General features: G+C 37.8%; 4 protein-coding genes and 2 long non-coding RNA genes across 6 annotated transcripts; 2 read left to right on the forward strand and 4 right to left on the reverse strand.

Moving 5' to 3' along the window:
- Positions 1–10,980: 10,980 nt before the first annotated feature.
- LOC111609232 lies at positions 10,981–11,863 on the reverse strand. The gene is made up of 2 exons (XR_002752999.1): positions 11,154–11,863; positions 10,981–11,041 (listed from the first exon to the last, which is right to left on the reverse strand). It is a non-coding gene; the product is annotated as an uncharacterized LOC111609232 (long non-coding RNA).
- Positions 11,864–12,013: 150 nt separating this feature from the next.
- LOC111609265 lies at positions 12,014–13,749 on the reverse strand. Its single transcript, XM_023336587.1, has 5 exons — positions 13,623–13,749; positions 13,465–13,529; positions 13,144–13,293; positions 12,131–13,017; positions 12,014–12,041 (listed from the first exon to the last, which is right to left on the reverse strand). The coding sequence occupies exons 1-5, from the start codon at positions 13,693–13,695 to the stop codon at positions 12,014–12,016; spliced, it is 1,203 nt and encodes a 400-aa protein (XP_023192355.1). The 5' UTR covers positions 13,696–13,749.
- Positions 13,750–19,039: 5,290 nt separating this feature from the next.
- On the forward strand, positions 19,040–24,191 carry LOC111609266 (piggyBac transposable element-derived protein 4-like). Its single transcript, XM_023336588.1, has 4 exons — positions 19,040–19,778; positions 19,887–20,723; positions 22,364–22,435; positions 24,136–24,191. Exons 1-4 carry the CDS (start codon positions 19,040–19,042, stop codon positions 24,189–24,191), a joined length of 1,704 nt encoding a protein of 567 aa, XP_023192356.1.
- Positions 24,192–41,202: 17,011 nt separating this feature from the next.
- LOC102232070 (interferon-induced protein 44-like) lies at positions 41,203–45,564 on the reverse strand. The gene is made up of 12 exons (XM_023337547.1): positions 45,491–45,564; positions 45,316–45,359; positions 45,016–45,027; positions 44,806–44,823; positions 44,575–44,592; positions 44,345–44,362; positions 44,116–44,149; positions 43,175–43,376; positions 42,746–42,898; positions 42,482–42,650; positions 42,200–42,300; positions 41,203–42,113 (listed from the first exon to the last, which is right to left on the reverse strand). Exons 2-12 carry the CDS (start codon positions 45,338–45,340, stop codon positions 41,952–41,954), a joined length of 912 nt encoding a protein of 303 aa, XP_023193315.1. The 5' UTR covers positions 45,341–45,359; positions 45,491–45,564; the 3' UTR covers positions 41,203–41,951.
- Positions 45,565–53,648: 8,084 nt separating this feature from the next.
- LOC111609378 lies at positions 53,649–57,012 on the forward strand. The gene is made up of 4 exons (XR_002753099.1): positions 53,649–53,707; positions 54,425–54,451; positions 54,526–54,693; positions 55,814–57,012. It is a non-coding gene; the product is annotated as an uncharacterized LOC111609378 (long non-coding RNA).
- Positions 57,013–60,624: 3,612 nt separating this feature from the next.
- LOC102231653 (interferon-induced protein 44-like) lies at positions 60,625–68,374 on the reverse strand. Its single transcript, XM_014475334.2, has 8 exons — positions 68,312–68,374; positions 67,696–67,744; positions 66,532–66,565; positions 66,111–66,315; positions 64,806–64,958; positions 64,513–64,681; positions 63,627–63,727; positions 60,625–63,540 (listed from the first exon to the last, which is right to left on the reverse strand). The coding sequence occupies exons 2-8, from the start codon at positions 67,718–67,720 to the stop codon at positions 63,373–63,375; spliced, it is 855 nt and encodes a 284-aa protein (XP_014330820.2). The 5' UTR covers positions 67,721–67,744; positions 68,312–68,374; the 3' UTR covers positions 60,625–63,372.
- Between the last annotated feature and the right edge of the window lie 3,322 nt (positions 68,375–71,696).

The following is a 71,696-nucleotide window of genomic DNA, read 5'->3' on the forward strand; positions in this document are numbered from 1 at the left end:
GGTCTGGTTGTTAGACTCTGAAGCCAAACAGTTCAGACAGTAGTGAACCAGTGAGGGGTGAGGAGGGTGCTGCAGCACCCCCTGGTGGCTGTTCTGCTCCTCTCCCCATCTTCAAAACTCTGTTCTGTATGAAAACTAATCATTTTAAATCAGGTGGTTTCCATCATTACTGCTTTAAAAACAGGTATACAGTCATAAAGGTATTGAACAACAATAAATGCCGTCAATTTTGATGACTGCACTTGACAAAAATGTAATGTTTTATAATGGGTGACTGATGTTTTTATAATGGTTTTATGTTTTCGTGATTTAAAGCACTTTGCCTTGTTGCTGAAATGTGCTATACAAATAAACTTAATTAAAACCTGATTGATTAAATCTAATTAAAAACATCACAAAACACCCGATAAGAGGCATCTAAAAGGACAGCAACAGTAGGTAAAAAAAAAAAAAAATCCTCAATCTGTTGATTCTTCAGATTTGTAAAGCAATTTTGTGTCCTGATGGTAAAGGAGGGAACTCTGAGGTGGTTGGGTTCAGCGAATATTACGTTTTTGTATTGAGCACATAGCAGACAGCAAAACAACGCCACTGTTTGACTCATCTTCACACTACATAGAATAAAAGCAGACAATATATTTTGAGATGTGAATGTGAATGTCACTTCCTGTATCAGGTTAAAAATTATTGGCTCCATTATGAAATTTTTATTATTTTTTTTTATTATTTCTCAAGTGAAGATCAATGATTTTTCAAAGCAGTGCTTCCAAACATTCTAGTTTTTATTTTGGATGCTTACATTAATTTACTTTGCACACAGAAACAAAATTTCTTCACAAGAACCAAACTTTAGTCAAAATATATTGCTTTACAATAACGACTGTAGTAAATGCCTGTAAAATCTAGTGCATGCATTTCAGAGTGTGATAGGAGTCTATCACACTCCTACATTAATTGAACACATGTTCCCAGTCTGTCATGCAGAGCTGAGGCTGAATGAAGAGAAATCCACTGGTTGCTGGAGCCTCAAAATTCACACGTTGAGTTGTGAAGCTGCTGAGTGTTTCCCCCGACTGGGCTGACTCATCCTGCGGCGTCGGCCATTGTGAAGCGTGTGCCTTTACAAAATGTCAACCACTAAGCAGTCGCATCAATTAGATGAGTCACAGACGCTTTAGACAAAGCCTGTCCTCTTTCACGGCTTGTCCTGAGCCAAACAGGTCAATGGGCTGAGTTGATGGGGCTGCCAAATTCATCTGTTGGACTTTTTGGTCTCTGCTGGATGTTGCTATTTTAGATTCTGTCTTCTTCTGCCTTTATGCACACTTCTGAAATGCTGAGGAAAGGTCGACATTCACGAGGCTCCTCCGGCTGCTTCCTCTGAATCGCCTACGTGGGAGTCCTTCCTCTCACTCATCCTCCTGCCTGTCCTCCCCCCCCCCAACACTCTCACTCCATTGCTGCACCCTAGAAAACCGACAGATACCCGCATCGGTTCAGTTGCTCGCTGCTTCCTGCCACTGTGGGTATGCTCACCTTCTCCTGGACCGTCTACACCCCCTGCAACAGTAAGGAGGTGCCAAAATCCTTCCTAATCACCTTCGAAGAAGCCGCATTGATCTGCCACCTCTGCCTCCTAGGTTGGTTTCAGGATGCCAGTTTCTGTACCTAATTTTCTGTCAACAATAAAACCTCTGGAGCCTCCTGCTCCAACGTCTCATTAAACACAACTTCACAGGCCCAGGATTGTTAAAGAATTGGAAATTTTATTGAATGATGAATTTTTCATGTCTCATAGCTCAAACAGGAAGTACACTGCAAGACAACAAGGCAGGCTTATCATGTAAGAAAATGGTTAGTTTTACATTAGTATTAAATATGTCTTCTGTCCATATTGAACATCTGCTTGCTAATTAAGTGTGCAAGCATTTAAAGAGTTTCAGTCAGGTTTCAGAGCTCAGCATAGCACTGGCTTGGTCGCAGATAATGGATTCCAGTTTGTTCATATGAATGATATATCTTCTTTGCCCTCCAGGTTTACTTGTGGAGTACCGCAGGGTTTTGTGCTTGGACCAATTATTTTATTGTATACATGTCTCTGATTGGTAAAAGCATCAAACATCTAGGAAACATTTTCACTTACTCAACAAACCCTCTTCTCCAGAACCCCTGAATACGTCCTAGTCTTACCACGGAGGCTTAGCAGTGTAATCCCCCTGTAGTTGTAACACACTTTGTGGTCCTCCTTTTTGAATAGCGGGACCAGCACCCCAGCCTCCCAATCCAGAGGAACTGTTCCTGATATAATATTGTAGAACTGCGTCATCCATACAACTCCACAACATCCAGAGTCTTAAACTCTGGGGGAGTCTCATCCACTTGGTATTTTCCCACAGAGAATCTTTGTACGCATCAGTGACCTCAGCACCAGAGATCGGAGAGCCTGACCTAAAGTCCCTCATTCTCTGCTTCCTCAGCAGGAAAACATCACTAGGTACCACATCAGGTATTTGCAACATCTTTCTCTGTTAACTTGTATTCACTTTCTTTCCTTCATATTATTTTACCTGCTCTTTGGTTTAGGGAATGAGAATGCAGAAAACTATAATGAACTCCAGGCCTGAACACAGCTAAAGAGCAGAAAGTTGTAAAAAAAAAAGTTGTCCCTTTATTGGACTGATTTACCATGTTGTATGCGGAGTCTGGAATAAAGCAGGTTTAGGGAACAGATGGCCTTTTTGCAATACCTACAACCTACTAAACCTTTACTTACCGCAAACCAAAAGCGTGATGTTAACATGGGTTTCCTAAATTGATTGCATTAGTCCACTTACACAGACCCTACGAGACCAATCTGTGCATCACAATGTTTTATCAAATTAAACACACCAGTGATACAATTAGGGTGTGTTAAAGCGATCATTTTGGATTCATTGTAGCCTCCAGGTGTCACAGCAGCTGCTTCAGCTCATTACCGATGAAACCATGGCAACCGTGACATCATCACTAAAGAGAGATGGTTTGGAATTTGCCAGATTGAAGATGAAGAGAAAAAGCGAAAGAGGAAGTATAGACCTGTGCTGACTCTTGAAGATGCTGATTGGCATTTAAATTAATTACTGCTGAGACAATTAGTTGCTCTCTTTGTGTGACCAATTTTTATTTATGAGATCACCAATTGCAGTGACCTCATAAAGTCAATGATGACTTGGTTACTACTAGAACAATATCATTAGAAAGAAACTACCGAAATGTTTGGGTTTTTTAACTTCTGGTTACATTTTTTCCTGATTCAATTCTCCAGAAATTGACATCAAGTGACCTGATGTCTGACGAATATGCTGACAGACTTTAAATTATAGAATAACTTCTTCACAGACATTCAAACCATCGCTGTAGAGGTGACGATGACAAAGTTTTAACGAGGTATTTCGGTCTTTAGTTCATTTTATAACGTCCTCAGAGGGCAGAGCAGGAAACAAAAATGAGATGTAAAATCTTACAGTTTCTCAAACTTCCACTTTAAGTTGGTATTTAATGACAATTCCCATAAACACACTTCAATTTAACATAAAAGTAAAGACCTCTGCAGTTTGGTGTTTGCTCCTTATTCAGATGTGTGTTTATAAAAGGTTTAAAAGAAGTGACATTAAGACGTCCTTTGTAATGGAGTTTAGTAGAATGGAACAAGGTCAAAGCGACCTTGCCCACTAAAGTTAATAGACCAGAAAAGGAGGTTACAAAATCTGATTTAAAGCTTGCATGACTTTCAACCTCCATTAATTTATCGGATTTCAGAAAATACAATCAGCGTAGAAAACATAAAGACGACAGCAAAAAGGAAATAAATGGAGCAGGAAATTTCTCCAAAGCAGATGAAGTGAGATCTACTTTTTCTTTCTCTGTTTTTTACAATGTATATGAGCCTTTATGTCTGGATAGTTGGACTTGTGCTCATGACATGCCTTATTAAAATAAGGACTGTTTGAAAGGAAATGTCATAAAGTCTTCAGCTGTAAGTGGGCAAATAAAATCTATGATAGAAGAAAGTCACTGACAAGGCAAAGAGAACCTGCAGGGCTGGAGACGGAAAATAAGATGATTCAAAAAGGATTCCAGATTCGGGGGGGGAGAGCTGAAAGTAGAGATATGATCAAATACATATTTAAAATTTTAACTTCTAAACCATGTAACACAGTTGCTGCGAGGGACACTAAAACTGAAAAAAAAAAAAAAAAAAAATACTAGGAGAGAATGTCAACAATGGTTAGGGGTCTGTGGTGCTGATAAACGTGGCCTTTGTACGAACAAAACTATGACACTATTGTTGTGCATATATCTCAGCTGTGTAGACAAAACTAAATAACTTAGGTTACAAAAGACACATTTTTTTTAAGTGTATTTTGGTGACACTAAAAGTACATTAAGGAACTGTTTGTAAAATTTGAGAAATCTTCACCTGGATTAAAACTTTCTCTGACACCTTGCACTTAAGTTAAACAAAGCAGTGATAAAAGCCTTGACAGAACATATTGGAGTGGTTGTTGGAAGTATAACATAACCAAAGCATGCGGTTGTGGATCAATCATTAATGTAATAAGAAATAAATAAATGTTTCACCAGCGACCTTCAACCAGCCCTGGACTTTTCTAAATGACTCTAAGTGTGTTACTGTGATTTATTTTGGTCATTTACAACAATGTCTAGAGGTTCATGTTGGATGATGGTACAATGAGAGGGAACAATGATATCCCAGAAACCCTGCACTGCAGTCAAGTGAATTTAAACTTTTGGAATTGGGGAATGTAGGTTGGAGCTCCACACTGCATTTTGTGACACACACACACACACACACACACACACACTTTTCAAAATATCTTTAGAAAATCAGTAGGCTCCTCATAATAAGTCTTGGGAAAAATTAGTTTGTAAAAAGTTCGATAAAATATAAATGTGTGTTCATGCACTGAATTATTATTTATGTATATATTTAATTTTGTACCATTACAGAGACCAATATAAATTAGCAGCGTTTTGCATATTTCAGTTTTGACTGGTTTTATACCCAGTGTTGTATAGTAACAAAGTAAAAATACTTCATTACTTTACTTAAGTATATTTTGGAGTACTTCATACTTTCCTGGAGTATGAAAATTTTTGATGACTTTCACTTTTACTTCACTATATTTCCGAACTTAATTGCGTACTTTTACTCCGATACATTTTCAATGTGTGGTTTAGTTACTCGTTACAAAAAAGCGAGAGAGAGAAACAAAGTGTTTGGACCCCACCTACTGATTGACTGCAACAAAGTCCGTAGCCTACTTGCCTGGGCTTGTTCATCACCTCCAATAGGATACACCTGTTTCGCTTCTCCCATTAAACACAAAGCAAGTCTCGCAATCAGCAGCAGCCACATGGAGGAGGAGACGGAGACCACAACGACTGCAACTACGTTGGACACGGCTCCAGGGGAACCACCAGCTGGTGATGAGAGCCCATGGCCTTATTTAAACACAATACACTCTTTCGTGGGTGTTAAAGATTCGTCGTACCGCATGCAGTTTATGTTATTCCTGCCCGAAGATGTGGAAATTCTATCTTACAAAAACTCCCCGTCCAACTTGAAGAAACACATCGAGGTAACGTCTTATGAAATGGTTATAATCCTCCTGTTTCAGTAACTATAGCTTGGTCACTAGGCACTACTGTATTGTGAAACGTTAACCATAAATTAACTTTGTTTGGCATTGTTTCAGTTCCATACGTGGTGTATTTAGCTGAGGTCTAATGTTGACTGTAGCAGGCTACCTAGACTCCTCTGTTCAAGGGGGACAGAAGCCATAGCGATAGCAATTTAGACTAAATTTAACGAATATAGGAAAGGCATGCAAGTTCAAAACCAGGTTTACAGATGCCAATAAGCTGCATTTCCCTCCCAATTCTTTTTTTCTTTTCCATAATGACCAGTTGTGTGCACCACCTACTGACTGTAGCATTGACTGATTCACTGATTTGTAAAGTAGAGTAATCGTAACAGATCTTTTTCTTCATGTTGGCCGCATTTTCTGTACTATTTATTTTTCTCATTTTCAGCACTGACCTTACTTGAAGGGAAAACTTAAGGCTTACAAAAACTTTGTATTTTCTGTCCTGGAGGGTTTACTAAGAAGCTGGTTCAGTTGTAAAGCAGGTTAAGTTAACCTTGTGCTATAGGTAAAGCACCTAATTTTCTTAACTAAATGATGCCTGCAGGTATATCTATTAGCAGGTTCAATTTTGCCTGCACTTGGTTGGGTACATTATTTTAAGTGTATTTGACAAGTTTACCAAAATATAAAAAATGTCATTCAAACTGCATTTGCTTTGTTTTACTTTTTACTTGTACTTTTCATTACATTACTTGAGTACATCCATTTTTACAGTAATTTCCATACTTAAGTACAAGAAGTTTCAGATACTTTAAGACTTTAACTCAAGTAACATTTCAGTCAGTGACTTGGACTTTTACCAAAGTCATATTTTGGAGAGGTACTTGTACTTTTACTTGACTCTGAGATTTCAGTACTTTATACAACACTGTTTATACCTTCCTGGTGGTCACCGTCTTCTGTTTTTCTTTTTTGTTTAACCATGCAATGTTTGCAATATGGATGTATTTGTCAGGTTCACTGATATACGTTGTTTGGCTTTAATAAATCAGACAGTGATTTTACAGCACTGTACCTCTTTTTTATTCCAAAAATGTTTTGCCCGTGTCAGGGGGTACTTGACTAAAAGTATATTTTTAAGGGGGTACATCACTGAAAAAAGTTTGAGAACCACTGAATTAATCAAGCAATTAATGCCGAGTGTTAGCAAACCCTGGGTTTGGATAGTGACCTAGGTTAGTGCCACCTGGGTGTGGGTCGGCGTAAAGGCCGAGCCGGGCATAGATTGGCCTTCACACCAATGCCAACATGAAGCCCCTTCATGCAACCAGTGGAGGTTGGTCGCATGGACATATGTCTTTCCTCGGACCTCCATGTTTGTGTGGAGGTTTGGCTTTGCGCGGACTCCTCTGATTGCAACCTGGGTGTGGGTCGGTGCAAAGGCCGAGCCACGCTATGTATGGAGAGCCCTGGTTGATTGGAGGTCTGTCTTTCCTTGGACTCCTCTGGTCGTAGGGAGCCTTCTATTTGCAAGGGGACCTCTGGTTGGGTGGAGACTCTAGGACGGTTGTTTTCCAGAGCAAGTTTTAACTTCACCTTCAGGTCTGCAACCTGACCCTGCAGAGATTTCATCGTTTCCTCCTGTGCTTTGAATTTGGAAGCTTGCTCAGTGTGACTTTTGAGCTGCTCCTCATATTTAAGTCTCACTCTGTATTCTTCAACCATGACTTCTATCAGACCTTTGTTGCGGAAGGCGTATTTTTAAGCCTCCCTCTTGAAGTACTCCAGCTGTCAGTGACGTGCGGTGAGGTTCATAGCTGGTGAGGCACTGACTTAATCATATTCAGATGTACAAATATAGACCCCCTGCATGTTATTGTTTACGTAAGGAAATTTTGCGCATGTGGACAACGCTGGAGGGCAAAAAGACTATTTCCGTTCACTCAATCAAACTTGGACATGTAGATATTATTCATTTCGTGCTGTGCTCCACAGCGAAGGGAAAAACCGTTAAAGTACAACTCAAAACCACGTCTTTTGTCGCTCTCGGTATCGGCGCAGCTACGCGCAGACTCGTTGCCATAGCAACTGACAACAACGCCACAATAAAAAACACTCAAATATTTCCCACGCAAAAAGCAGAACATTCAATATGTTGTAGTAGTATTGTTTTAGTATTATTTTGCGATTATTAATTAATTGCTGTGGTAAGAGGAGAAAACTATAAATATATCGCTGCACTTGACCTTGTTGTATGGCTAGCTCCATGGCTAGCTCGCTTACAGTATCTTACTCTGCAGTTGTGGAGTCACAATGTCTGGGATCATGAGCGCCCCCTGCCATGAGGCAAGAGAACTGCCTGCCTCACCTCGTTTCTTATCGCTCTTCAGCACATGAAACACGTTACGCACACAATTGGTGACAAAAAAAAAACACTGTACATTATATACATAAGCTAAATTATGGAAAATCAGCTCATACATTAAATGTTTTTTAGCCATTTTATGGGCGATGTACAGACAGGAGGAACATGCTCTCAGAATGGCAGCCAGTGCAGTTAGCGAGAAGTTGCGCAATCCCAGGTGAGGCTCAGCTCGCTGCTGCCTCACCAGCAGAGCTTCCGAGCATTTGAATGGGAAAATGCAGAAATTCAGAGATTTTGAAGAAAAAAATAATCTGAACTTTTTTAAATTAAATGAAAAATAGGTATAGTACAAACCACAGGGTGAAAATAGCAATATAAATGATTTTATCATTATTATTTTTCCATGATTACAGGTGAGGCAGAGCCTCACCTGCCTCCCCTGACCGCACGTCACTGCCAGCTGTTGAAGAATGCTCTTGTCGGCTGTAACTTTGGAAGAGCAAGAAACATTTGACACATCTTTAATCTCTGGCACGTTTCTTTCATGTTCACGTTTGACTCGCAGGTGATGTTCTTTTACTAACATTTTTTGCAGTTTCTCAATCTCCTCCTGCTGTGATTTGACTTCAGCCTGATATGCAATCCTTCGGTCTCTTTCCTCATGGAGATCAAAAATCTTACTCTGCAATTCTTTTTTAAGATCGTCTACCTGCTTTGTGAGATCGATGACGTGTTGGCTTGTTTCTTCCACAACTTCCACTGAGGGGTTGATCTCGAAGCCAGCAGAGGGAGTTGTTTCCTGCTTGACTTCCAATGATGTTGGAATCTCAAAGTTGTCAGAAGGACCTGATTCCCCCTGGATCTCTGCTGATTCATCTTCCGGTTTAATGGGGCTGTCGCTGTCATCTTCAAAAGAAATGACTGTGTCGTAGTCGACTTGGATGTTGAGGTCCATCATGTCGACCCATGAAAGCTCAGCTGGAAAAGCTTCATGTTCACAAACAATCTGTTGTTGCTTCATGTCTATATTGTGGTAAATTCTTGCTTCTCTGAAAGGCGTGTAATATCTGGAATCGATATCCCGCTTGTTTCAATTAATTTCGAACGTGCTCTGAAGAGTGATCTGTCACGATAGAACTGTGTAACAGGTCTGAGAAAATGCTGTCTGTGAGCTACATTCAAGAGAGAGATTCCTTTGTGGTATCATAGAGTGTCGTCATAACCGCTGATGTCATTGATACCATTGGAACTGAACATTCTATCAACCTTATTCCTGGGAGGCTTACTGGGGAAACGATTAAGGGTCTTACTTCCGTCGCCCACCAGAAGTAGAAGTATTTCATTGTAATTTGGAGGGTTTTTGGCTAATCTATATTCATGATAGAAGTTACATCTCTGTTTTCATTTATTGTACAATATTTAGTAAACTTGTTTATGGACACCGTCTGCTATCAGAGAGCTATTCAGTACACAGGGTTGTAATTATGAGCTTAATCACGGGGAGCAACAGTGACACCACATTAAGTTTTGTAAAAGAATTTCAAAAGAAAAGCCTAAATATTCCTCTCAGGGTAGTGCTAACTAATATTAGCCTTTACTATCTTTTTTCTCTCAGGTTATTGCACTGCCCTGCTGCACAAGACAGTGAATTAATTAACCTTAGCACAAACCTTTGCATTTCACTGCCCCCATTAGCATTAGCCTTTTCCCTAAAAGAAGCTTTTAGCTATTTTTCTTATTTATTAGCCATGCTTAGTACACTGAATGGAGTGATGCTCCACATGCTACTGACAGCATTTTGGCTAATGTTAGCAGTTTGGCTCATTTTAACTTGTACACTAATTTCAACATACTGAATGGCATAAGTCCATGTTACTCAACATGTTTGTCAATCTCCACATGCTATTGAGTACATTGTAGCTTACTTTAGCATTGATGCTAATTTGTAGCATCAGCACGCCCACAAAGTGTGCCAACCGACAGGCACACTTTGGCAGGCCCCGTTAAAATTTCTTCAGCAATTTTCTAGTTAATGATTTGAATTGTGTTTAAAGTTTTCTTTTCTGGTGATTGTCTTGTGTTGACTAAAAACTGACCTAAATACTAGTCGTACAGTGTATGCAGGTCTCACCCAAAATAACCAATGTACTGAGAGTGAACTTGTGCCAATAAGTGTTGAAAAAGTGTTTGTTTTTTCAACCTTCTTAGATCATTGATGCTACAGTTTGAGTCACTTCACTTCATCCTAAATGTCTTCAACAGGTCAACCGTTAATTAATGATTAACTGTTAAGACTGGAACTGACATCATCCATCAGCAACATGGAACAACTTTATTCAGTGAAAAACAGTTACAAAGCATGAAGCAGTTCGGGATTCTGGTTCCAAGCATTTGTGGTGTTATTCTTGGCACAAGCTCCTCTTTACAACTGCAATTTTGTTGTGCACAAAATATTTAACTGCTTTCCAGGCTCTCCCATTGTCCCTTAGGATCGGATTCTCTTTTAGGCATCTTTCACAGTCCACTTTTCCAGGGACCTTCAGTTCCTTTAGATGGTCCTTGAAATGCTGGATGATGACTTCTCTTTCTGTATCTCACCAGCGCCTTTTGGATTTCCCTGTAAGCAAATGAGGGAAGAGAAGGAATAAATTGATTAATAAAAAGCACCAACACCAAATTTAGGAAATGAAAGTCAAGGTTTTTCATTTGCAGTATTTTATAGAGATAACTGAAAAACATACCCTTTTGACTTGATGCCAATGATGACTTTTTATTGCCCTCAGCTGCCTTGCATGATGAAGTTCTCTCCTTGCAGTGTTTATCCTTGGACGTTTCTGAAATATATGTGTCAATGAGAAGTTTACATCAGATTGAAACAATATGATTTTAAAACTATTCATTAAGTTCAGATTTTTTTTTTCCTTTACCATTACTATACAGGAGCAAAAAAAATTACCTTTTTGACTTCTGTTAACAGTCCCCTCAGATTGGACATCTGCTTCTGAGTCACTAGACTCCTCCTCAGCTGCAACAAAATGTTTTCAGTAAATATTTAAACACAACATTTATTTTTTTGCCGACAGTGTCCAAATTGCATATTTCATACAAAATAGACGTATTTGAAATCCTTTACTTACAGTTGATGTTTGGTGTGATGTCTTCCAGGGATTTTCCTTTGAATTTACCCATTCCACCTTGCAGAGCAAAAAGAAGTCTACTGACTTTTGCCATTTGGATTGTTTCCTCTGGCAGTCTGTAAAATTCCCTGTGGACCTCAATATCATGTCCCATGAAAGTTGCCAGCTGGTCTAGTTCGTGGGTTTGTAGGTTTAAGAGTTGTGAAACTGTGGCTAGATGTTTCCGTAGTTTGGTTGATGTGAGATTCTGTGGGAGTTTAGCTCCACAGCTTTCTGCAAACCGTCTTAAACAGTCACATCCACGAAAGCTCTCTTGGGATCCATAATATGGACGAGCAAAAATGTAGGGATTGGTGGGGGAAATCCCAGCCTCTTCTCTAGTTTTAATCAGGAGATCCACAGACTCTTTTACATTTGTTGGGAACAGGACAGGCACTTTGCGGCCCCTTTTCCCCCGTATCTCTACTCTGGTGAGATTCTCACAAAGTTTTTTTTCAAACTTTGAAAGGCTCTCTAAAACTTCATCATGCATGTCGTGTTGGCTCCTTTGTAAATATGTGCTGAGTTCCATTCTTGAAACTTCTCCTTCACGACGGCGATTGAACAGTATTAGCTGTGTCAGAGTGACTTGAGCGAGTTCGCTCCATGATTTTGCTGTTGGTTTATCAGTGAGATTTCTTTTGTAGACCACCTGGAGGTTTTTCAGATGGTCCTGGAGCTTTTTGATGTCTTCTGACAAAGGCAGTATTTGGGGGGTATTCCATTTTTTCTGGTGAAGCGTTTTCAGGGCATTGGATGATACATGTGTTTTCCATTCTAGTTCAATTAACTTGGTGAATTCCTCTGCTTTTGATTTTAAATCAACATTCTGTTGACGCAGTGCCTCTCCTTGCAAAATATGTGACACTTTCACAAGAGAATGCCGCAGTTTTAGTGCTGTTGAAGGCACGTTGAATCTGTTGGTTAACTCATTAAACCCAGTCATCTCTTTTACAGCCTCAAGGACTGTGTTGAATTTTCCTGGACAGATCAAGTCTTTCAAAAAAACAACATCCTTGTCAATGTTTCTTGCCATCAGAACAAGTCTGGCAAGTTCCCTCATCTTATTTCTGATGTCTGCTTGATGTCGTCCAACTTCTCCGTTTCTGAGGTACATTCTCTCACCCAGTGAAATAATAAGGGAGTCTGCCTTTACTAACTGAGATACATTGTCATATGACATGTCCTGGAGAACCCTCTGAAGTCCAATGGAAATCGCAATATCCATGGGCAACATCATGGAAGAACTTGCCTGAACTTTTCTTGTGACCATGTCTCCTTTTGACCGGAGTTTGCAACGCTTATAATGCCTCCAGAGATCTGTCTTGACATACATAGCAAAACAAAACTTGCAAGGTAGGTAGTTGGTTCCAGCTGATTGATGGGTTGCTTGCCTTTTTGGGATGATTTGTCCTTCCCCAGAGGACAGGACAGAACAGTTGTGCTGATAGTTTCCCATGTTTGCTACTTTGGCCAATAGCAAGTTGTGCATTGATGATCCTTTCCTGTGTGCGAGTGCCTTGGCCACATCAGGTTGGTCTGAATGCTTCTGCTTCAGATGTCTTGTAATTTTTGCATAAGGCTTCTCACAGAAAAGACAATAATTCTTCTTGTCATAGATACGTTGATGGGCAGTGTTTGAAGACATTTTTACTGTGATCTTACATTGTTGAGAGTTACTGCCATTTGAGTGCTGCTCAGTTTTAGAAGATGGTTTTCTGTGGATTACTTCAGTTTTTGTAGTTTCTTCTTCCTCCGATTGTGGGTCATCATTCATTTCTTGATCTGACATTTCCAGAGCAGGGGAAACTTGTTCTTCAGTATTCTGAAAGAAAATGTAGTTTATTTATTAATTACTTTGCAAACAAGATAATAATATCATACATGCATATTTATTTTATACATTAATAACTATCTTTACCACTACTTAAGTAATTAAACACTTTATTACCATTTCACACTCAGAAAATTCCTCTTCTGTCGGCAGAGATGAAGGCAGCGGGTTACTGGCAGTGATGCCAGGCAGATCTGTGACCAAACTCTCTGGAATGTTCATGTCATTAAAGGTTTCAGGGCAGGAATTTGTTGAAGGGGGTCCATCCTGTAATAATAACAACAACAAATAGTGAATACATGTCTATATCAGGTGACAATAAATATATTTAGGCAGTGGAATACAAAGTAAGACAAAATCTCTACTGTGGAAAAATCTTTAGTCTCTTACAGATAACTAACGTTATATTAGCCTACCCTACTTGAAAGAATTACTTACTTTATTTTGATTCTCACATCCACCGTTGTTCATGGTTGCAGTATAATCAGGTTGATGTGCCAAACCTGTAAATACAGTTAATCAGTTGTCATGAGTTACATAAGATAGTGCTTTTAGCCCATGAGATTAGATAATATATTTAAAGCAATAGTACTCACACATGAATGCCTGAAGAGCTTCTTCAATGGTGGGACGTTCTTCGAGTGATCTACTCAGCATCCGGGAAATCATATCTCTTTGGCTGCTCCATCTTTCCTCACAGTGAAGAGTGAAATTGCCATTTTTGACATTTTCAAATATCCCAAAGGCATTCTTGAAGTATGGTGTTGTTTGTTGAAAGGGATGTTGTCCATCTGTCAGGATGTAATGCATCAAGCATCCTGCTACCTAAAATGTAACGGATTACATTAAAACCATGTCCTCAAAGTCAAACTATGCAGAGTGAATAATAATAAGTCTGATTATTATTATTATTAATGATTGAACGAAATCATAGAGCAACAAACAATCCTAGTATGTAGTATACAACTAAATGAGCATTTTAAGCTCAACACACCTGGATATCTGACTCCTTCTTGTATTTGCTTTTTCTAACTCCAACATCTTCATCTTCATAACTGGCCCAGGACAAAGTTCCACCTAATTGCAGTGAAAATGATGCAGTGTCTCCATGATCCTCATTTCTGCTTGCTCCAAAGTCTCCAATACACATTTTATTGTTGATATCTGTAGACAAATAACATATCTTTAGTCATATAAATATCAAAACATAATTTTATCAAAATTAACATTTTGATTATCAACATTTGTGAATAAAATGACTGTACAGTTTGCCCATTAAGTTTCCTTTACCAAACAGGATGTTTTCAGGCTTCAGATTTCCATGCAACATTTCATGTGAGTGGAATTCCTGAAGTCCCAGCAATAACTCCTGACAGATTTCCAGTCTCCACTGCTCAGTCAGGTTTTGTCTCTTGGGAAAATCTTTATTTTCAATCAGGTCTTTGAGATTATATTCACAAAGAGGCAAGACTAAATAGGCCAAGTAAGTGTCTTCAATCACAGTAAGGGGCTGCAACAGATGTTTTGTTTTTAATCTGTCTGAACATAGAAATTTAGCCATTTCCAATTGGCTTTTGTTGATATGTTTAGGAAATCGCTTGACTGCCACAGGGCCGTTACAGAAGAGTCCTGGAAAGACTTCTGGTCCATTGCATCCATTTGCAATCTTTATGTTTAGATTGAATACAAGGCCGTCAATTGCCATCACGCCAGACTCAGACTTGAGACTTTCTAGTGAGCTCTTCCATCGGGATTCCTTTAAAATTAAGCAAAAAAACAACAACAATGAGACAATAGAGTACCAATCAACTTATTTATTATGTTTCTGCTACAGCATAAACACAATAGGAACATTTTATGAATTTATTCAATAAATATAGATGAAGAAAAAACTTCCACACATCTTTACCTTCTTTTCCATGTGTTCAGTAGAAGAGAATGAAGTTGTCTTCTAAAAAACAACAATTACAGCATTACATTATTATACAGAATTTGGTTTGACTTAAATTTTGACTGTATTTTTGTATTTTGAGTTTTAACATGTTTACAAACATTTACGCCACTTAAAGCTCATTAACAATATAATAAAAATGAGAGATGAAAAAGTAATATCTGAGATTCATGACATTTGCTAAAACATGTTTTGAATAAAATATAAATATATGTAAATAATAGTTACATACCTGTCGCCATTGACAGTTGGGGTTTTCATAGTTGTAGACGATTTCTTCTCCTGCATGAATTTCTGTGATTGCAAATATACACAGATGTGGTCTTTGTTGCTTATCCAATATCTGTTGGTCACATAGGTACAGACACAAATTATTTCATTCAGTTTGTTAAATGAAATAGTTACTAAATTAACACAGACTTTTGACTGTGTTACTTACAATTTTAATTTTGCTGTTTGGCTTGATGTGATCATCATTTATGAATCTTCCAAGTCTTGTTGTATCTTTACTGCCATCAATGCTGAAAAAAAGAGATTAATTATACTTATTCCTGGGCTTAGATTCAAAGTTTGGACGTTCATGCAGTTGTACTCACCAGAAGTTTTGTCCTTGGAAGTTGTAGAAATATAAAAATGCTGCATTTTCAGCTGAGTACTCTTTAACCAGGTCCTCTCCTTCAGAGCCAGAGATATGTCTTCCAACATACTCCAGCAAGAATTCTCCTGGCTCAATGTTTTTGGTGGCAATAACTCCATAACCTGAAAAGCATGACCAGGGTTTCATTGAGCTTTGCATTTACAGTCCCACAATGTTCAAACTGGCTGAACCTTCCTTGAGAACACATGATAGTTTTATAGATAATAAACACAGACTGCAGCAACATGCAGCTCAGTGTCATACTCCACACTAACCCAAATGAGGTTCTTTAAAAGTAGAACCTGCTTCAGGGTATTAAACAGAAAACGTTATATTCTCAAACAAAAGCATACCTTTGTCTTCACTGATGAATTTCTTCTGAAATATGACTCTGTCCTTCTCAGAAGCAATGAAGTGCAAGGCTTCCTCTTCAGGACAAACTCCTTTAGGATTCATTCTTTCTGTGAGATTGTAAATAAATATTAGACATGGTACACTGTCTTAAAACTTTAGCTTGATTGAAAATGACTGTTTATACAAAAGGCAGTAAAAACTTGTTAGCATGAGTGACTTAATGAAAAGATACAAATCTGTTAGTATTTTTGCTTTACAGACTAAATTAAACGCAAGCGAGGAATTTGGTAAAGTGTGGAACTTACCTGTTGTTATGAGCGCAAAACAAAGAACAGAAAAATCTCCAAGCTGGTTTTTGTCCTCCAAAATGTTGCAAAGTGGTCAACACTCCACGAGACAAAACAACAACAAAAAACTGTTGAAAGAAATCTAAGTTTGAGTTTTGTCCTCTCAAATGTGGCTGTGCTAAATTAACAGACACGTCTGACTGTGTTACTTACAATTTTAATTTGCTGAAAAACAGATCCTCAAAAATCTGTAGTGAAAACAGTAGAAAATGTGAGATCTGTTCTGTCCTTCTGGAAAGAAGAATGCCTCTTTCTGCAAGGAGCCCAGATTATATGCAGTCCTCTCTGAATCCAGGACATTCAAAAGAACAAAAGAGTGAACGGTTGCATTTGTTTTTAAATGGTGGTACTCAACGTCTGCACTAAGCAAACGACTGGGGGCCTTATCTACATCACAAGTGTGAAACTGAAGGCCCACAGGCCAAATGTGGCCATGAGAGGTTTAAAGAGGAATTAGATGTATGCTTTTACTTCTCTGATTTCAACATGGACATGTTATAACCCACAAAAACATTCTAATCTAAAACAATTTTTACAAATACCAAACAGATAAAAGTACATGCAGGGGCGGATCTAGAAAAATATCTATGGGAGGCAAGAGGGGGACAAGAATGAAAAGGACGACTCATTTATCTGAACTCCAGCTAAGTTCTTTGTTACTCAAAACAATGAAATATTTGAATTTAGTCATTACAGAGATAAATAGTTAAATACAGAAATATATCTTGTTCATGAGTCAGTTACATTCACTTTATATGACATTGCATTTAGTAACATATATCCTGTCATACAGTTACTACTGGCCCTCTGAGGGCCACAATAATGCTCATTTGGCCCTCAGTGACATCACTGAAGTTCATTATTGAAATAGATGCATAACAGTAATGGGGGACTGTATGTACATTTAAAGATTTTTAAGTTGGTCAAAGCTTTTTTCTGCTTTCTCAGGATTCTTTCATGTAACATTCACCAACTCATCTTGATGGTTCTGTTACATGACATGGCTGCACTTAAAGTACTTGGGAACTATTAGAAATGTTCAAATTGGCAGTCATGTTCAAACTCTACAAAATCCTTTTCTGTTGGCTGACAGAAACAGTTTACACAATGTCATTTCTTTGAATTAACTAACTAGATCAACAGTAATCCTACTTATGAAACTTCATTTGTCTCCAGAACATGTTACAAGCCTCCATGTGGCCCAAAACTGCATAGTTAAATGTCAATGTATGTGTTTTATGCTCTGTGTCTTTGGAAGGACAAACAGCAGATCTTCAGCCACTTTAATGCCACTTGTGTGTCTGAACCTGAACAGAAGTCACACAGCAGTAACTCTCAACAACATAGTCACAGTAAAAACATCTTCAAACACTACACACCAGCATGTATGACAAGAAGAATTATTGTCTTTACTGTGGAAAACCTTATGCAAAAGTCACAAGATATCTGAAGCAGAAGCATTCACACCAACCTGATGTGGCCAAGGCACTCGCACACAGGAAAGGATCAAAAATGCAATCCTTGCTTTTTAGCAAAATAACAAACATGGGAAACTATGAACACAACTGTTCTGTCCTGTCCTCTGGGGAAGGACAAATCATCCCAAAAAGGCAAGCAACAAGTAAGGTAGCTGCAGAGGACTACCTACCTTGCAAGTTTTGCTTTGCTATGTACGTGAAGAGCGATTTGTGGAGACACCTCAAGCGTTGCAAACTCCAAGTGAAAGGTGCATTGTGTCAAGAAGAGTTCAGACAAGTTCTTCCATGATGTTATCCTTGAATACTAAGATTTCCACAGGACTTAAAACGGTTCTCCAGGAAATGACGCATGACAATATCACTCAGTTAGTAATGGCCGGGGCGTGCCGTGGTGGCGTAGCGGTTAGCTCGACCCGTATTTGGAGGCCTTGAGTCCTCGACGCGGCCGTCACGGGTTCCACTCCCGGTCCTGACGACATTTGCCGCATGTCTTCCCCCTCTCCTTCCCCGTTTCCTGTCAGAGAAGGGGAGTGAATGGAGTGAATCATATAAGGGACGCTAGAGCCCACAAAAAGACCCCCTGGAGGGGTAAAAAAAAAGTAATGGCCGACTCCCTTATTATTATCATTATTATAGAGAATGTTCCTCGAAAATTGAGAAGTTGGACGTCATCGAGCAGACATCAGAAATAAGATGAGGGAACTTGCCAGACTTGTTCTCGTTGCAAGAGAGATTGACAAGGACATTGTCTATTTGAAGGACTTGATCTGCCCAAAAAAATTCAACACGGTTCTTAAAGCTGTAAAACAGATGAATGGGTTTAACCCTCCTGTTGTTCTCGTGCCAAAATGACCCGCCACTGTGTTAAACCCCCCCAAAAAATCCACTAAATGTTATTTTTTTATCTTGAGATTTTAAGACTTTTCCTAGATTGGCCAAAACAATAGAAAAAGTTAAATGTTGCTTTTATTCACATTTCCATGTAAGCTGTACAAAACGGAGGTATAAAGATGGTCTTCAGGTCAAAATGACCCGTGAGGCAAATAGAGTTGAAATCAAGTTTACAGAGTTATTTACAAACCACAGAATGTTACAAAGTTTTAGATGTGTCTCAGATCAATCAGTAGCAGAAGTAAACAAGGCAAATCAGGTGGTGTTCTCGCAGACTTCAGAAGACCACCTGTTATTTCCAGAGGTTATAAAGGTCCTGCATAACAGGACCCTGAATTGTGTCTGTGCTGAAGCCATGAGTGTGCGTTACAACGCTGAAGAGGCTTTAGAGGTGATTTTCTCACATGTCCAGCAAGACAACTCTGATTCAGAAGAGGAAGTAGAGGATGTATCCGAAGAAGAAGATGGAGAGGAATACAACCCAGAGCAGGATGAATCATCTTCAGAAGAAGAAGAAAACCCTGAAGCTGAAAGTGAGACATTCCTTTCAAAAAATGGCAAAATAACATGGTCTTCAGCGGCATATGACCAACACGGCAGGCATGCAGAACACAACATTATAAAGATGACCCCAGGACCCACAAGGTATGCTGTTTCTCATGCCCATGATATTGTTTCTACATTCTACCTGTTTATCACACCAGCAATAGAAAAAATAATCCTGGAGATGACAAATCTGGAGGGTTTTCGCAAATATGGAGACAGCTGGAAAAAGATGGATGAGATTGACCTCCAGGCCTATTTAGGGCTGCTAATCCTAGCAGGTGCATACAGGTCCCGAGGTGAGGCTGCAGCTAGTCTATGGGATGCAGAGAATGGAAGGCCAATTTTCCGAGCCACAATGCCACTCAAAGTCTTTCACACCTACTCAAGACTGATACGATTTGATGACCGTGAATCAAGACCAGCAAGACGTGTGACAGACAAACTTGCAGCCATAAGAGAGGTATGGGACAAGTGGGTGGAGCGGTTGCCCTACCTCTACAATCCAGGGCCTGACGTAACAGTGGATGAGCAACTGGTTCCATTTAGAGGTAATCTGTTTTCATATTTGTAATAAAAGTGATTTTCACTATAGATTTCTTTGACTGTTTTCTGTGACACTGATACTAATCACTGATGCTAATGTCTTTTGTCCAAAGGTCGATGTCCTTTCCGGCAGTATATGCCCAGCAAGCCAGCAAAATATGGGATCAAGTCATGGGTGGCTTGCGATGCCAAATCAAGCTATGCTTGGAAAATGCAAGTCTATACTGGGAAGTCAACCAGTGGATGCCCAGAGAAGAACCAGGGGATGCGAGTTGCGCTTGATGTGACAGAGGGACTGAGGGGTCACAATGTGACATGTGACAATTTCTTCACCTCTTATGAACTCGGACAGCAGCTCCTGAAGAGGAAGATCACCATGGTTGGTACAGTTCGAAAGAACAAGCCTGAGCTCCCACCTGCGCTGCTTGCGTCAAAGGAGAGAGAGGTCTTCTCCTCAAAGTTTGCCTTCACGCCCACCACCACTCTAGTTTCCTACCTCCCAAAGAAAAACAAGAATGTAGTTCTTCTGAGCAAACTGCACAAAGACGGCGACATTAGTGATCGTGAGGACAGGAAGCTAGTCATCATCCTGGAATACAACCACAACAAAGGAGGTGTGGACAACCTAGATAAGGTGATTGGAACATATAGCTACAGACGAATGACTGCCCGTTGGCCCCCTGTCATCTTCCACAACATCATTGATGTGTCCTCCTACAATGCCTTTGTGATTTGGAGAGAGATCAACCCAACCTGGCTGCCTCATAAGCATAACATAAGGAGGGTGTTCCTGGAGCACTTAGGAAAGGCACTCGTAACTCCACTCATTCAAAGAAGGAAGCACATCCCCCGCACAGAAACCTCAGCAGCAGTTGTGAAAACTATTCAGAGTGCAGCAGCTCCTGATCAACCTGAGAGATCTACCTCAGCCACTTCCCCAGCTAGGGCAAGTAAGAGGAAGAGATGTCAGTTCTGCCCTCAAAAGAAGGACTGTAAAACACATGTTTGCTTATTTATACTGTATATATTTGACCTTTTGCACGGGAGCTGCAATGGAAATTTCGTTGAATTCTGTTCAATGACAATAAATGCTATCTATCTATACTGTGTGCTGCAGGTGTAAGAAATATATCTGCAAAGGCTGTGCGCTTGCATACTGCCCTACATGTGCTAATTAGTTGAATGGGTTATTTTTCAAAATTTTGTATTGTACATTCTCTTAAATTGTTCACTGGAGAAAAGTAAAAGAAAATGAGTCACTGAGATGAATAAAAATGCATTCGAAACTCCTTTTTGAACATTTTTTCTTTTCTTAAGCTATAGAAATTCAAGTGGAGAAGGAAAACTCAAGTATTCACACATTTTGTGGTGAATTACAATATACAAGATGAAATTTGGTGTTTAAAATTCAATTAAGCTGCTTATATTGGGGGTTTAGTGAAGATGGGTCATGTTGACCCAGAGGACACAAGGTGTATACAGAAAATGAGGTCATCTCGAGGGTTAATGAGTTAACCAACAGATTCACAGTGCCTTCAACAGCACTAAAACTGTGCCATTCTCTTGTGAAAGTGTCATACATTTTGCAAGGAGAGGCGCTGCATCAAGGGGATAATGAATTAAAATCAAAAGCAGAGCGATTTATCACATTAGTTGAACTACACTGGTCAACACATGTGTCATCTAATACCCTGAAAACGCGTTGCAAGAAGAAATGGAAAATGTCGCAAATACTGCCTTTGTCAGAAGACATCAAAAAGCTCCAGGACCATCTGAAAAGCCTTGAGGTGGTCTGCAAAAAAAAAATCTCAGTGATCAACCAACAACAAAATCATGGAGTGAACTGCTCAAGTCACTCTGACACAGCTAATACTGTTCAATCGCCGTCATGAAGGAGAAGTTTCAAGAATGGAACTCAACACGTATTTACAAAGGAGCAAACACAGCATGCATGATGAAGTTTTGGAGAGCCTTTCAAAGTTTGAAAAAAAAACTTTGTGAGAATCTCACCAGAGTAGATATACGGGGGAAAGGGGGCCGCAAAGTGCCTGTCCTGTTCCCAACAAATATAAAAGAGTCTGTGGAACTTCTGATTAAAACTAGAGAAGAGGCTGGGATTTCCCCCACCAATCCCTACATTTTTGCTCGTCCATTTTTTGGCTACCGAGGGAACTTTTGTGGATGTGTCAGCTTAAAACGGTTTGCTGAAAGCTGCGGAGCTCAACAACCACAGAATGTCACATCAACCAAACTACGAAAGCATATCGCCACAACTTCACAGCTCCTTAACCTGAAAACTCACGAGCTAGACCAGCTGGCGACTTTCATGGGACATGATATTGAGGTCCACAGGGAATTTTACAGACAACCTGAAGAAACACTCCAAGTGGCAAAAGTCAGTAGACTTCTTTTTGCTCTGCAAGGTGGAATGAGTAAATTCAAAGGGAAATCTCTTGACAACATCAACTGTAAGTGAAAGATTTCAAAATGTATCTTCTTTCTATGAAATGAAGCAAATTTCATATTTTTTGTTTTGTGAACAAAAAATAAATGTTGTGCTTAAGTATTTACTGTAAACATTTTGTTGCAGCTGAGGAGGAGTTGAGTGACTCGGATTCAGATGTCCAATCTGAAGGGACTCCTATCAAAAAGAGTCAAAAAGGTAAGATTTTCCTCACTATTTACTATATTAATGGAAAAGAAAAAACAAATATTTCCACTTAACACTGGGATGGCTCGGTTTTCGAGTCCTTCCCATATCGGCTCAACAGGGCCAATAGGCCGGAGTCCACCCTGACGACTCTGATGGCTCAAATTAGCCTCCATTCATCCATTCTTCTATTGTTCTATTGTACATGTGGCCGTTGACCGTCAGGCCAGAAGGTAGGAACGTGAATAGTCCATGTTGGGGGTGGGTATCTGTGATACCTACAGGAGATCAGGTCTCCTGTAGGTAGTGCTCTTCAGTTTAGTTTTGAAGCATACATGAAGTGTTTTTGGAGAGATGTGACCGTTTGCAGCTGATCCATGATGTTGTGCTGCATTATCCAGGTCATTTTGCCAAATGTACATAGAGTTTGCAAAACATAGAATCTGTTTCAAAAAATATGCAAAGGTTCTTCTAAAAGAAATTAGTAATGTTTCTCTTTGAAATAAAGCTAAGAGGGTATAACATGACAGTTTAGAAATAAACTAACCAAATTAATTGTGTTGATCCACCTCAAAAAAATCATGCAAAAAGTGTAAGCAAAAGAAATCTGGGAGACTTTGCACATGCAAATTTGCATGCAGCCTTTTGTGCTGTGGAGGATAAATAGGTGACTGCTTCACCTATTTAGTTCACAAGAACTAATGGCATTTATTTCAGTCATAATCTTGCGGGGGGTGACCAAGGTTCCATCACTATGTGACAGCTGGTCAGCAAACCTGGCAAACATGATTGACATGGCAGCACTGAATGCACATGTGCTTTATCAGGCATGCATTGGGGTGCAGGAGAGACGGGTGGACTTCCTGGTTGAGCTTGCAAAAGAGTTCGGTAACTCTCATGTGAGTGAGAAGAAGGCACACAAGGAGAAACTGCTTCGGCAACAACCTTCCACACCCAGCTCAGGCAAAAGGGCGAAGTGTCAGGTCAACCATCGATGCAGGATGCGTGTTCTGAGGCCGAAACATCATCAGTGACCCCTCACACCCCCACCATGGACTATTCTCCCTGCTGCCCTCTGGAAAGAGGTTCTGCAGCATCCGGTGCAGGCCCACCTGGTTCCGAAACAGCTTTTTCCTACTTGCCATCAGACTGCTGAACTCTTAACTGGACTGCACTCAAAAACTGGTCTCCACTTTATACCTTGCACATGTACAGAGCTAAATAACTTCTATTTTACTGTCAGTCCTGCACTTTATATTTTATATTTAGATTTATATTCATATTTTATACTGTTGAAAATGACAACAAAGTCAGTCGAAGTCGAAGTCTAAGGAACAATTGTGCAACTGTGAGATGCGTTGAGGCCATTACCAGGGTACTGATAAGGTAATGGCCCTATTTACAGAACAAAAGCACCTGCTAGAGAAAATCCTTCAGGCCAGTTGGACTATCGAAGCCGAAATAGGTATACGTCAAAGTGGACTAACTCAAGCCATTCTAGTGCACTTCATGAAGTATTTTTAAATGATCATACCACTTCAATCTGATGTAAACATTTAATTGCTAACTATGTTTTTCAGAAACTTCAAAGGATGTAAACTGTAAAGAAAGCCCTGCATCATGCAAGGCAACTGGGGGCATTCAAAAGTTGCCATTGCCATCAAGCAAAACAGGTATGTTATTCAATTCACTATATGGGATACTGTTTGCAGTATTAAAAATAGTAAAGAAGCTGATCTTCAATCAGATTGCTCCAGCCCCAGGTTGAGTGCCTCCCTTCCTATTACCTCTGGATCCTAACACCAGAGTGCTAATCCCAAATCAGCTCATCTCTGCAGAGGGAGAAATCACATACAATGTGTCTGCAAGACTTCTCTTTTATTTACAGGAATTACAGCATGCATAATGGCACAAAGTTCCTCTCCCAAATGGGGGATGGGTTTCCGACCTATTGATAAAATCTCAAACAGTTTTGTCGGAAAATTCCACAGCATCACATGGGAGTCACATTCTGCTGACTTTCTAACATCAAAGAGATTGGGCTGACCACCTCTGCACAGGAAAACAATGGGCATCTGCAGCATTACCATTTGGCTGGGGGTTGTGAAACCAGGAAAACCTGTTTGCAGCCAACAAAACAATGTTCCCTGATACTCCAGTGTCTATATAAAACTATTGACTTTTATTTATCAGATTTGGTGTTAGCAATTTTTAGTAATCAATTTATTCATTTCCCTCCTTCTTTTACATACAGGGAAATCCAGAATACCCTGGTCAGACACCGAGAGAAAAATCATCAACCAGCATTTCAAGGACTTCTTGAAGAACCTGAAGATCCCTGGGAAATTGGACTGTCAAAAATGCTTAAATAATAATCAGATCCTAACGGATAATGGAAGAGACTGGAAAGCAATAAAATATTTTGTGCACAACAAAATTAGAGCTATAAAGAAGAGCTAACAACAGTCAGGCCAGCAATGGCTGGGACCAAATCCTGGTACTTCACATGATGGACTATCAATGTTAACCATCTGGACACTGGGAGCTGGCATTACAGTAGTCCATGTAAATGGATCATCAGCATTTTGAATTTAAAATGTGAGCGGTGGAGGCAGAGGGCTGATCATCGTGAGCCCGGTTCTGATGGAGGCTTCTTCCTGTTAAAAAGGAGTTTTTCCTTGCTGTGCCCTGAGAGAACATTTGTTGGGATTTGGCTAAACTGAATTGAATTGTTGTGGTTAGTTAAGCTAATTCCTTCTCTGTCAGGTCCTAATTATTTTTTTGCTTATTTTTTTTTTTGTTCTTGTCAAAAAATTAAAACCACTGTTTTTGAAATCGTATTATTATGATTGGGTTTTTTTTTTTTATCAATTATTGTTTAAGAGTTTTATCACTGAGGGTGCAAAGACTGTACTACTGTACAGCTTATGAGAATCTTCATTTGACAGTGTGTCTTGATAGTTTATTATGTGAAAAGCCATTTGTGCAGTAAAAGCATGTGAGAAACTCCCAGCTTATGATTGTGTGATTGCATGCAGTTCAAAGTACTTCAAATAAAGTTTGACTTCAAATACAAACACGTCTGCATTTGGGCACTTCTTTCTTGAGTTTTTGCTGATTTCAAAAGCTGTATAAATGTCTAAAAACAACAACAAAAGCATAAGGGGTTAATTGTAGTATTATGATATTTTTTTAATTCAGCAACTTTGGACTTTGCAAGTCATTTTGTGCTACTTATGTCATTTTACAACAGCCATCAGTGGATCCCTGTCATTCCATATGAACCAAATGTGGTCCTTTTCATCAAATCAACAAAAAAATGCTTTCAGATAAATATAAATTAAGACAACAAGTATATTATAGTTGAATGTAAAATATCACGCATGTTTAAAAAGTAGACATCTGTTGATATGCGTCTCTCCCAGGTAGTGTTGTAGTACTCCAGACCACTTTTTGACGGTCTCGGTCTCGGATTCAACCTCATTTGGTCTCGGTCTTGTCTCGGTCTCGGGCGCTAAGAACTCGGAAATTTATTTCAAGACTTGTCAAGACCACAACTGTGGAAATATCAGTAAACTGAAAAACATACCAATTAAAATACAAGCAATAATGTGATTTAATAATTAAGTGTTTCTGTTACCCAGTGGCGTATCGAGGGGTGCTAAAGCACCTGATGGCAATGGCACCTAAAACTGTATCTCAGCTCCCCTGAATCAGATTGCAACCCATCCTGTAAAATACCGAATCGTCCCATATTTGGCTGTTAAATGTTCGTTCCATATTGAACCGATACATAACTGTCCGATAGAAACGCCTATCATACACACATCAACACTAAGTTTAACAATAATGACCAAAATAAAACACAATAAATATTAAGGTCAGCTAAATTCGCGTGGCGGGAGCTAAAGGACCCGAGAACGCTACGGACCGACGCTGAACGTCACCGTTGCCTAGAGACGGACACTATGCAGCCGCGGTGAGCTGCTATCAACCTGCGTCTTTTTAAAACGTCCCCGACTTGATTCCATGTCCTTAGGAGCAAAAACGCTTTTAAAAATACAGACGTGAGTGAAAACAATGTGAACAATGTCAGAGAGGATGGATACTGCGTACACCGAAAGACAAAAAAAAAAAGAAAAAGAGTCCTTGGTGGCGCAGTGTGCTGCTGTATGATAGACTGAATGGATCAGGAGAGGAACTGCAGACCCATCAGAACTTAAAGAACCAGAAATCAGTGTCTCTTCATCCTCAATCATCTCCTGATACTGACATGGTACAGAACATTTAGTTATGATTGATTAAGTTTCTCATTGTGATTTTAGCTGATTATTGTGGTTTGATTCTTTGCTTAGGATGTTGACTTTGGATGATATTTAATAAATTATAGCATTAGCCAAAATAAGTGGCAGCATTAAAGAACAAATCATACGAATAGATTAACAGTAAATACATCAATATTTCCTACATTACCTTACTTTCTGTGTGTTTTTTCAGAAATGTTGATATATTTTATGAATAATTGACCAGTGGTCATTTAATGTATTATTTCACTAATATTTTATTAATGTGGGTTACCAGTTTGGATAATCTGACTTCCTATCAATGTAGAAAAAACATGCTAAGCAAAAATATACCAGACCTGCAGGCCAGGGCCGGTTCTAGACGGGGGCTAAAGAAATTATACTAAATAAATGTCTTTTTTAAATATTCAGTGATAGATATTTTTTTCTTCACAATTTTCTTTTTAAGGTATTATTAAAAGTACATAAAAATTATTTTTAATAAAAATTAATTTAATGAATTAAAATTTATGGTACTGCTCTTTTAACTGCTGTATGGAGATATTCCCCTGTTCCCCTGTGGGGAACTTTGATATGTGCTGAATACTCCGCTGACTTCTACCACCACATGCCTGCACTATGCTAACAACAATTCTAAAACCATTCATGATCATGTATGTCACCTTCAGCAAGAAACATAACAATTAAAAAATCAGCTGAAGAGGAGACAAAGGGCCTGTCACGCAGAGGCTCAGTGTTTAGAATGAGGCATGACAACAAAAATGCAGTTGAGGTGGATTTATTCAGGAACTGCAGGTCACATTTACACCAACATCATTTTACAGAGAGCCAAAGAAGCTGGCTTTTATACCTTGAGCAATTTCACCATCCATACCAAGGAAATGGATAGTCAAAGTTAAAAAAAGAAGTAAACATTATTTACACAAACCTAACACAAAAGCAAGAAATGGTACCAATAAATCATATATAATAAATAATAAATGTGACATTTAGTTGAATGAATGATCAACTAAATGTCACAATGCAACTGAAATAAAGAAAGGAGAAACATTTGAAACAACATAATATCAATATCACGTATAAGACATTCTGCACGTGTTCAGCTGTAAAAGAAAGGCTGTATTTCCTGGTTTGCATGTGCTGAACCAATGGGACTTGCTGGATATTTTCAGTATGTTTGTTGTTCTACACGTCTACTATTAGACCTGCATTCTGTGATTGGTTGTTTGTGGAGGTAATACATTTGAATGTCTCTGTCATATCTACTTATTAATTCCAAAAATATACTATTTTGTCAGTTTCTCTGTGAACATCCTCAGGAGCAAAAGTCTAAAATTGGTTGAGTTTTTCTCTTCCTGTAATGTCTTTAGTTCCTTTTTTTCTAACTCAACATTTCAGGATAGAGGGCGCTGTTTGATGCTGTGTTCCTCTCGCAGTCAGTTATTTTTGATAGTGAGCTGTGTAAATAGAACTGATTTGATTCAACAATCCAAAACATGTTCCTGCTCCGACCCTGGAGGGTTCATGAAGAAGCAATCTCAGTGCAGCCAAGAGAGCACTGTGACTTTAATTCAATTTGAGTCAGTAAAAAGATCAGAACTTCCTGGAATAAGGCAGCTTTGGCATGAGGCTAATGATGCTGTTTAGGTCTCTTAGCAGCAGCCAATAGGATCCCTTCATAACACTGGGCAGCCATAAGCAGTTACTCTGTGGCTTTTTCAGTTGTAGTTTTTAGAGTTTAAAGCAAAAGAAGACTTAAGCACTGTACCTGAAGCAGGACAAAAGGAAAATTGTAAAACTCACCTCATGATCAAAGCATATCAAATCTATGACTGTGTATTAGAGCCGAAAGAAAAGAACAACTCGGAAATTTTTAGATGAATTTCAGGTTGTTGTTTTTTTCTAGAAAAGTTTGAAAATTTCTGAGTTTCAGAAGTAAAAAAAATTAAAAATATATATTTTTCTATCTACAGTGGTTCTAAAATGCTGTTGTACAAATCGAATATGATTGGCAAGGTACATGAAGAATATGTTTACCTTCTAAAAGTCATACGTTTTGTTAAAAAAATGTTTGTGGACATATACTGGATATAAAGTGTTTGCCCTTTCTTCATCTCCAGTTCTGTGTATTTATACAGATATGCTGTCAACATGTATCATTTATGGCTATGCATACACATAAACCTGTGCATTTAATTCTGACACCTATAAAAGCCATTTTTCTCACTCAGGTCCCATTAAGAGCCAGTAGGAGCCAGCAGGAGCCAGCAGGAGCCAGTAGGAGCCAGCAGGAGCCAGCAGGAGCCAGTAGGAGCCAGTAGGAGCCAGCAGGAGCCAGCAGGAGCCAGTAGGAGCCAGCAGGAGCCAGTAGGAGCCAGTAGGAGCCAGCAGGAGCCAGCAGGAGCCAGTAGGAGCCAGCAGGAGCCGGTAGGAGCCAGTAGGAGCCAGCAGGAGCCAGTAGGAGCCAGCAGGAGCCAGTAGGAGCCAGTAGGAGCCAGCAGGAGCCAGTAGGAGCCAGTAGGAGCCAGCAGGAGCGTACCTGCTCCTCTCTCTCACCTGCACCAGTCAGCCACTGTTCTGGTCAGTAATCAGATTACTCTCTACTCTGGATTCTCTTGTTACTTCCCCACTGTCTCTCTCTTTCTCTCTTTTACTGCCATCCCTGAGTATTTGTAAGTTTATTGTCTTTTTTATTTAAAAAACTGACTAACTATCAATCAATCAATCAAATTTTATTTGTATAGCACATTTCAGCAGCAAGGCATTTCAAAGTGCTTTACATCATATCAAACACAGAAACACAAAGCAACATAGAATCAACAATCAAAACACAACATTAAGTCAAGTTACATCAATAAATGTGTAATTGATTACGTTTCAATACAATTCTAAACAGGTGGGTTTTTAGTCGAGATTTAAAGGAAGTCAGTGTTTCAGCTGTTTTACAGTTTTCTGAAAGTTTGTTCTAAATTTGTGGTGCATAGATGCTGAAAGCTGCTTTTCCTTGTTTGGTTCTGGGGAACTACTACCTTCCGCCTCCCACTCTGCCTGAATTTGGGTTCAGCCACTGCAATATGACACTCATAGAGCAACTACTGGATTATTTAAACAACACATGTCAGTATTTCTTTATCAAAGTTGTTTTTCTCCAACATGTTGCTCTCCGGAGAGGAGGAAGCAAACGGTGTTTTACACATTCCTATAAATGTTTATTATTGTCTCATCATCTGTGTGAACTGGTTCTCCCCTGAAGCTTTGTTGGCAGCTTGATGTTTGTGCTTCTTGATCCGTGACAGTTTTCACACACAAGTTTGATTTGGACCGACATGGTTGGTGCATCTTTGTTTACTGTGGGAAGGAAAAACAATGTCTGCCCTGCACTGGCTCTCCACTCAAACCAGACTGCTTCCTCCTGAAAAATCTCATTGATGTCATTTTGTTTCTAATAACAATAATAATAATAAAATGCTCCATGCAGTTTTGCATGAGAGTCTGCTGCTTCATATTTAGAATGAAATACAAAACAAAGATCTCTCTCATTCTCTGGGTCTGATCTTTTTTATCATCACATTTTAAAACATTATCACTTCTGAGTCCAACAATGGTAACTATCATTCTCATGATAAAAAATTATATTCAATATTTAACTCTGCAGCAGCCTATGCTCCTTATTTTCAAGGCACCAATTTTCTCGTCCGCCTATCAATTGGAAGGTTAACACACACACACACACACACACACACAGACACACCCCCACACTCATTGGAAGAGTCAGATTTGTGGATTTTGACCAAATGCAGTTATCCTTTTGTGCCAGCAGGTGGCATCGCTTACCATAGGAAACAAAGATCAAAATGATCTGAAAATGAATTTGCTAAACCCTAAACTCCACCATTCATGAGAAAGCCTTGACCAGGCAATTTTATTTGCTGTTTTCCTTACCAAGATAAGATTTTTCATTTTTGAACATTTTAAATTAATTCATTTCATCCATTTAAAAGATTTTTCCACCACAAACAGGAATATGATACAACAACAGAAGAGAAATCACCAAAGCAGAAACATAAGCAGACCAACTTAGGAGCATAGTAATGTGAATTTGCATAAAGGTTAAATTCTGGCACGTTGAAAAGAATTGCCAACCTGGAGGATCGGCTACCTTAAGTTTGTTTCACTATAATTAAGCGTTTGAGTCCAACTTCTGGAAACAACCCCTCACCATAATCTCCTACAACCCAGAACTTTACCCATAATACACTGCTGTCAGGAAAGTCGGGGTGTCCTGGTAAAATGCCAAACCCAGACGCGGCGTCAGACAGAGAGGTGTGATTCGTCAACTACTCTGGAGTTGGCAGTGTGATCTGCTCAGCATGGGAACCTGTTCCATAAAGCTCTATGTGCGGTTCTAGAGCTGAACTGAAGATCACAAGTGAGTTGCTGACATTCTTAATGACTTCAACTTTGTCATATTTTCAAAAATTGATGGTGAAATATGTAGCATGAGGGGAATTAAAACCTGGACTTATTTCAAAAGTGTCATCCTATGACAGCACCATACTGGAATTCACTGAGTTTGTGAGAGTAAATGTTAAAATATGAAAGAAGCTGTACATTTGCAATAAAGGTTACACAAATTAAGGTATAATTAGAGGTAATATTTTAATCATTAGATACAGTCTTGTGAAAATTGTATTTTATTGTTGTGAAAATTGGTGAAATTGCAAAGACACAAAATCTTACCTTTGGTCTACTGGCTAGTGCAAATATTTTTGGTTTACATGAAATCAGACAAAACTCACTTTCAAGTAACTTTTCATAAAGATATAGAAGCCAGTTCCACTGGCAGGATATTAGAGATATTTTCTCATGTTGTAACTGATGACGTCTTTCTCTGATGAAACTCAATTTACAACTGTTATAAAAAATTTACATTATTTGAGTTCTTTGTTGAAACAGAACTGAGGTCTAGTAATCATATATTTTTCTCTCTTCCTCTCCAGTGGGCAGGCTTCACTACAGATCGAGGGATGACTGGACTGTAAAGAAGTCACGTGGTTTATCTCCGTGTTTCTGCTTCTAAAAGTGAAAGTGAAAGTTCTTCCTCTTGCTCTCTTTCAGCAATCACCGTGTTTCAGGCAGCAGCAGCAGCAGCAACGCAGCAAAGGTAGGACTCCATTAAATGTTTTCTTTATACTGAACGGCAGTCCGACGTTTCGATGCATCTAATGCAGCTGGATTTAAATTGGCAGCTGCTCAAACGGCTCTAATATTTTCGTGGAGTTACATGGGGTGGGTGTGTGTGTGTGTGTCTGTGTGTGTGTGGGGGCGTGTGCGCGCGCGCGCGCGCGTTTGTTTCTAATACCTTGTGGGGGCCTTTTTCAGCTGAGTGAAGCTGACACCCCACCCACCTCAAAAAATTCAGCAAATAGTCTGAGTGGTTAGTGCTCCGTTAGTGCAGGTTTGTGCCGTTAAAATTTTCGTTTGTGCAGCTTTCGTTTTCGAGATATTAAAAATTATATTTTAGGTCATCCAGAGTTCACCATCCCCCCATGTTGCTCCAAAACAAACCAAACTGGGCTACTTCGTTAGTGCTCCGTTTGTGCAGGTTTGTGCCGTTAAAATTTTCGTTTGTGCAGCTTTCGTTTTCGAGATATTAAAAGTTATAATTTTGGCCGATGACGTCACCATCCCCCCATGTTGCGCCAAAACGAACCAAACTAGGCTACTTCGTTAGTGCTTCGTTAGTGCAGGTTTGTGCCGTTAAAACGGACGTTTGTGCAGCTTTGGTTTCTGAAATATTAAAAGTTATAATTTTGGCCGATGACGTCACCATCCCCCCATGTTGCTCCGAAACACACCAAACTAGGCTACTTCGTTAGTGCTTCGTTTGTGCAGGTTTGTGCCGTTAAAATTTTCGTTTGTGCAGCTTTCGTTTTCGAGATATTAAAAATTATATTTTAGGTCATCCAGAGTTCACCATCCCCCCATGTTGCTCCAAAACAAACCAAACTAGGCTACTTCGTTAGTGCTCCGTTTGTGCAGGTTTGTGCAGTTAAAATTTTCGTTTGTGCAGCTTTCGTTTTCGAGATATTAAAAGTTATAATTTTGGCCGATGACGTCACCATCCCCCCATGTTGCGCCAAAACGAACCAAACTAGGCTACTTCGTTAGTGCTTCGTTAGTGCAGGTTTGTGCAGTTAAAACGGACGTTTGTGCAGCTTTCGTTTCTGAAATATTAAAAGTTATAATTTTGGCCGATGACGTCACCATCCCCCCATGTTGCGCCAAAACAAACCAAACTGGGCTACTTCGTTAGTGCTCCGTTAGTGCAGGTTTGTGCAGTTAAAACGGACGTTTGTGCAGCTTTCGTTTCTGAAATATTAAAAGTTATAATTTTGGCCGATGACGTCACCATCCCCCCATGTTGCGCCAAAACAAACCAAACTGGGCTACTTCGTTAGTGCTCCGTTAGTGCAGGTTTGTGCAGTTAAAACGGACGTTTGTGCAGCTTTCGTTTCTGAAATATTAAAAGTTATAATTTTGGCCGATGACGTCACCATCCCCCCATGTTGCGCCAAAACAAACCAAACTAGGCTACTTCGTTAGTGCTCCGTTAGTGCAGGTTTGTGCCGTTAAAACGGACGTTTGTGCAGCTTTGGTTTCTGAAATATTAAAGATTATTTTTTAGGTCATCCGAGTTCACCATCCCCCCATGTTGCGCCAAAACAAAACAAACTGGGCTACTGCTCATCATGAGATATTACATAATTTTCTTTCATACGCCAACTGACTTCACCTAAATTGATGACTGTGGCCTGCTCTGGACATAACCACAAAGCAAGCAGTTATTAATTTCGTATGTTATTGTGTAAGTTAAATTCTGCAGATTTTCAGCTGTTGTACAATGTGTACCTTCTTTTGTTTTGAACTTCAATAAAGATTTCGAACAAGAAGAAATTTGTCTCATTTCAAGAAATGTTTTTAGATAGTAATGTTTTCTCACCAATATAACTTTCTCCACAATAAATGAATCCTGTCAAGACAGGACATGCGGCCGTGACCGTAACGTAATGTGTGTATTTGTACGACTGTTCAACTGTGCTTTGGTTTCGGAGGTGGTTTCAACAATTATATTCACATTGTTGACTTACTTTCTGCTGATTATGCAGCAAAAGGGTAAAAAACGACAACAACAAAAAATCCATAGCTAACATGCTAGTTTCTTGAGCAAATAAAGTTTTTGCAGAGTTAAACCGGAAGTGCATGGCAGGGTCATTGGTTCAACAAAGTTCATCCAAGTAATGTACTTAATATTTAGTAAATATATTTTAAATGCAACGAGTTTCATTTCATCCAATTGCTGACATTAAATGTATATGCGTGATCTTCAAGGATTTTTAAAAGCACGTAAAATGTTTTGCCAACTTTGACAAAGTTCTCACACAACGTCAACTGTGATTGGCTCCACCCACACTGTAGCGAGTGTTGTTTTTGCGGAAGAGCAAGTGTAATTTCAGCCTCTCGTTGAAATTATTCTAGCAGTTTGAAAGAAATCGTTTTGAAAGAGTCATCTTTGGAATTTTTCCAACCCTGATTTTGATTTTTGAACAAGGTAAGTAAATTAATGTTCAGGTTTCATATAAAATGTTGACTCGATGCAAAGCAGAGAGGATGTATGCATGGATAGCTTACGGCACAAACCTGCACTAACGGAGCACTAACGAAGTAGCCCAGTTTGTTTTGTTTTGGCGCAACATGGGGGGATGGTGACGTCATCGGCCAAAATTATAACTTTTAATATCTCGAAAACGAAAGCTGCACAAACGAAAATTTTAACGGCACAAACCTGCACAAACGAAGCACTAACGAAGTAGCCTAGTTTGGTGTGTTTCGGAGCAACATGGGGGGATGGTGAACTCGGATGACCTAAAAAATAATCTTTAATATTTCAGAAACCAAAGCTGCACAAACGTCCGTTTTAACTGCACAAACCTGCACTAACGAAGCACTAACGAAGTAGCCTAGTTTGGTTCGTTTTGGCGCAACATGGGGGGATGGTGACGTCATCGGCCAAAATTATAACTTTTAATATCTCGAAAACGAAAGCTGCACAAACGAAAATTTTAACTGCACAAACCTGCACAAACGGAGCACTAACGAAGTAGCCTAGTTTGGTTTGTTTTGGAGCAACATGGGGGGATGGTGAACTCTGGATGACCTAAAATATAATTTTTAATATCTCGAAAACGAAAGCTGCACAAACGAAAATTTTAACGGCACAAACCTGCACAAACGAAGCACTAACGAAGTAGCCTAGTTTGGTGTGTTTCGGAGCAACATGGGGGGATGGTGACGTCATCGGCCAAAATTATAACTTTTAATATTTCAGAAACCAAAGCTGCACAAACGTCCGTTTTAACGGCACAAACCTGCACTAACGAAGCACTAACGAAGTAGCCTAGTTTGGTTCGTTTTGGCGCAACATGGGGGGATGGTGACGTCATCGGCCAAAATTATAACTTTTAATATCTCGAAAACGAAAGCTGCACAAACGAAAATTTTAACGGCACAAACCTGCACAAACGGAGCACTAACGAAGTAGCCCAGTTTGGTTTGTTTTGGAGCAACATGGGGGGATGGTGAACTCTGGATGACCTAAAATATAATTTTTAATATCTCGAAAACGAAAGCTGCACAAACGAAAATTTTAACGGCACAAACCTGCACTAACGGAGCACTAACCACTCAGACTATTTGCTGAATTTTTTGAGGTGGGTGGGGTGTCAGCTTCACTCAGCTGCCATTTTCCTGACATAGCCTACTACGTTGTGGGGACCGAAGCTTGGTCCCCACAAGGGGAAACGCTGTTTTTGGGTCAGGGGTCAGATTTAGGACTAAGGAGTGAATTGAGTTTTGGTTAGGGTTAGGTATGTAATGGTTAGGGTTAGGTATGTAATGGTTAGGGTTAGGTATGTAATGGATAGAGTTAGGGTAAAGGGAAGGTTTAGGCTGTAGAAATCAATGGAAGTCAATAGAAAGTCGGCGCAAAGATAGCCACGCAAACATGTGTGTGTGTGGAGGGAGGGGGCCGCGTGTGTGTATGTGAGAGAGAGAGAGAGAGAACGCGCGCGAGTAGATGTGTCTCGTCGAGCGCGTGTGAACAGCTCGTCTCTTTGTGTACGTGAACGTCTGCGCGTGCACGTGTATTTATTTGAATAATTTGTGTCCCTTTTCCCCAGAGACACTTTGTGCAAAATAACGACTGACATTTTCTGAACCACACACAAAGATTTACTGATTCAAGTTTTGATCTTGTTTTTGGATTTAGTGACCATGCTGGATTTCCTGAGGAGGCGTGTGATGGGTATGTTAAACTTTATTCTTGTTTGTTTGTGTTTTTTCTCTAAACTGTAGACTAATTAGTTCTAACATTTTACATACAGTTTATATTGCTTTATGCAAACATGTAGATCAAAATTGATTGTATGTGTAACTATGTGGCAAAAGATAAATTGAAAAAGTTTAGAATTTTAAGTTCTGGCTTCATTGCGTTTATGTACTCCAGCGGCCTCCTCTGTCAAAAGATCTCACTTCAATTGAGCAACTTGCTACAAGAAATTAGCATCATGGATATGCAGCTGATAAATCAGCAGAAACTGATTTTATCAATCAGAGACATTATCTTTGAGAAACGTTTCTGTGTGCCACACAGAATTAGGACAGTCCTAAAAAATATGGTCCAGCTTGGTACTTGCAAGGTGCAGCTAATAAATTGAACAGTGATTGTAACAAAGTTGCTTTATATATCACACAGTTTGGATAAACTACAAACACACATAACTTCATTTATGCATATTCTGCCCTTTATTTGGCTGCAGTATGTAGAAACCAAAGTGAGTGAAACAAAAAGTGGAACAAAAACTTCTCTCTGTTCTTTATTGTGTTCAGTCAGATAACAAAAGCTTCACCCTGTGAGTAAGATAAATAGGTAACGTTATCGTTATCGTCCTGTTTCCAGGTCTAGGATGGACTCTTATGCAGGCAGGTAAGTCTTGAACTGAAAATATTTTTGCTCACCTGTTCAGCACACTCACTCAGACTTTTCCTGTTTTGCTGAATTGAATAAACTTGGTTAAGGTCCATAAAGTCACAAGAGAGTTTCCCCAGCATTCTTCACTGTTACACAGGAACAATGGCTTCAAATTAAAGAAACTATCCTGTATGTTTTATAGCAGAAGTTTGTGCCACACTAAAAAAAATGCTCTCAAGTCTGTTAAAGATGTAAATGCATAGTGAAATTTTATACAAACCATAAACAGATAACCCTGCTGTTTTTTTCTTTGATTAGGAACAAAGTTGTTTTTCAGTTTACTAGGTGAATGAACGCATGTAGTGATGAGATCTATGTCGTATTGTGATGTTTGTGCTCTGATTATGTTTCTTGTTTTCTTGTTTTGGTGATGGGCACAGTTAAGATCCGCGTGGTCACTTCTGGTCAAACCTTTGGAGCTCATCACGAGCTGCTGGACCAGCTGGAGAGGAAGCTAAAGCTGGTTCATACTGACCGGGACAGAAACAGCATCACCATGCTTTTCTGTCCAATCACCTCTCGAGTCGGGTCTGATGTGGAAGCAGCCATGAGCTCGCTGTCAGGTAACGTGTAAAGTTTGTCACGCTAGCTGTGTTTCCATTGCACATGTGCCCAAAACTTTGTCAATATTTTAGAAATGTTGGAAAAAAAACACAATTTCTCAACTGCGATGTTTCCATTAGATAAGAAATACAGTTAAAACCATGTGAACATGTTTATTCGCATGATAAGTCATCAAAAAACAAGCCTTGCCATCATCCCCCTACTGCTTCTAGTTGTCTTCTTTGTTTTTTTCGCCATTAGTAACATCCGGTTGTTTATCGCATGACTTCCTGGAAATGCACTACTTTCGATTAGGGTTGTGTGATATGGCATAAAAGTTATATCACGATATATATTGAGAAGGGCGGCTGTCACAATATATATCATGATATAGTTTGTATAAAACTTACAATGGATAGGAGAAAAAATACATACTAATTGAGCGGATGTATATATTTGTATGTGTTAATTTGTTTAACACTTGTTTTTGTGGATGTTATGTTTGTAACTGCCTATCATTACCAGGTTCCCTTAAGAAATTTTGGCAATGAAAGGCAGCAGCGTAATGTCAACGGTGACTACCTGGTTAAATCAAAGCAAAATATATAAATGAAAAATACATCTCTATATAAAAACACAACAACTTTAATGTAATGGATTTTTGCGTCAAATCCTGCTTTTTCTTCAGTTTTGTGACTGGAACTTGTAGTTGGATGCATTGCTGGTAGTCAAGCACATGGTTTGTTTTTAGACAATAAAACAAATTGCTTGTATTTCCTTTCTCCCACACACTTTTTCTGCTCCTGGCTTTAACTGTTTACTGTTTAAGAGACGGGGGTCATTTAACCCCCCCCGAGTTGTTTACTCTGTGCACGGCCCTGCAGGTTGTGTTTTTTTGTTGACATTCGCCGTGACATCTGCTGCGCTCCTCCTGAGCATCGCGCTAAGACCGAGGGAGGTTAAACCCGAATTGAAACCAAATAATTTATGTTTTGCACCTGGCTTTATAACGAGGTTATGCGCTCTCAGCCATGCTGCTTCCCTCTTGCTCTGTTTTGATGCCAGCCGGTTATGTCATCAATAAGCATTATTAGCCGGTAGGCTACAGATCTCTACTGTAGTACAAATTTCTTTATCGTTTCTATCGTGTATATCACGCATTCCTACTTTCGATACAGCAAGAAAAACTCCCTGCAGAAACTTTTCATTTACAGATGTGTTTTTTCAAAATTGCCATGTTTCCATTAAGCATATTAATTTCCATAATTTCAATTTGCTAAATTTTTTAAGGTCAATGGAAACGCAGCTCCTGTAGCATTTTTATAGCCCAGCTTTCGGTTTCCAAATTTACTGAGGTACATTAAGCACAGAGTGGTCACAGTCGTGCTGTATTGAGGTCTGTTACTCAAATCCATCTGTTGTTCATTTTCTTTTTCTCCACAGGAGATCAAAAGGTGATTCTGGTCCTGATGCACCACACCAGAGATCCCAACTACTCCACGGCCGGGACGGACTGGGCGGACGTCTATCCCAACGTCGTCTCCAGCGTTCATGTTCTCTTCCATGAGAGCGTGCCGGGATTACTGACATGTTCTCAAAACAACATGGCGGTGCACCAGATGCTGAGAGTGTTGAGTTCTTACAGTATTACTATTTGTAAAATAAGTCCTATGTTTTGGGGGGGAGTCGCAATAACCTCTGTAGTACTTATATACTTACTCTACTATAAGAGAAGCGCTCTTTTGCCCCCAAGCACAGAAAAACCTCCAGTATGAACTCGGGTTCAGGTCAGTTCATCCCTGCACCAATTTGCACCCCATTTGCAATTTCCTCCTTTAATCCTAAGTGTTGAATAAAGTACATGAGCAAACCAACTTCAACCCACATGCTTAAAACATGGGGCATCAGTTTAGTTTTTGTTGTCGTTAGCTGTTTTTCATGGGGTACATTTTCATAAAAGTCACTTGCATGTTTGGTTTAATTCAAATGCATATTATCTGAAAATCATGTATTATTCTTTACGTTGACTCACTTTGGTTCTGAATTCCATTCGGGCAAATTTAGTGACAAAATATGGCATGCTCTGACCTCTAACCCTTGTCACTGAAAAAGCCTGGGTGAACATCTGGTAGATCTGATTTGTTGGAGTCGTTTGACCATTTTTTGTTTCAGCAGATCATAGATCATAGATCCTAGATGTGCAGCACAAACTAGCCTTTACGGAAAACCTTTGTCAATGTCATTCGTAAAGTCAGACAAGTCAATTCACAGAGATCACAAGCTGTGTGAACTTGAACTTGAAACTTACAGCACTCAGTGCTCTAAACCAAAATTGTTATGCACCATCCTCAATAAGTCACTTTCTGTTGACCATATTTCTTAAATCAGACAGTGTAGGATCATATGGTGTCATTTCGCGACGTCACACTTGTTTCGCAAAAGTTCATATTAACCCCGTTCTCCCTCGTGGTGGTTAGGGGTTCGTCTCTACATCTGTAAATCGGGTGTAAATATTAGTAGGTCAAGATTCTGGATCAGAACTGTTGAGTTGATCTTAAGGCTTAATAAACATGTCAGTAGCGGAAGAAACATATGATCTGACAGGGATTTATGGGTTTATATATAAAACTACTTTAAATTGCAGATTGTCAACGTTAGTTTGAAAAGTCTACTGGGAGATAAGAATCAGCAGATTGTCGGTATCAAATCTACAGCAGGAAGCAACACTGTTTTCTAAAGTTGTGTATGAAATGAACTGCTAATGGTGCAGAAGTGAAATGATCAAACTCTAATAAAAAGCTTGATGCTAAATGTTGCAGCAATAGCAGCCGTCTATAAAAATGAATATAATTCAAGTATTTGCTGCATATTATGATTTAACTGCTCGTCGTTTCTAACTCTTATTTTCTTGATTATTTTTTGCTGTAGTATAGATGAATGTGTACATACAGTATTTGTTTGTTTGGGGGAAAAAAGCATCATATATAACAAACCGCATTAAAAGGTAACAACAGCTTGTGTCTGGGCTTTTTGCTGAACAGGTTGGGTTTGAAGAATCGACTTTTCTTCAGTCGGAAAGGATTAGAAAATATGAACAGAAAATCCTGCAACATGAGCAAATTTCTTTTTATTGAGCTAGTGGATCTCTGATAAATGTATTTACTTGTGTGTTTATTTTTTTCGACACAAAATGTCAAATTATTCGATTAAAGCTGCAGTATGTAACCTTTGTATGTTTATTTTTGTTTTGTTTTTGAATATTTGTTTTCTGTCGCTATGTCGTGAAAGTACCTGCTGCAGATGTAAGAATATCAAAATAAAATTAAACTGTTTAAACTATTATTCTGACAAAACTTTATTACTTATTTAGTTAAATCCTCGAGTATAAAACTGGTTAATTGGTTTGAAAATATTGGGAATTTGGTGCAAAGCAAAAACATAATTAAACTCTTGCACATATAATACAGTTTACATAAAATGTGTTTACTAAACTATTGGAAATATGCCAAAGTTAGCACAAAATAAGTTACACAACTTATTGCTATAAGCTCATGTTTAAGTTCAAAATCTAAAACGTTTCAGATTTCTGTGATTTCCTAAAGAGTAAAAGGTCAGTAGAAACACAACTATATGTTTAAATGTTTTTCAATGCGGAGGCCTTCTGATCTGAAAGTCTCCATCATGGCTGACTCCTTCATGATGGAGCAGCAGCTCTACTTCAGAAACCTCCCAGTTAACAGATTTCATCATCTTACATCAAACACAAGCAGCGAAACGACTGATTTATAAAACATGTTGCAAAGAGTCCTTAGAACCAAAGAACATAGAATAAAATACCATAGAATCATGCAGTTTTTATTACTCTACATTTTATTGACCAATACAAAATGTGAGTATTTAACATGATTCAAATTGTAACATTGTCTTATGAACATCACACACATTTATAGATTGCTTTCCAAATGTTCTGTGACGAACGAGCCAACAATAAAAACATAGAAATGTTGACCTAAAACCACTTTGAATACTTTGGTGGTGACTTTTATCAAGCTGGAAAGTGACACACAGAATGGAAATGCATTTGACATCAATCAAACAATTCATAGTTCTAAAAAAAAAAATGTTATGAGTGACTACAGGCACTTGTTATCCAACAAGGACTGACATTTAAAAAAAAAAAAAAAACAAAAGAACATAATGTAACAAAAAGTTTGTTCATTTAACAAAATGAATAACATTAGTGTAAATGTGTTGCCCTTTCTATCAATATACAAGACCAGTAAACAAATGGATAAAACGGAATATTGGTGAAGAGTGCAACTCAGAGAAGTGTTTATTTTTTAGCAAATCTACCGTTACAATTGTAAAAGCACATTGTCCTTTTAATTATTCCTTATTTCATGGAAAGGCTTATTTTATCAGAAAAGGGCTGAGAGAGAAAAGCAAGAAACATATGTGTCAAAGGTCAGAAAACTTCATACTCAGTTCCTGCTCAACCACTAAGCTCTCCTCAACAACTACTGTATGTAATGATATGAACTGTATTACTACTGTGATTTTCATGCATATCCCCACAAAATGTTCTGTGGCTTCACAGTTTGTCGGCGTAGTCGTCTCCGAAGTCAATCATCAGTTTCAGAGCATTCAGGATCAGAGTGTCGACGTCTGGATTCAGTTGTATTTCATCACTGTAATTCTTCAGTGGGAGGATGCAGTTCATTGGGATCCCCAGACTGGAGCTGAAGTCTCCCATCTACATATAACACAATAATTGTTATATTTTTTGTACAATATTTTTAGGAGGTATTCCTGTTTTGAATAAATCTCTCTCTGACTCACCTTTTTCTTTAAATGTTTGCTCTTATAGACGTTTTTCAGATTTTTCTCCGTTTCCCCACAGGCTGCATCAATGTGAGTGAGAATCGCCAGCTGAGGGATTCCTGTGGTTATAGAGATACAGACTCTAGAACATGGAGTTTCTCAAGAATCTCTAAAAGTTTTAATTAAGCGATATGTTTAAATAGCTACATCGCAGGAGAGTGATGAAACATTTATGACAACATTAAAAAAAAGTCCTTTACTCCAGAATAATATTCTAAATGCATATTGAATGTTTCTTACCCAGCTCACTGGCTGCTTCTCTGATTTCCTTCATTTTCTGTAAAACTGAGGATCTCATTTGTGGTGCATTAGCAGAATAAATGCAGACCAGAACATGAACTCTGTCACTGATGGACGGGGAAGAGTTGTAGCCATGATCACCATCACACAGGGAAGATACAGGATTGAACTGTGGAAGAAAATATGATGAACATTCCACATAAAGCAAGTAAATTAAATTGCCTTTAAGAGAAGTATTTTTTTAAAGCAGAAAAGTATGTATACCTTATATCCATCCATCACATGACCCTCCAAGGCCAGTTTGATGTCGTCTGCTCTGACTCCTCTTCCATCTCCGTCTTCTAGACCCATGATGTCATTGAACACAAAGGGATAATAGTTTCCCCTGCTTTCTTTCTTGATTTTATGGGTTTTGTACTGAAAGGAAAAAAACAGTTTTATGTAATCAGCAGGAATAAAGCTGCTAAAATATATTTTAAGTTACAAACATGCCTCAAAATACTCTTAATAAATTTAATTTTCAACCTAAATTTAATTTTGCTAAATAAAATTATGAATAAGATGGTACAATAATCAGTGATTACAAGTTTGTAGCCACTGTGTCAGAAAATGAAATATTTTCTACCATGTTGGTGGGAATATTTATAAGTCTAAAATGTGAACAAGCCTTTAAAATTAAACAATTATATTCACAATCTTGGTGAAACTTTGATCAGAGGTTGTAGCACTGGCCAGAGCCTCATTGGTCATTCTGCCTTGCAGGACGTTGTTGACGGAGTTGATGAAGCTGGACTTCCCCACACCGACTGGACCGTACAGCAGGACTCTGATGTGAGTTGCCTCTTCATTGTGAGGCTGAAACTCCTTCAAGTACTGAAGAGCATCACTATTGCCTCTGTTAAAATGGAAAATTTGAAATCATAATTTCAGAAACTAGTTTTTACCTTGATAAACAGAGATGAGTTGATAAACAGAAAGACCCTGAACTCCACCAGCCTCCTGCTGCTGAGGTTGATGTACAGAATATGTGTGAACTTCTAACAGTGAGAATCAGTGAATATGACCTTCAATTCACTTTGTGTGATCAGTGTGTTGTGAAAATCATTACATAGGTTCTGTTAGTTTACAATAAGTTTCAGCCTTCAGTGCAGTGGCTTCTTTTAATTTCATTAGCTACCCACTGAGACAAATTTTAATCCCAAGTCTTTATTGTATAATTTAAATATCAGTTAAATAAGTAAAATTGGTTACACTTGAACTTTTGTTATTAAAATCATGTATCTATAATATTACATGTTCAGTGAACATTTAAGACAAAATTTTCAAGTTATGGGGCGTGTTGTCATAGAAATATATAAATTATGCAACATTACATTGTACACTGCAATGCCACATAATTCATTGATTTGATTGGACAGTGGACAGCTGGACCCGTTTCATCGCCTACATTTGACCAAACACATTTAGCTGCCTGGGTCTCCAGAGCTGCTTCTTTAATAAACCAATGACATTATTAAGTACCATGGGTCAAGTGACACTATTAATCCAGGAAACTGTTTTGATGGCTGATTATGCTGAACCAAAAAAAAAAGTCACCTTCAACATACAGACTTTAATAAGGTACATTGACTCACCCCCAAGTTATTTCTCTCCATGGAGTTCTTAAAACTGTGAAGGAGAATTTACAGCAAAGTCTTAAAACCAGAACAGTGTCACAATAGATGGAAGAATTAGATTTTCTACATGATGTTAAATATATTAGTAACATGAGTCAAGAGATTATTAGATTAAACAATTCAATTCTTTATTGAGGCAAGAAAAACATTTTCTGCTGTGTCAGCATGAATAATAAGTTGTACTCACGTGGAGAAGGTGGTGGAGCTAAACACGGGCAAAGAGACACATTACTGAGGTCAATACATGACTAGAAATATAATTAATGTTTATATTAAAGTAATAAACATAATTGGTATTAAATCTGTAGAACATTGAGGCAGTGAATAGATTCATTTTTACTCTAAAGTGAGTAAAGGAAAACACTAAAATGAAAAACACTTTCTGCTGTGTCAGCATGGATAATAAGTTGTACTCACGTGGAGAAGGTTGTGGAGCTGAACACGGACAAAGAAACACATGACAGGTCAATAAATGACTAGAAATATAATTAACGTTTATATTAAAGTAATAAACATAATTGGTATTCTTAAATCTGTAGAACATGGAGGCAGTGAATAGATTCATTTTTACTCTAAAGTGAGTAAAGGAAAACACTAAAATGAAAAACATTTTCTGCTGTGTCAGCATGGATAATAAGTTGTACTCACGTGGAGAAGGTTGTGGAGCTGAACACGGACAAAGAAACACATGACAGGTCAATAAATGACTAGAAATATAATTAATATTTATATTAAAGTAATAAACACAACTGGTATTAATTCTGTGGAACATTGAGGCAGTGAATAGATTCATTTTTACTCTAAAGTGAGTAAAGGAAAACACTAAAATGAAAAACACATGGAAGAAATAGTACTTACCTGGTTGAGTAGCTAAACACAACACAGGAAATATTATGAGTCAAAATTTGCATAAACACAATTCCAATATTTCCATTGCTAAGCTTTTCAGACATTCCCAAATAACCATGCTCTAGTGTTTATTTCCAATAGTTAACATGTAACTTTATTTCACTTTCTGCTTTCAAAACATGTTCAAGATAAAATTTAATTTGAAGAGGAAAATAAAATTAACTGAAAATATGCAATATATGCATGAAATAAATCAGTGAAATATTCAATGCATCTATCTCAACCATAACAAACAAGAATGTAACTTACATGGTGCAGAAGAGTTACCTCCCATGACAGTGACAGAAAATACTCTGTAAAATACAGAGAGAGGAAGAGAGAATGACTCTACAATCGTTAGTCAGAGCTCTTTAAATCGGTTCATTTGTTTTCACTGGTTTACTGCAGCTGCTTTGTTACTGATACAGAAGGAAAAGAATCCTACCTCAGAGGAGACGTGCTGCAGCAGAGAGATCCGTTATAGTGCTGATGAAAGTAAAAGCTCACGGCTCTTTTATGGCGTTTCCACAGTTTCACTTTCACTTTCATGAATCACGTGATTTACAAGAAGAGCACTCATTTTGTGAAATAAGATTACATTTCCTGCTCAGCCTGCTCATTGTTAGTATACATGAAGCAAAAATAATATTTTAAAATATTTTTAGCACTCTTTTAATATGTTTTAAAAAAACATATTTTTTATACCTGAATTTTTAAATATTTACAAATAATTGTAAATATTTTTAAATACATAAAATATATTTTTAATGTATTTTTAAATATATATATTAAATGTATTTAAAAATATATTTTTAAAAATATTTTAAAAAACTGTACGTAAAAAAATTCAAAGCACCTCTTTCTCTTTGAGAAAGCCTCAAAGCAAAAGAGGTTTTCTTTTGCTTTGTTTGTCTCTGCGTGTGTGTGTGTGTGTGTGTGTGGGGGGGGGGGGGGGGGGGGGGGGGGGGGGGGTCATAAAACAGCAGGGGAAAGTTCGGTGATGCTCCAGACTATCTCAGTTTTACTTTCCTTATCAAGATCAAAGCCGTTCTTTTTTTTTTTTTTACAACAGGCAAATTGCAAGGTCACCTGTGCTGAGCTCCAGAGAATCCTCTGTACATAACACTCCAAATCTTTACAGCTGCAGCTCAGTCAAGTCTCCTTTCTTTTTGTTAGGAAACAAACACAAACGGTGACAACCTTCTCTCACAAAATCTGCTGACCAGAACCTCTAAACGACAGACAGAATCAACTCCATCAAATTTCTTTCTTTTCAGTGTTTTCCACTTTTCTTTCACCTTTGAAACCCACATGTTTTATAAGTCTGGATTCTTAAAGCCGATTTCATTTTCCCTGTTTTCTCTGCTGAGTTAGGAATCAGTGGCGGCTGGTGGAGTTTTCTCCAGGGGGCGCTAAAAACTCCAAAATTGACATCTCTCAAGACATAAGCTATATTTCGCAGCAGAGTATTTACATGATTGAAAATAACAAAAGCAACATCATGATGTCATGCTAACTCTGGAGTTGAAGTCAGGGATGATTTTGATAAGATTCTTCTCCATAAAGAGCACGGCCAATGATTTGAGAGAATCCATTTAATAGCAACGATTCATTTTTCTTGATAAATACTTTTACGTTGTTATAGCTCCTTCTGTATTCCTCCCAGCAGAACCCTGATGTCTGTTGCTTGAAAGACTCTCCTGTTGTGCAGGAAACACCCTGATAAAAGATACTGGGCTCATTGTCAAGCACAAGTGAAAGTGAAAACGTTTTCTGCAAGTAACTCGCTCATGCAGCAGCTTCTCTCACTGAGCCAGCCACGCACGGCAGCAGCTGCAATAACAAAGAAAAGGTAACAATTGAGCTTTTTATCTATTTTATTGTTGTTACTGAATTGTTCAGAACAAAGTGACTCACTCAGGAAAGGTTATTCTTAAATAATCTGTTAGTTTAGAGAATGTTGTAAAGTCTATTAATTACATTTTGAGTGGAAGGTTTAAAAAACACAAAGGTTTTTTAAATAAGGTGCAGCTTCAGCCATGGGAGGATCCTTCCATCTTGCCTAAAGGGTCTGTAACATGTTTTCTAAATAGTGGTATTTTATAGCACTATTGAACAGTTGTTTACTTCAACTGTTCAAAAAATGCTACATATTTCAAAAATGACTTCAAAGAATTTTTACTTTGTAATTGAAGGTCTTGGTCACTTTAAGAGATTCCTGCTCTTTCTGAAACTCCGCCTACAGGAAGTCATCACAACATGGCTCCTCTATTAACCCTTATAGAGGGTTATCTGTAAGCCATAGTCATCCAAATAGTTCACTTGAAATACTGTATATGACCTTGTGCATAGAGTGAATCTGTAAAACATCAAGAAAGTTATTGCAACTCAGATTATTGAAAACAAAATTGTTTATTGTCCTAAAATGATCTCAATAAAATGAAACTTTTTAGGCTGCGTTAAAACCTTTGTTTTTTTAAACTCGATTAAAAGTAGGACATGGACATTGTTGCACGGTACATTTAAAATTTACATTTACATCTATGATGGATGGATCTGTTCATGTTGGTCTTTGTGTCTCTTTTTGAAGGAAACCACAAGATGCTCTGTTTTTCAAGTGAGTGATCATCTCAGCTCATGTAAATAATGATCTTTCTCCGATTTGTTATCCTCTGTTCATATTTTTTCTGCTTTGTATTTTGTTCATCAGCCCCTGTCAAAGTTCAGACGGTCACCACGGGGACAACCTATGGCGCCGATGTAGCTCTGATGAACCAAGTGAAATGGAAGGTGAAGTTGGAGGGAACCAACCGGGATGGAAAATGCATCATTGTTTTCTGTCCCATCATCTCCCGTGTTGGTTCAGATGTGGAGGCCGCCATGCAAAACATGCCATGTAAGCAATCAGGCAACATTTTCTTGGTAATTTCACTATGAAACTATGCTGAAAAAAAAAAAAATCACACATAGTATCAATCTGAGTAAATGCAACATTCAAATGATGAATGTAGTTGTTTAAGTGGAAAAAAAGTCAAACTAACCTGAATCCACGAGGAAAAACATTGTAAATAAAAAACCACAATTATTAAATGACTGCAGGTAACATACTATAACATGATGATGGAATTTATTTAATGCCTGAAATCTCGATTTTGTTAATCTGACACTTAGTAGAAGTCAGAGCAACATCTAAAGAACTGCACGTTTTACTAGAGAGCGAAAATCTCCAAGTAAAATGTCCGGGCAGTAACTCATAAACTTGAGCTCCATCACAGTTTAGTTATAGAACCGAAGCCTCGTCTGCATGGAGAGAAATATCACATTTATAAACGAGTAAGAACAAATGTGCGTCTTCGCTGCAGTACGTATGCCAGGGCAATCGATGGCGCTGTAACACTTCCCCTGTTTTTAAATACTTTATTAGAAATTACGCACATCTTCAATTAAGTTTGGCCTAATACTTTTACACAGTCTAACAAGGATTCTTCCAGTAAAAAGATTTTTGGTCCATTAAATCTGTTCTTTTATTTTTCTGCAGTGAATAAAAAGATCGTCTTAGTTTTGATGCATCACACCCGAGACCCTGACTACTCGACTGCTGGGACTTTGTGGTCGGAAATATATCCCAACATCGACTTGGAAGTTCATGTTCTCTTCCATGAAAGCGTCCCGGGGTTGCTCACCTCTTCTAAGAACACAGAGGCCGTTTACAGAATGCAAAAATATCTGGAACCACCTGAAGAAAATAACTGGATGCCTGTTGTGTTATTGGTGACAATTGTGTTTGTGATCATTTTGTGGTTTTCACTGAGCTAAAGCTTTGATCAACAAATATATGGAGAAACACACAACATGTCTTATTATTCAGTAATGTGCATTAAACGATTTGAATTAAAAAAAATACTGTAGTTTAGTTATTCTTTTATGATTGTGAAGTACAAAATAAAATGAAACATTTATAAACTGTAGACCTTATTCTTTATGCGTTTACAAAAAAAAAATAGTTGAGTTTATAGAATCAGCTATTATAAGAGCCTGAAAGGTAAATAAAAAAATCAAACAAAAAATGCTTCATGAAATAATTTTGGGAATCACCTTGATCTTTATGAACTCGTCTCAGCAGCAAAAGTTTTAACTGAATTATAATTTCAACAAAATGTTTCCAGGCACTCTGAAAACATCTGCATGTAAATGCATGCAGATGTTGGCATCTGTCATAGGAGGTACAGAATTTACCTGGATAAATGCAGATTATTTAAAATAATCTTTGTGAACTTTATGTAGAGAAAGTTTATGCATCTTCTGTAACGTTTGTGAACTTTACACAAACTTCACAGAACGGAAATTATTTTTAGAAAAGTAATTTAAAAAAATATTTTTTTCTAAATTTCTATATTTGTAAAAAAAAAAAATATATATATATATATATATATATATATATATATATATATATATATATATATATATATATATATATATATATATATATATAATTTTTAGAAAAAAATATTTTTTATTAAATTTAAAAAAAAAAACATTCTAAATTAAAAATAAGTTTTAGACCATAATTTTGCTTTTTTATTTTAACTTTATTTTTTAACTATTTTAAAAACCACAAAACCTGTCCAGTCTGAAATTTTTAAGTTACTTAGAGACCAAACAGGTTACTAATTCAGTCGATAACTGAAAAAAAAATCAAAATACTGATGCCTCAAATGTTAAAGTCAACATGTAACACAGTAAATCAAAGATAAAGCATGTAAATAAAAATGAAGCCTAGCTGTAAATTCAAACTGGAAAACTTTATTCATCTCACCTGCCCAACCAAACATCTCATCATGCACCTCGATTCCAACCTATCACTGATGGTCTCCTCCTCCAATCATCAAGCGTCGCAGCCTTGATGAGCTCCAGCTGTTCATCAGCTTCAACCTTCCTCCACCATTCCTCCACCTTCAGCTCGTGGTTTCTTCAATGTCCATTATGTCTTCACCATCCTCTCCACCACCAGTGTCCAGGTCCAATGGGGGGAAGACGTCTCTAATCTACATACACATTTATCTATCTGCTTTATGAATATATATATTAGGTAAGCAGCCTATGCTGCACAGCCTTACCTCTTATTCCCTAATCTTTCTTTTACCAGTTTTTACAGTTTTTTCTTCCTGACCTAAAAGATCCCCAGAGTCTTGGGATTTATTTGGACATTAGGATAAGTTGTGTGCTTTCTATCTCACTAAGAATGAAAGTGAAAGTGCCTCAGTTCTTTTATAGCCCTTGGTTCAAGACAAACACAGTCACTTCATGCTGCAGCTCCCACTGAACAAACTGCACCAAGAAACCATTTTACCTTGTTTGTTTTTCCGAAGCCACACATTTACAGCAAAGGTAGGAAACGTCCAATACTTTTGGGGGTTTTTATGACTGCAACATTTTGTTTCCTTTATTATTTTTTTAAATTTAATTTTATTATTGATAATATTTATATTGTACGGTATATTGAATAAATCTTTCAGTTTTTTCAAGGAATGAAATACTGTGTTGTAAGAGTGAAAATGGAACATTAAATTATGTTGTATTGATTCAGAGCTCATAAGTTTAATCTATCTCTGCTATCAGTGTGAACGGGCAGATCTATTCTGACTTTAGGATCGACACTGTTTACGCTTCTGGTAACTTTGTTTAAAACAAATCAAACTCTGACCTCCACTTAAACATATCTCCAACATGATTTCCTGTTGGAGATATCCAAGAACTTAAGACTTCTGAGTTTTCTGAGAGTAGTTTTATGTTTCCTCTGCTGCCAAATTATCTGTTCTCAGGTTACTTTTCAAGTGAAAACATTTGAATGCCTCTGAGTCATTTAAATGCTTTCAGTTTACAGAGTTAACGGTTGTGCTTCATCTCTGCAGAAAAGCCGAACTGATCGTACTGCTTGGTTTCTCTTTTTAGACGTCAACATGTACCAGACTTCTGGAGGTGAGCATCAGTGTTGCAGGAACCACACCGATAGATGTCATATTCCAGTTCTGGTTTGAATTTTTATGAATTTTATTTATTTCATAAAGAGGACAATGCATATTAAAAAAGGGATGTTTTTAATTAATTTTTAATTAAAAACATCTAATCAAAAATATAATTAAATGTTAGTAGTAATAGTTACTACTACTAAAAAGTAACTACTAATAAGTAATTACTTATTAGTATTAAGTAATAAGTAATTATTTACTTATTAAGTAATTACTTACTTATTAGTAATTAATCATTACTAATAAGTAATAAGTAACTTATTATTTATCACTTAAAATTCATCTGTTGTATTTTGTAATTTCACTTAGTTAAAGTCCACACCATCACTACTGGGGAGACGTTTGGTGCTGATAAAGAACTGCTGAATAAAGTGAAGAGGAGGGTTCAGCTGACCGTCACACACTGGATGGAAAGCCTCTTCATCATCGTTTTCTGTCCCATCACCTCTCGCGTTGGGTCAGATGTGGAAGCAGCCATGACCAAGGTTCCAGGTACCAGTTTTATAATCCATCGGTTCAGACATTCATCTAATCAAGTAATAAAGTAACAACACTCTTAAGAATGGAAAACCTTCCCTTCACCTTGTTTTCTTCTTCTTTTAGCAGGAGATCAAAATGTCATTCTGGTTCTGATGCACCACACCCGAGATGAGGGCTACTCCACCGCTGGAGTGAGCTGGTGTGACCAATACCGCAACGTCATCCTGGATGTTCATGTTCTCTTCCATGAGACGGTGCCAGGATTGCTGCTGTGTGCTAAAAATACTGAGGCAGTCGATCAAATGATCCATGAATTAGATCAACGGTCTCAGAACCAACAGATCAGGCAGATCATACCCAGGGAGCAAGGTCTAATTAACAGGCTCGATGAATGCTGTTTCCCTTATTGGAAGATTGTAGTCCTATTTGTTCTGGTGGTGTTGTTCATCTTACTTCTTGTCATTTTCTTGGCGTAGTTTGGAGATCAGCAAATTAAAAATAAAGTATGTCCTGATTATTGTATGCTCCAATAATTAAAATGTTTACTCATCAAAATTCATTAGATTATGTACTTTAACAATAAGACAATTGGGAAAAAAGAATTTACTGCATAGTACAATGATTGTGTTGCAACTAATAAACAGAGAGACAAAGACTTGAGTTGAAGAGTGATGAATATGCATGATAACAAAAAGCAAGTCTATTATGGATATAATATATGTGCTTTTTAGTTTTTTACTTAGTTTATTTTCTAGTTGGGCACAAATTGAAAACTGATTTTGAACTTTAAAAAAAGATTTTTTGATGCCTAACCCAGACATTTTCTCTATTACTAGTTTATTCCTAACCTTAACTAAAGCTTATTTCAAACCTTGTAACTAAAGCTAGCCCTTAGCCCTAAACAAGAGGTTCCGCCATATTAGGACTTGGCTTTGGTCCCCATAGAACTCTGGAATGAAATTAGAAAAGGCTGACGGAAATGGCAAAATTCGAAACAATTTCACGAAAGTGTTTTTACACTAGCTTGAGGTGGATTTAGACTTATTTTAAGAGACAATGTGCTAAAAAGATGAAAAGACTTTTTCTGAATAAGTGCTGACATAGCCAACAGTTTATTATTTATTATAGCCGTGCATAATGTCAGAATCTGCATAATGGTTGATTCTCTATATACCATTAGATAGAAACATGCCTAATTCACATTTTCATCTTTATTTCTTTTTTGCAAAATCTTTAAAGCTTCCTCAAAATTCACATAACAGTTGGATGGAAACATAGTTATAGTCTTGTATATAATATGTTCTCACTGTGAAATTGTCTTTTCCCTGCTGAAAATGAATCCTTGTGTGAACATCTAAGTCTGGTCCTCTGTGCTTTAATAAAAATAGCTAATATCATAATATCAGAGTAAGATACAGTCTGGATGATATCCAATAGATATCAGGCAGGAAGAAAAATAAAGCCTGCTAGGGGTGTTAAGGCGAACTAGCATGGCAGCTGATAATAGGGGATGAACGGTTTTCCTATAATGATAAGTTGCTTTTCAACCACTAGTACATTGAGCAGTTCATACACGAGTCTGATTGACAGCGCCAAGACACTCCTTCATGGTGACTTCATGGTAACAGGTTTAGCAAATATGCAATAACATATTTTTGTAAAAGTTACATACTGCAATTTTAATGCCAGTAAAGACGTTTCCATTTGTTCTCTTAAAATAAAATGTAAACAAAATAAATATTTTTTTGTTGGAAACAGCCTTGTTTCTCAAATTAAAGTGTGAATCCTACCGCATCAAATGTGTTTTTTCCTATGCTATCATGTTTTTGTACTCCACTACAGTGAAACATTTAGTACACAATACTGTAACAGAGGTCAGCAGTTATAAAAATTGCAATATGGGTGTTGATAAAGGCTTTTGACTGTTGTCAGCAACAATAAAACACTGTCCTATCTCTTCTTAGTTGTACAAAACTGCACTGCAATCACTCTGTTATCATCCAGTCATCCTTTTAATAACAACTAGTGGGTTTCTTATAAACCAGAGAGCTTCTCAGAACAGAAAGTGAAAGTACAAAAACCTCTCTGGCCTGTTTGTTCTTTTAGCAGACTCAGTTAGTGTTTAACTCCACAGCAGCAGAAACACAGCAGAGGTAGGATTTGAAAAACGTTTTGCTTTGCTGGAAACTTTCCTTCTTCATATGACAGGGCTGATAAGGGAATCTAATTTTTGTTTGAATACTCGTATGTAAAACACTGAATATAAACGATGAATTGAAGACTGACTTCATATCTAGCTTTGTCTTTTTAAGTGAATGTATAATTGTTAGCTTTGCACACTTATCTGAATGATTTTTGAACAGACAAAGAACAGATAAGGCGCAAGATTCCTTATATAATGGCTACTAACATACAGTTAAGCCCGAAATTATTTATACTCCTCATAGATTTAGATATATGGTGTTGGGTTTTAAAAAAACAAACAAAACGGGCAGAAATCATGCATTGCAAACATGTTTACAAAATGAATGATGTAGAAATAAAAATACATTTGTTGTGAAAAACATGTGGGAGGAAATTACAGTTCAGCCTTAGACTGCACTTCGATGGGACAAAGGCTAATCCCTCCATTTCCTGTTGATAGTGAACCTCACTTTGTCCATCACCAACATGTTAATAACTTAATCACTGTCCTCAGACTGCCTCGTCTTGCTACAAGTATGTCACAATAAGATCCTCTGTACCACTTAGTTGCTGCAACATTGGGGTTAATAACACATTTTGTTGGTCATAATGGCCTCCTAGTCCAGGTCAGTATGCAACACAATCATGAGGAAGACTGTATCTTACTTTGTGTTTCTTTCTGTTAGGTAACCAAAACATGAGGAATCCTGTAGGTGAGTGAATATGTCAGCCGACATGAAGTGTGGATTTGTAGTGTCATAACCTTTTTGTTTTCTTCCCCCACCAGCTAAAGTTCAGACAATCACTACAGGGGAAACCTTTGGAGCAGATGTGGATCTGATGAACCAAGTCATCCAAAAGGATACAAGTCGGGATGCACAACACATCATCCTTTTCTGTCCAATCACATCTCGTGTTGGCTCAGATGTGCAGGCAGCCCTGGAAAAAGTCCCATGTAAGGAATCAGAATGTTTACATTTGGTTGTTTCTTTATGGATTAAATTATTACGAGATGGTTTCGTTGTTTATCAGTTCTCAAAAAGTTGCAAGTAAGCGCATCATTTGTTCTAAAAGTCGTACCTGGCTGTTTCACTTACATTCTCTAGCTCAGATTATAACAAAAAAATATTGCCATAACTATGCTGGTGATACACAGCTCTATATTGCAATTTTACCAGAAGATCAGGATCCCATTCAAGAGTGAGCTGCGTGAATGCATAGAACAAATTAATATGTGAATGTACCATAACTTTCTTTAGCAGAACAGAAACAAAACTGAAGTTGTTATCTTTGGACCCAAAAAGGGATGATCTAGAATCAGCACATCTTCAATTATTTACTAGTTAGAAACTAGTGATGGGGTCTGAAATCTGGGTGATGGACTCAGACCAGAACCTTCAGAGCCACATCAAGACAGTAACAAAGTCACAAAGGAGAGTCTTAAGTGTCTTGATTTGAATTCAAAAATACTTCATAGATCCTAAAGATGACAGTTGACTGTAGTGTGGCTGAGTGGTGCAATTTGATTAATAGCAAAAATAAAATTAAGTAAAGCTAAAAGTTGTTATTGGAACTCAGCCTACTCAATTCAATTCTAAAATACTTTATTGATCCCAAAGGGAAATTAAATAATCCACGTAGACTATGAGACTAGGACTTCACTTTACTAATCTTAGGCTAAGGTATTGTATGTATTCCTTAGAGGCACCTTGAGGTACCTAAGAACAAGCCAATAATGAACCTTGCTTTGTTTTCCCACATCAGTCTGTGACCTTATCTTGGATAAGTGGAATACAATGTATAGAAGGATTTCTTATTTTAAATGTGACACAGTCCTGAGTTATTCACATTCAGTGGTGTTTCAGTGTGGAAATTTGAACAATTTGTGAAAATACAGACAAACGCATCTTTCCAAATCCAAAATTCTTTATGGTGATATATTTGTCCTGTTCTTCCAGTAGAATCAAGAAATATTAAATAAGGGATCATTTCTAAGCTCAGAAGGTTAGCCTTGTCCTCCTTTTAGGATGTCCAGTTCTGCCTACATCTCACATTTCTCTCCTATTTTTCAACAGATGGTCGAAGAATCATCCTGGTTTTGATGCACCACACCCGAGATGCTGACTACTCAACGGCTGGGATAAAGTGGTCAGAATGCACTGAAAACGTTGTCCTGGATGTTCACGTTTTCTTCCATGAAAGTGTCCCAGGATTACTGAGCTGTGCACAAAATCACAAGGCAGTGTTGGAAATAAGACATTTTTTAGAAGGACACAAAAAGAATTCAGATCAGAATTGGGCTTTGGTTGGGTATGGCTATTGGCTATTGTGTTGTGTTTTTTCATGGGTATTGTCTGATGACAGGTTTTGGATGAGGCTCTGGAACTGGTTCTGGCATCTAGACAGGCTTTGGGTGAGGCTTGTGATTTGGTTTGGTACTCAGCTTTCTCGTTTGATTTCAGTTTTGCTGTTCTATGTAAGAAAACCAAAAGTTATTAAAGACAGACTTCCTTAATACCATCATTAATTCTACAACTTGTTTGTAAATACGAGTTGTTTAATGTCTCTTACACACAGAGTCATTACAAAATTGTCTATATGAACACAGGCACAGTTATAGGCAGAGACTAGAGAACAGCTCAGCCAGAGTTACTATATTTGTAGTCACAGATACTTATCTTACTTGCTTCATAGGCTCCAAAGGCATTTATTATGACATTACATTGAAATAAAAATATCTTACTCTGCAAAAAAGTATCTTGCAATTGTTAGACTATGTCAAAATAAAGTGTTTATGATTGTGATGCTGGTATAATAAACTGTCTATTTAGTTGCTTTTTACTGAAGGTCAACTAGACCCTTTGAATGAATGAATTCTCGTGACTCTTCTTAATGCATGTTGTAACCTCGAATTAGACCTCTGCCTATAACTATTGCAACATGATATTTGGGAACTGTTTACTCTGAAAAATGATCAATAAAGTTTGAAAGAACAATAGAATATTATCAGCCTTGGTGTGATAATGTCATAGACATAATGCGGGTTTATGTTTAGCTCTTTTGTGTGCTGCAGTACTCAGTCAGTGCAAAGAGATCTAATGAAAATGATGGAATGACGCGTGAATAAGAGAAAACATCAAAACTTGATTAAATTCACCCAAAAAATTGAGAGAAATTGTGTTGAGGAACCAAACTTGAATTTTTAGCTATAATCTGAAAAGTTAGCCCATCACCAAGATAACACCATATTCACAGGTAAATATGGAGGTAATAGCATCATCTCTAGGGTTTGTTTTCTTCAGATGGAACTAAATCTGTTGTCAAAGTGGATAAAATCAGAAGTAGTTCTAAATGTCTATCAATTTTGACCTTAAAATTTAAGTGGCAAATTGGAATAGAATAAAAATAATCTTTATTATGCTTTAATTTAGAAATTTAGGTAAAGGGAGCAAAATGACAGGAAAGTCAAACATTACAGGTTCACGCAAAAGTAAAAGTATAAAAACAAAAATAACGTGATCATAAAGTCAGATTTACAAAATAAGAAAAGAATACTGTGCAGTTCTTAATTATTTTATACTCAGATTCAAAGACTTGTACATAGGATAATATGGTGGCCCTGAAGTTCAAACCATGTCAACAAATCACTAAACCAACTACAAACTGAAAAATTTTACAACATAATCAAAGACACAATAACATTAACTAAGCACAATTAAAATAATAACAATAAACACTCAGCATTACTAATCACAAGTACAAATTAAGAAAACAGAATCCATATGTTTGTTGTTAATACCACATCATGTAAGACTTTGTATGTTAAGATTATTGCAGTACAAAACTATGTCTTAGGGCTGCACAGTGGCGCAGTTGGTAGCACTGTTGCCTTGCAGCAAGAAGGTCCTGGCCTGGGTTCGATTCCCGGGCTGGGGTCTTTCTGCATGGAGTTTGCATGTTCTCCCTGTGCATGCGTGGGTTCTCTCCGGGTACTCCGGCTTCCTCCCACAGTCCAAAAACATGACTGTCAGGTTAATTGGTCTCTCTAAATTCTCCCTAGGTGTGAGTGTGTGGGTGTGCACTGGCAACCCTCCCGACCCCATTAGGGACAAGGGTGAACAGAAGATGGATGGAACTATGTCTTTTGCATTCCTTGTTTATGTGTGTGCTTTTGTACTTCTTTCATGTTCAAAATGAATAAATAAATTAACAACATAATACATAATTAATGTTTAGTCTGTTTATCAGTAAACCCTAAGAGGTTTTTGATTGGGGTTCTTATAAATCATGAGACTAGAAGCCCATTTCTGGCACTGTTTAAAAAAATGCATTGTCATAATAATGACTCATTATTATGAGACAGTCTTAAAGTATGATACAAAGATATAGTATCTCATAATTATAACAATAATATAATAATAATTTTATACTATATTATTATTATATCACACATACTATCTCATAATTATGAGTTAGCTAAGTCAAAACTATGAGATACAATTTTTATAAAACGGTGGGGCTTCCATACTTATCTGAAATGAAAGTGAAAGTCATTCGTGCAAACTGCGTGTCACTCCCAGCAGCAGTACAGCAAAACCAGCAGCACAGCAAAGGTAAGAATCAAGCTTTTTAACTATTTGGTTGTTGTTAGTGAACATTAGGTGATGTATAGTAACGAAAACAGCTTCAACTAATAAAGGGGACTTCTGGTCTTGATACTTCTGACATTCTTTTCCTGTGTAAATACGTAACAAGAAGACACAAGGCGCTTTGCGGTTATTGTTAAGGGAAAAGGAACGACAGCAGCGTAAACATGTGACCACTTTTGCTAGAGTCCCGTTAGAGTCGCGTTAGCGTCTCTCGCGGTCTTTAGGGCGCAGTTAATGGGTTTGTCGGGGCGTGTGTGTGTGTGCGTGTGTGTGTGTGTGTCTGTAATGGAGAGTAGAGAGGAGCGGGAGGTGGGCGTTGTTTTTCACAGCTCTGGCATGAAAGCTGTCACTGCGTCAGATGTTCTGATGTTTATGTACCTGTTCTTTTCTGGACCGCAGCTACACAAACAGTTCGTCAATCCAGGTCCGGTAACCTAGATGTTTTTAGTAAACAAAACGATTTTTATGCCTATAGAGATAGCTTAATAAATTATAAAATCTTTAAAAAACTTAAATTATTTCGAGAAATCATTTCGGGGTAGAGCGTGTGGGCGCTATCACTGACTCGAGTGATTACCCGTCCGCATATCTTGCTTCTGTCTCACAACCCGCTTTCTTTTCTTACCACTCTCAAACAAAGGCCAAAAGAAACAAAAAAACTTAAATAAATCATTTCAAAAACTGAAACTTATATAAACGTATATCTCACACACACACAATAAATTTCAAATGTATATTTGTGCGCATTTTGATGATTATTGATGATGATGATTATTCAAATTATAATCGTCTTTCTAATAATGATTATGGTTTATTGTAGACAATATTCTAATTGTCTACCAGACAAGTAGAATATTTCATGGAACCAATATAAAAGGCATCTTAAACGCAGAAAGAATATTATGACCTAATAATTGGAAAAATTCATGAACTGAGAAATTGGTAGGCACTCTCCAAATGAAGGCTAAGCCACTATAGTCCATTGTGAAAGAAGCATTGATATGCTTGCTAATTCAAGTACATCGATGGAAAGTTGAATGGAAGGAAAATCTGAAGAAAATAAAAACTGAACTTGGGACCTGTCCGCAATGCCATCAGTAAGCATAATAGATTTATGACCAAGGTCTGCTTGTTTGGCAAGTAGACTTATTTGATCTGGACCCTATGAAAATAGAGAATTTGTAAAGTATTATGTTTTGATAATTTTCTAATTTATTGAAAAACCTATTTAAAAAAATAACAACTGATGAATGGTTGAATCTTTGTGTTTGTTTCTGAAGGAGCCAGAAGATGCCCTGTCTTTCAGGTGAGTCATCATCTCAGGTCATGCAAATAAGGAACATGCTCTGATTTTCTCTGCTCTCTTCACGTTTCTCTCTGCTTTACAATTTGCTAAACAGCACCAGTTAAAGTCGAGACAATCACCACCGGGGTGACTCATGGCGCCGATGTAGAGCTGATGGACCAAGTGAGAAGTAGTGTTAGGCTGGAGGGCACAAACCAGGATGGAGAGTGCACCATTGTTTTCTGCCCCATCATCTCCCGTGTTGGTTCAGATGTGGAGGCAGCCATGCAAAACATGCCAAGTAAGTAATCAGGTAACATTTTTCCTTTTGGTTTGCTGAAAAACTAAATTATAAATTAGACAAAGCTACTCTTAGTCAATGCAAAAAAAGCACATTTTAAATGCTGATTTAATTTATAAAGGGGGAAAAGGCCAAACTAGTCTGAACCCATAAGGAAAAAGTATGTACCTTTTTGATGTAAAATCACAAATTAACCAAAATTTCTTTACAGTGGAGTTCAGTTTTACTCATCACGCCTGGCCTGTTGCATTAAGAAATCACATGAGCATATAAGTAAGCTAATAGATCTCAGTAGATCAATCGATCTAAATAAATTGAAGAACAGATGAGAAACAAAATCACTGACATCCTTCCATCTGGAAAGGAGTCTAAGGTTGGGGTGAGACAGAGACTTAACCTTAAGGTCAAATATTGACTTAAACATAAATAATTTTGACTAATTGAAGCTATTCATCTTCCTTCTTAGGTGATTATTCAGTAAAAAAATATTTATATTCACATAAGACATTCTTATATTTATTTGAGCAGAGTGATTATCCAAACCTCATGGTAGAAAATGTTTTTGTATTTTGAAAAAAAAATCACAAATGTTTCTTTTCCGCCAAGTTAATCTAACAAATTGTAGCAATACTTACAATAAAGACACCAGTGTGACATCAAATCACTTTTATTAGCAATGAATGTCTATAAGATTACAGATCAAACCATAGAAAATTACTCTACAGATTTTCTCAAAAGAGACACTGAAATCAGAAGTACTACAGTTCTCCAATTTCCTACAGTTGGTATCAAAGCTATGACAATTTGCACTGTCAGAATTATCACTGTCCTCTTCAGAAGCTGTAACCACAACAGCAGACACTAATTTATTGTATCTATAAAATACTTACCATGGTTAAAGCACAATTTAGCAAACATAGCTGAAATGGTTTTGTGAACATTTCAGCTAAGTAAAGGAAAGTCAAAGGAAATCTGTTGTTTTACATCACTGTAAAACATTTGAAGGTGGCATAACTTGAAAATGAAAGTTCACTTGCTGCGTTGAAAATTAAAATAGATTTCATTGGAAAACTGTTTTTGATTTAAGTCAGAAATTAAAGTTCAAGTTGATAGATAATTTAAAACAGTTATTCCACATCATAAATGCAAGAAAACTGCCTTCACCTAGTTACACGTTTGGATTATTTTCACTTGGATTGTTGAATTATTTTAAGTTCTTGGATTTTTAATTCTTGGTTCAATTTACATGAACAAAATAATTGATCTGATAATGGATTTTATTAAACACTATGCTGAATTTTGCTGGGTAACATTTATTTTGAAAAGAGATGAAGTAATGTTAAAACACATTATCTTCACACATTGCAAACTGACAGTTCCATTAAAGTCAATATTTGCTTTCATAACACATAAAAAACAAATCAATGTATCACACTTCCATCTCATCCATGTTGCAACCCAGGACACAAACAGGATGCCCCTAAGCATCCTGGGAAATATAAATAGTCCACTCCCAGTAACTGCTGCAATATAACCAAACATGGTTTAGGCCAAATGTGCCTAAACCATAATTAGGCACATATTGAATGAAGGTGAATTGTATTCCTAAAATGTGCCTAACTTGTGTGTGCCAATTTTAAACTTGTTGGACTTGTTCAACAAGTTTTGAAAAAGTCCAACAAGTTTTCTGTTGATAAAAAGATGTTTGAGGTTAAATTTTTACATTTTTGTATCTGTGGTAGCAATCTGTTAGACATTTGTAGTGTTAAATATTTGGACTGAAACATCATGGTGTGTAGATACAGACTGAACTAGTCATATTTTTTTCTGCTTTTGTACAGTCCATAAAAAAGTCATCCTGGTACTGATGCACCACACCCGAGATCCAGACTACTCCACTGCTGGGAGGAGCTGGTCAGAGGTCTATCCGAACGTCGACTTAGAAGTTCATGTCCTCTTCCATGAAAGTGTGTCAGGGTTACTAACCTGTTCTAAAAACGCAGATGCAGTCTATCAAATGCAAACGTATTTTCAACCAAGTGGAACTAACCCTCTGCTTAGGTATGTGATCCTTGGATTTCTGATTCTTTTTGTAGTTGTGTTGTTTTCACTGTTGGTGTATTTTTTGGAGGTAAGAGAAAAATCAGCAAACGGAACCAAATAAATCAGAAAGTAATATTGTTCAGGATTAATGTCTGAGTTCCTGTTTGTACAAATGGAAACATGTACGGAACAAGAAGGTTTGGGGTTCAAATCCTAGAGTTAGCATGTTTTTCTCCAGGTACCAAGACTTTCTTCTAAAGTCCAAAAAATCATGAATGTTCCATTAAACTGTGTTCATGTAATTTGTTCAGTCATTTATTAATTTTTCTGGTTTAAATGTGCAAACAAAGTTAAATTTAAATCCCCAATGTCTTTAATCTATACAGGCTTTTCTCACTGATCTGTATGGGTGTGTTGGATTGTGTTGATGTTTTTTTGTGAAGGGCCTTCAGACACGTGTTGTGTATAAAAAATGGAAATGAGTTAAAATAGACAGAACTGCAACGGATTTTAAGACATGTAACAAACATCCACTTATAAATGTTTTGACTGTTCAATAATAGAATTGTATTAATAAGTAGTCTAATATCTTCTGGTTTTCAATTATTGCTTTGGTGGCTATGTTGCTGTTTTGATGCGATGCATGTAGCTGTAGGTGTTTCAACATCAGTATATTCTCAGCTTTTGTCTACTCTGAATGAAGGTAAATTGTACTCCGTTTCCTAGTTAAATAAAGGTGTAAATAATTAAATACATTTCTTTCCTTTTTTACAAAAATTTCATCATTGTGGAAAATATTGGATATTTCGAACTGAAATTTTCTTGTTTTTCCAGAAAGATTCTGAGATTAATCTCAAAATGTCTGTTTTTTTCTCATCTACTGTGGCTTTTATATGCCGTCATCATTTTTAATAGAGATAATTATAAGGTCTGTAACTAATTGCATTTTAATGAAAAACGATATACTGATAAGCATCATTTTCTATTCAGAAACTCTTTCTGTTATTAATTATTTAATAAATAGATATTTAGACTCAACAACAATGCTATATATTGTTCTAATATGTTACTTAGGTTATTGCTAAAGTACCATTCATCTTTTAAGTGCATCAAGAACAACTGACCATTCATGTAACTTATTTGAAAAAAATACTTCTTTAGAAATATGGGCGCTGATATCAGTGTTGTGGACGTCGGTGCTCATGTTCAACACTGAGATGCTCTTTCAGACTTGAATAGCTTCATGGACAGTCCAACTCCTCTTAGCACAACTTCAATACAACAGTAGTCTTTTCCTGCGTTACTTGAAGATAAGCGGCTTTGTTGTCCACGCTTGTTACTTCCTCAGACTCCAACTCATCTCAGCTCTCTGTCCGTGAAGTCATGTCCCAAATCAATCATCCGTCTCACCGCTCTCAGGATCAAAGTATCAACATCTGAACATGTTTGGATTTCGTGACTATAGTTCTTCACAGGAAGGATGTGGCTTTCTGGAATCCCCAAGCTTGCATGTAACTCAGAAATCTACAGAAAAAAATCAAACATTTGTTTTCTTTTTGAGTCAGTTGTTAAAAGTGATTGAGTTTCTTAAAAGTCCAACTGAAACTTACTTTTTTCTTTAAATTCTTGCTCCTGTAGACATTTCTTAAATTAATCTTGGTATCATTACACGCCTCGTCAATGTTTGTGAGAACAGCCAGTTGAGGAACACCTATGGATACAGAAATGCATCTGTTATGAGAAGAGTGACATTTATATTAAAGCTGAGGAAAAAAATATTGCCAGTAATTCAAGTCAAACTCACATCCAGAATCATTATGACAGTGTGAGATTTTTTATGTCATTATTTCAGCCTGTGGCTCAAGAAGCAAGATGTAGTGAATGCCTTCAACTCATCTACATTGTTGATTATGGTGTCACTAATATTCCTCTTGGCAACAATCTATAGATCACACAAGGAGTTTAGATGAAAACAACTGATAGCCATAATATATGGCTATCAATGTGTCCAGTCGGTGGCGCTGTAACACGGCCACAGAACGACACAAAAATGCAGAACCCACCATATTCGTGAGAGTGAGGCGAATGTGGCACAAACAGAGAGAGATGGAGCTACAAGACATGGCTGGCATGAAACTTTTAAAACTCTGGAGACCTGGTTTCAAAAATGACAATTTCTGGTCTCCAAAGACACCAAATCCATGTGGTCGAACAGAATAATCCTAAAAAAAAAAACCTCTGGCAGATGCACCTAAAATGGTCTATATGTGGGTTATTCTATATACTGTAAATCTGTTTGGTATCAGCTTCACTTTTGCACTGAATTACTGAAATGAATCCCACTTTCCATGATAATCCAAGTTAAGTTTAATATGGATCAATTTAGACATTTCTTTTCCAGCAAGGTTCTTTTTTCTTGAATTATTAAAAAATAAACATACTTCTGTTTTTGTTTTTTAATTAATACTCTTCTCCAGGTTATGGTTGGTTTCTTACCCAATTTCTGGGCAGTGTCTCCGATGTCCCTCAGTTTCTGTAAAATGGAGGACTTAATTTCTGGTGCATTCGCATTATGAACACAAACCATAACATGGACTCTGTCATTTAGAGATGGGGATGAGTTGTAGCCGGGATCCCAATTAGACAGTGGAGCCAGCGGATTAAACTGTAAAATGTGAAATAATGGTCATTTATGAATCTAAGGATTTGACAGATAAATTAAGCTTTTACTGTTTTGCTGACAATGTTACTAGAAGTTGGAAGGAATAGGAATTTTTAGCTAAATATACCTTGTAGCCCTCCTTTACGTGCCCCATCATAGCCAGCTTGATGTCGTGAGTGTGGATTCCTCTTCCATGTCCTTCCTCCAGGCCCATGGTGTCATTCAACACAAGGCAGTGATAGTTTCCTTTGCCTCCTTTTCGGATTCTATGAGTTAAATACTAACAGACAATATGTCAGAAAACCATCAAGACAAAAAAAACAGCAAAAGAAAACCACCAATGTACTAAATGAACTACTGACGTTTCTCCCTCGCTCCTTAGTTCAAGCATTATTTTCTGGGACAAATAAATGATCAAAAATCTTGTGTTATCAGACATAATGTAAAATTTATATCAACCAGTTTAGGGCAGGTTCCTCTGAACATTTTTAGAAGCTTCCAGCTTATTGGAGATGGTTCTAAAATATGTGCTTACTTTAATTATAGGTTTTAATGTTTGAAACTATGTCTGAAACCGTTTCTGTGTTGCCCCCCGGACAAACTTATTCATGTGATTTTAACTGTTTTTCATATTTAATCTAAACACTGCAACTGTGAAATTGAGGTTTTTGGGACATTAGCAGAACATTAACAAATGATGGTTTCCTATTTAATTAAACAATTACATTTTTGAACGACATAATCCTTTCCTTTTAGCTTAGGGGAAAGGGTCAGAGGTCAATATTTGGTGAAATAATCCTTTTAATTACTCTTTCCCTTTGCAGCTGGGTTCCTCTGAAAGGTATCTTTCGACCGCTAAAATCTGATGCCACTCCATTTTTAAAAAAGGAAGCTCCTGTCTTCTTCAGTGGTTCTCAGTGCAGCGCCCCCACAGGCGAGGAGGTTTGTAAAGAGTCGGTATCATTTGACACAGAGCAGTGTGAACGTGAACCGCACCAGCTAAAAATGTAACAAATGTCGCAATTTCGTCCAAGACTACTGGAGTATCAGGTATGAAAACACTCTCTCCTCCTTCTGAATTTTGTCTTTGTCAATGTCACCTGCTGGCCATAATAGGCATTACTTCATGTAAATAAAGGCAGTCAATCATAGTAATGTGTTTTTCTTTAATTGGAAAACAATATCTGTTGAAAATATCCAGACAAATGTAGCCTGACCTTTAGTCTCTTTCACTTGTGAAACTTCGCAGATGAAGCTTATTGGACCATCGACATATTCATCCTCTCTCTCCCTCAACTGTGTTTCAACCAGCATTCACATATTGTTGAATGTTTACATGTACAGCACCTTACCTTTTAAAACCATAAAATATCTAAGTGATACAAGACGGTATCTATTTCGTGTCTTAAAACAAAGAAAAATAAATATTCACCTTCTTGGAAAAACTTTGGCCGGAACTGTTAGCAGCATTGGCCAGAGCTTCACAGGTCACTCTCCTTCGCAAAGCATTACTGACAGAGGTGATGAAGCTGGACTTCCCGGCACCGACCGGTCCATACAGCAGAACTCTGATGTGTCTGACTCCATTTCCTGGTCGAAAATTGTCCACATGATGCAGATGTATCTCATGTTCTCTGCTAAAATGAGGAAATAAAAGGCAAATAGGACAGAAGTTTAACTGGACATAATTAGTTTACAGTACATTAAATGCACTGTTTTAATGTGAATTATATAGAATATTATTTCTACATTTCCTAAGTCTAAATAACTTAATTACAGATGAAGATAATTGTTTGCTAGACGTCAAAATAAGGCGAGAAAACCATTAATGGCATGAAAACACATTCACTCACCCCCAGGAAACGTGCATCCAAGGATTGTCAAAAACTGTAAAAGAGAGATTTAGAGTAATTTATTTTCTTAAAAGTCAATCTGCTAAAAGTGCATTGATCAAATAAAAACAAGATTAAAAATAAGAACGGTGAGTAAAGAGTCTAAGAGGTAAATCACAATGCTCAATTTTATTTTCAGGGAAAGCATACATTTGCGTCAGGAAGTTAAACAATTCCAACATGCTGGGAAGACAGGAGTTATTGACACAGATTTCTAATACTTACAGAAAAAATATGACGTGCTTTACAAAAGTATGAAAGTTTAAAAAAAAAAAAGTAAAGTTTGCTAAGCTACATTATAGCAGAAAACATTTGACTGCCACTTTGTTAGGTTTCATCTTGTTAGTACTGAGTTGGACTCCCTTCTTCCTTCTCTGTGTGTCATGAACCTTCATCAGGTATTTTAGTCCATATTGACATGAGAGCATCACACAGTTACTGCAGATTTGAAGGTTTCATCATAAATCTCACCTTCTGTCACATCCCAAATGTCCTCTAGACTAAAAGCTACTAAGATCCCTAAAGTTTGTCCAGGAATTTCTCTTCCTATCCTTACATTTACTTTGTTTTGCTTCTGTTGCTTCATATGTTCAACATTTTGGATATTTAGTGTCATTTTGCATAATTTAACAATCTTTGAAATCAACAATTGCCAACAATTGTTTTTTTCCTCTTTTTATACCATCCTATGTAAAGGTGAAAAGATCAGCAGTTCCTGAAATTCCAGGAAATCTAGCAGGAGTAACCATGGTACTATCAGACTCACTTAGAATAGAATAGAATTACTTTATTCATCCCAGCAGGGAAATTATTTCGCAGTTACAGCAGCATAGAGACAAGACACACAACAACCACAACTGAGTAGCAATTGTAGACAAAATAAAAATAAAATAAAATATAACATGCTGTCAATATAAAAAGCAACTTAGAGCAGACCTTGCACTTCATCACCCTCTTTCCCACTTTGATGCCCATATTAAACTCTAGGAAGTCAGCTTTCATTGTGAGTTCCTGCTATCTGACTGGTGGATTTGCTCTCTGTGGAAACACAATTGCAAGAGTGTACCTAATAAAGTGGCCGATGCGCGTACCTCTCATGCATGTGATTTGATAGTATTTACTTACGTGGTATTGAAGCTTGTCCTCTCATAGGATGATGAAAATGATGTCTACTCTGATGAAGGACAGAAAAATAATAAAGCATTGTTTAACTTCCAATCCAACATTATGTCTTTTTTATTTTACAACAGATCTGGATTTATATCCAGAGATGATAACTTAATCAGTTCAAGACTATTTTTATTTTTATAACATGAAGTTTAGGAAGTCAAAGAAACCAAGATTGAACAAAAATAAGAGCTTGACATGAAAAAACGTTTATTTCAGCTCTTATTTCTTCTTGTTCCGGTTTAACTGGAGACCTTAAAACAGAAAGTGAAGCTTATTCTGTCACGTTTTCGGATTTGGGAGAAATATTCTTGAAAATGAGGCAAAAGCATATTCTGGATAGACATTATCAGGTTGAATCTTATTCCAAAATTTAGTAAAAGTATAAAATATTTATTCCGGATGTGTGTGTGAAAAGTACAGGTCGTAAATACACTTAACGGTACGGGTTCGGTTAGTGAAAGCAGCTTCCGCATTAACACCATCAGGTCCGAACGACGGATTCAGAACAGGATGTGTTTCTGTGTTCTGGAATGATTTTATTTTTTAAATAAAGAAGACACGTCTTTCCTACCTTTGTCCTTAAACGCCTCTTCTTTTCTATCTTCTTCTTCTTCTTCTTCTTCTTCTTCTTTTTCTTCTTTTCTATTATGGCGGATCACAAGCAACTTTAAGGTGCATACCGCCACCTGCTGTACATGAGTGTGTAGCAGCATTACTTCACATCTATTAAATTCTATTTTTTAATTTTGTATTCTTAAGATAAATAAACAATGCTTTCCTTAATTTGTGAATATCTGTTATGTTTCCTTCATTTCCTAATATACCTTTAAGATTCCATTCATGCCCCATATTTCTAACTATTCTCTTTAATTCTTCCCTTTCGAGTTCATATGACTTACAGTTCATCAATATGTGTTCTACATTTTCTTTCTCTCCACATCTCTCACATTTATCATTATTTTTCCTCCCTATTGTATAAAGCATGTCATTTAAGTAGGTATGACCTACTCTTAATCTACTAATTATTATTTCTTCTCTTCTGTTTCTTTCATTAATGCTTCGAATTCGAACTGACTTTTGTACTTCATATAATCTTCTTCCTTTCTTATCTTCATTCCACATTTTTTGCCATTTCTCCATTTCTTTACTTTTAATAAGTGATTTCCCTTCCCCTTTCCCAAAAGGAATTGAAATTGTTATTTCCCCCTCTAATGCCCTTTTAGTTAATTTATTTGCCTTTTCATTGCCTTTTACTCCTTCATGTGCTGGCACCCAACAAAACCAAACATCAATGCCACCCCTATATAATCTAAATAAAATATGATGAATTTCTAATACTAAATCTTTTCTATCGTTTCCTTCTCCCTTAATAATCATTTGAGTTTTAATTCTCTTAACTTCTAGTTCATAACTTTATTCATCATGTATTTCATTTCTTGATCTACTTTGTATTACATCAACTCTTTTTATAATCATCAATGAATCAAAATGCAAAATTACGTGTTTCATAATCATCAGTAAATCACATCAGTAAATAAAAATACAAAATAAGTAAATCTGAAAACAAAACAACTTGTTTTATAATCATCAGTAAATCAAAATACAAGATTACTTGTCTCTCTCAGGCCTTTATGATCTGTTTTCTGTGTTAACCTTGAGAGATCTCACCTCTTCATGCCAGTTTTCTCAACAGCCTCCACACATGTTGGACGATAGTAGTAAGCTAAGTGTGCATGAACTTTTGAATTTTGAAGAAGGTAATAAGAAAATAAAGTCACATATGAAATCTAGTCTTCTACTTATACACTGAATGTAAATATTTACACCGTGTTCCAAATTATTATGCAAGTGATATTTTCTCAGATTTTTCTAAATGGTCAATACAAATGGTGGTCAGTATAATTTTCAAGTCATGAACTATTACCGTATTAATCAAATTTTACTGAACAAAGCTCCCCACAGTATTTTTTTCCCAAAAAAAACTCAAAATGAACTTCCTTTATCTGTACAAACCCATCTTTGTTCTGAATCATCCACAAATCTCTTAAAAGTACGATAACGCTTCAGTTTTCATTAAATATCTAATGTTTTCATATTTTGTCATATACGCCACTACACTATCTGATGATTTTCGTCAGCAGAGATCCTATCTCATTTCCATATTGCTTGAAACCTGTGGCCTGCTTAATAATATGGAACATCCTTCTTAAGTAGATTTCCTTTAATTGAGCTCACCAGACAAACTAATCAACCACAATACCATCTAAAAATTTAATAGCACAACAAAAAAAATTAATCTTAATGACATTTAAATCCGATTTGTTGACTAACATATCACCTTTATTTTTTCAGTTATTTTGTTGTCTGCTGCAACTTCTATGGCGTTTATGTCATGGTGTGATCAATTCTCTGAACCCACATGTGCAGAACACACTCCGGAGGCAGATCAGGTAGGGAAATTTATTAGAAAAACAACGTGCAGATATGTACAGGTGAAGGTGAGAGGTCTCTCTCTTATTCTCTCTGGCAAGGGCTGGATCTCTGGGATCTAGTGAGAACAGAATAGGGTGAGTACAGGGGCATGGGAGCCCTCAGTCCCTAACCCGGCTATGGTCTTACTTGAGGATTTACAGGGGAAAGCTCGGCTGGAGATCTGGGACTGGTGGGTCCGCGAGGCCGGGGCTCAAGGAAGGGAGGTGGGCTGGTAAGCGGAAGAACAGGAATCCAGGGTGGAAAAACCTTCCAGCCAGTAACTCGGGTCAGGCGGCCAAGGCGTCACGGAGGGGCAACCTGGGAAGAGGTTACACGAAATTAGTTACTTCAAGAAACAGGTTGGTCAGAGGATGGCTAGTAACAACAGATACCATAACTGGCTAACACTCTGGCACTGGAGTGTCGGCAGCTCCATCCAGATATACTCCTCCAAATGAGTCAGATATGTGTCAGGTGTGCAGCCGCAAAACCACGCCCCTCCAGGAACCTCCAGGAAGCCCCCTGGTGGAAAAAGTGGGAAAGAACCCCAGCCAGCCTTCCCCAGATCCCAACAGTTCCCCCCCCTCAACGACCGCCACCAGGCGGTCCAGCAGAACCAGACGGGAGAGACGACCAATAGGCAGAGATGAGAGAAGGGTCCACAATAAACGAGCCGGGGATCCATTGGCGAGCCTCAGGGCCGTACCCTTCCCAATCCACCAAATATTGCCAGCCCCTCCCCCGTCTACGGGAGTCGACAATGCGGCGGACTGAATAAAAGAGGCCCCCCTCAAATTCGCGGGCGGGTGGAGGGGATTCCGGAGGGGGGCACAAAGGGCTAGTGAAGACGGGCTTGATTTGGGACACATGGAAGGTGGGGTGAACCCTGAGAGAAGGGGGTAGCTGCAGGCGAACAGCAGATGGACTGATGACTGACTCAATCCTGTAAGGACCAATGAAACGGGGGGAGAGCTTCTTAGACATGGATTTTAAATGGATGTCTTTGGTAGACAGCCAAACCTGTTGGCCGGCAGCATACACAGGTGCAGGTCGCCTCTTGCGGTCAGCAATCCTCCGGTTCTGCTCCAGCGTGCGATGGAGAGCGGAAACTGCGTTCCGCCAGACAGCCCTGCAGCGACGGATGTGATGCCTCACCGAGGCAACTGCAATGTCCATCTCGTCCGAGGGAAACAGTGGGGGTTGGTAGCCTAGAGTGATTTCGAATGGAGACAAACCGGTGGCAGAGGAGACGAGGGAGTTGTGTGCATACTCCACCCAGGTCAGGTACTGGCTCCAGTCAGAGGAATTAGTACGGGTGAGGCATCTGAGCATAGCCTCTAGCTCCTGGTTCATACGTTCCGTCTGGCCGTTGGTCTGTGGATGGTAACCAGAAGACAAACATACTTTAGCACCTAGAGCCGTACAGAAATGTCTCCATACCTGTGCTGAGAATTGGGGCCCACGGTCAGACAGTATTTCCTGTG

This window comes from Xiphophorus maculatus, chromosome 7, assembly GCF_002775205.1.
Source record: "Xiphophorus maculatus strain JP 163 A chromosome 7, X_maculatus-5.0-male, whole genome shotgun sequence".
NCBI classification, from domain to species: domain Eukaryota; kingdom Metazoa; phylum Chordata; class Actinopteri; order Cyprinodontiformes; family Poeciliidae; genus Xiphophorus; species Xiphophorus maculatus.

Coding starts and splice junctions, on each gene's coding strand:
- LOC111609265 (XM_023336587.1), bottom strand. CDS start 13,695: ATGATTTCCCGGATGCTGAGTAGATCACTCGAAGAACGTCCCACCATT. Junction 13,018..13,143: donor AATTTTCTGAGTGTGAAATG/GTAATAAAGTGT, acceptor ATTTTCTTTCAG/AATACTGAAGAACAAGTTTC. Junction 12,042..12,130: donor GCTGTAAAAGAGATGACTGG/GTTTAATGAGTT, acceptor ATATTTTGCAAG/GAGAGGCACTGCGTCAACAG.
- LOC111609266 (XM_023336588.1), top strand. CDS start 19,040: ATGAGTGTGCGTTACAACGCTGAAGAGGCTTTAGAGGTGATTTTCTCA. Junction 20,724..22,363: donor CACTTCCCCAGCTAGGGCAA/GTAAGAGGAAGA, acceptor ATTTTGTTGCAG/CTGAGGAGGAGTTGAGTGAC. Junction 22,436..24,135: donor TATCAAAAAGAGTCAAAAAG/GTAAGATTTTCC, acceptor TACTGTTTGCAG/TATTAAAAATAGTAAAGAAG.
- LOC102232070 (XM_023337547.1), bottom strand. CDS start 45,340: ATGGGAGGTAACTCTTCTGCACCAT. Junction 42,899..43,174: donor ATCAAAGTTTCACCAAGATT/GTGAATATAATT, acceptor TTTTCCTTTCAG/TACAAAACCCATAAAATCAA. Junction 42,651..42,745: donor ATGTGATGGATGGATATAAG/GTATACATACTT, acceptor TTTCTTCCACAG/TTCAATCCTGTATCTTCCCT.
- LOC102231653 (XM_014475334.2), bottom strand. CDS start 67,720: ATGAGAGGACAAGCTTCAATACCAC. Junction 66,316..66,531: donor TGGATGCACGTTTCCTGGGG/GTGAGTGAATGT, acceptor TCCTCATTTTAG/CAGAGAACATGAGATACATC. Junction 63,728..64,512: donor AGACACTGCCCAGAAATTGG/GTAAGAAACCAA, acceptor CTGTATCCATAG/GTGTTCCTCAACTGGCTGTT.